Below are 72089 nucleotides of genomic sequence, written 5' to 3' on the forward strand. Positions count from 1 at the left end.
TTTACAAATGTTACACTTCAAAGAGAATCAAAATATCTGCCATTGCGTCTACGGCTCAAATACCCACAGTATATGAATGAATCGAACGCACCCAATTGTATGCCTAACGGATAGTATACATATTCATCAAATCGAAAATATTGCACCAAACGAACTGGGTCTGAATACTGAAACAGTACACATATTCAAAATCGATGAGAAGGCTGTGATGATGGTATAGGGTGAGTTGTTGAAAAACATACGAAAACCACTTTAACCCATCTATATATTTGCATTACAGCTAAAGCTTTACAAACAGCAAAAATTGCTGGCGCCAAGCAATTGGAAAAGACATTGAAGCATGCATCACACTGTACGGATGGTGCAAAGTTAGAAACTGCTGTTGAAACTGCTGCCACCGACACAACGGTCATCTCTACTTCGCCGAGTAGCCGCTCTTCCGACTATCTATCGAAGACAGTATAATCATATCTTTTGCCAACTCAGGTTAGCGATGTGCTTGCACAGGAAAATATTTCAATTGGAAAACAAAAACCAATTAAGAGAGTTTATTTATTATTAAAGTACTTACTTTTCTTTATATCAACTGTATTAATTTAAGTTGCAATTTCATATTCATATATAATAAGGGATGTCGTGATACGATTGCTGTCAGAATTAGATTTGAAACCAATCAATACTCCTGCTAAGGGTTGCAGAATTATTGCTTGAATGATTAGATTTAGAACAATAATAAGTCTGAGTCAAATACTAGTGGTACATTTTTAAGTTCACCAATTACAACAGCAATCGGATTCCACGACACCTTTGAATATCCTTGATCTGAAAAAAGATTAAACCTAATCTGAATTTCTACAAAGCTTTAAGTTGTAGATTATTCAAATAATTGGATTTTTTTCTAAAGCTTAAAATTATTTTCTGCTCGCTTAGAAAAGATTTCAATTGGAAAACAAAAACCAATTAAGCGAGTTTATTTATTATTTAAATACTTACTTTCTTTATATCAAATGTATCAATTTAAGTTGCAATTTCATGTACATATATAATAAGGTATAACGTGATCCTATTGCTGTCGGAATTAGACTTGAAACCAATCAATATTCCTGCTAAGAGTTGCAGAATTATTGCTTGAATGATTAGTTCATATTTTACTTTACTTTATTACTTTCAAATTCAATTACGACAGCAATCGGATTCCACAACACCTTTTAATATTCTTGATCTGAAAAAAGAGTAAATCTAATCAAAATTTCTACTTAGCTTTAAGTTGTAGACTTAAATTGATTCAAATAATCAAATTTTTATTCGAAACCATGGAAACAACTCAAATTTTACATGAATATAACTCACTTCTGAATTGTCCAAATATAAATTTAGCTGCTGCAGCAATATAGCTCAAAGCAATTAATATATTTTTTATGTTATTATTAAAATATTTACTTCTTTTTTATATTAAATGTATTAATTTAAGTTGCAATTTCATGTATATATGAGGCTCCAAGATGCAAAACAAGATGAATCTATGATATGTAAAACTTAGAAAAGCACAAACAATTTTTAAATTTGTTATGAATGAAGATTGTTATGAATTTTCAATACGGATTTTTAGAATGTTGCTAGGCGATGCAATATTGTCGCAATTTAAATATTATTTTAAAATATCTGGTTTTGCATCTAGGCGCCTCATATATAATATTCTTTATTTGGGAAAAAATTACTAAATCTAATGATATGTTTTAAATAAATATTTATATTATATGTTATGTTTGGTTATTATAATTAAAAATATTGAAAATTAAATTTTTTGGTTGATATTTTATTCGTGTGGCTGCTCCAGGTAACGTAAATCGAGAGGTAAAATTCAAATTAAATGGCGGTTATATAAATGGTAAAACCGTAGTAAAATTGATTGTCCAATGACTCGAAAATGTAGAGTGAAATGACCGAAGATTTGACCGCCATTTGACGTGCATTGTGAAGTGTGTGAGCAGAACAGTGCTAAGCTCACATCTTATAAGTGGGAGCGGAATGCACAATCACATAAATAGGTACGAAATGGGGAAAAAGTGTAAAAAATCTACTCTCGCTAATGCAAACGTGACTAAAATTTAACAAGGGGCGTGACCGCACAATGACGGTAAAATGACTAGTCAGATGACGTGGAGCGTTTTTGTAGGGTGGCGGATTAGTACAGCAGATTGTAGAATAAATATTAAAATGTTATTACATCGGCAAATAATAAAATGCACGAATATGCTAAAAACACATTCAAATGGCAGCAATGTACAAAATTCAAACTGTGATTTTAAAGTTTTAATATCTATAAAAGCATATTTTATAGTACATAAAGTGGTATTATTGAAATTAATTCACTTATTCGTGCTTACTCGGTATTCATTCGGAAAGAGTTAAGCCAAAGGAAGCCGTTGAAATTAAAAATGAAATAAAGTACAGAGTTGCATAGGAATGCAGTAAAACGAATATGAAAAATATTAAATTCTTAAGATAAGTCTGCTAGTCCACGACACCAATATAAAAAGTAAATTGTGAGAGCGAGTTTTAAAATTTTTCTAACGCTTCGATTTTAAAAAAATTTTAACATCACTCTTTAGAACTTTGTGGAAATGTCAAACCAATAGAAACAAACATAAGTTTTTGTATGTTTGACTTTTATATGTTTGTATGTCTAAGTATGTATTCAATTTTACTTAAGATATTTAAGAATTAGGAGCTTAACACCGTTAAATAATAATTGTTATTTTTGTTTATTGGGAAAAAAACTGAAAAGAAGGAAACATTTACTGGCATATTTCGATGGTACCATTTCGAAACCGCCACGTCATTATCGTCAGTCAATTTCGTAATTTTTTTTCTATTTATTCCAACAGGTTTCACCGGGGATCGAACCACGGTCAAACTTCTGAAAGCACAGTCGCCTAACCATTGGGCTATTGTGTTGTATGACATTCTGTTTTTACTTTAATTTGTACTAGGCGTGCTATTTGTTATTGCTATTGTACCACTCCTCTTCACTGCAAATTATTGTTTGTGTACTATATCTAACTCGGGCTAAGTTTATATATTTATATGTTTGTATGTTTAATGGTGTGTTAAAATTTTATTTAAGATATTTAAGAATTAATGAGCTAAACACCGGTAAATAATAATTGTTATTCAATTAATAATTTATTTAATTATTATTTATATTAAAATAATTGTTATTCAATTATTATTTTTGTTTATTGGGAAAAACTGAAAGGAAAGAAACATTTACTGGCATATTGCGATGGTACCATTTCGAAAAGCGCCACATCATTATCGTTTATTCCAAAAGGTTTCGCCGGGGATTGAACCACCGTGAAACTGCTGAAATCACAATCGGCACCATTGGGCTATTGTGTTTTATTTGCTCTTTGCTAATTTCACTTTTGCCAAATAAATTATTTATAAAAAATCAACCAAAACTTGTGTGAATTATTAACAGTTCAGATTTTCTGCTTTCTTGTGACTTTGGAGGCTTGTAGACGTCAACAGAACTTGACTTATAGACGTCAACAGGATTGGGCGGCGCAGTATTATTGTTGTTATTACAAGTTTTTGCCCACCCAATTAGCTCCAATTACTTTAATAATTTTCCTCAAACACCTTTAAGACGAGCCCAAAAAACCAGCAGTTAAAACAGGGTTGGAAAATGAAAAAGTTGATGGTTGGTCCCAACGGAATAAGTGGTGGTTTGAAATTTTTTTAAACGTTATTGGCTTCTCAACGGTTTCACCTTGTAATATTTTTTTCATGGAATATATTCGGCTCTGTCCACTGTTGCCATTTTAGCGTTTTTCAAGCTAGATGCTGTTTTTCTCCGTTTAGCTTGAAAAGTTGCAATTTAGCTTTAAGCTTTTTTTTTTTGGAAATTTTTAAGCTTTTTTCAAAATTTTAGAAAATCTAGATAAACAGTTTTATGTAGAATCAATTTTAAGAACATTTAATGAATTTGGGCTAGATTTAAAAAATTTGAGGGGCTAAGGAACAGATAATGTTGGCATTATGGTAGGCAGATGTCGCGGGGTAGTAACTTTATTAATTTAATTTAATTATTTATTTTTTTATCAGTCTACAAATTAAACAATTATACAGACCAAATACACAGACACTTAATTTAAAGATATACTATAGGATATAAATAACATACCAGTGGCATCGCCAAAAATTCCAATGACATTGGCGATTTTTCAATATCACATGGCTAACTTGTGTAGGTGGCTCATCTCATCAGCTGACTTGGGGTTTCTGTCATTGTACTGGCATAGAGATTGTCAAACGGAGATAGCAAGCGCAAAATGTAACCAACACATGGGGGATTATCTACTGCCTTGCTGGTCAATTTTTATCTAATTTAGCGCATAACTTCCCCACTACACACAAAAGTTGCAAAGTTTTACGCTTTCGATACATTCCTTTCGCCTAACATCACCACGAATATTTTGACAGTCTGAACAAGGTATATATATTGCGATAGAGATGAGCCAACTTGATTGTCATCACATAAAATAACGGCGACCACAGTAGATGAAGCGATATAACTGCGACTTTCCAATTGTGCAGTCGTTAAAATGGAATGGAATTTTTCTTCCGTTATATGTGGGAGCAAGATATTTTTTGCCAGAACTTGGATTGATGGGCAGTTAATTTTGGCAAGTGAATGGGATTTGGTGGTGATAGCTGTGCAAACTAAGTGCAAATAAAAAAAACGCAATACTTGAACGAGAATTTATTTGTGCAGCCTATTGAAACGCGCTGAGTAATTGAAGCTTTGATTACCAGGAGTATGTAGCTACATCGAGGGGTCTCTATCTTTGACCATAGTAGCGCAATCACATGAAATGCAACCACAACCCACACAAAATATGGTGCGCCAAATTTTTTTTTTGAAAGATGAAAAAGAGATTGTAAGAGTCGTGAGAGTCGTCTCATGCACATGTGATATTTGATTTATAATACCATAGAAAAAAAGAAAAGTGCGTTGAGTGTGGCCGGCCGCAAAAATTATTGCTCCGGAAAAAGGAAAAAATTTGCACGCGTCGTGGTCGGTGATGGTTGCGGCTTAGTTGGGAGACAAAATATAAGCCGAGGTTTGTGGTAAAAATTATGGTTGTTCGTACGAAGATGGTTAACCTTATTTTGTTGGGTTCATCAAAAAAATTATTTCATATTGAATGTAAAATAAACCATCGTTAAAACCATCATTAATGTGTGTACAATAAACGAAATATACCTAAAGTGCCAAGGAAAAAACCAACTTAGAATCGCTGCTGCAGCACGTAAGATTTATAAATATATGTAAAATTCTATAGTGGCGTTGCTAGCAAGAGGGCTTTCAGTCGATGGTGCTTCTCAATAGAACTTATTAGGGGATGTCTGAATGCGAATGGTGCAGCTGAAAGAAGACGGAGCATGCTAGTAATAGCGTTACATTGTTTGCTGCATTTGGACTATAAAAGAGTATGAACACGTGTTCTAAGCAAAGGAAGTTAAACTGAAGCACCAATAACCACCACCACCACCAGCAGTATTTAACCACCACCAGCGGTGCCAACATCGCGCGCCAAAACCGCGCACAAACCACCAACCCAGCACGATATGATCACCAATAGCGCCAACACCTCAAGCGCAGCTACCACCATCAACAACGAAACCAACCACGTCGTGAGCCACGCCACCAGTCTCACCACTACCACCAGCCTTAGTAACAACAACAGCAGGGCCGCCGAACATAGGCCTGCTGCAACAGCGCCAGCTATAGCAACAACAGCAGGGCCGCAGAACATAGGCCTGCTGAAACAGCGCCATAACAAGAACAGCAGGGCCGCCGAACATAGGCCTGCTGCAACACGACCGGCTATAACAACCACCAGCTACAACAACAACAACAAGGCCGCCGAAGATAGGCCTGCTGCAACACCACCTGCTATAACAACAACAGCAGGGCCGCCGAACATAGGCCCGCTGCAACAGCGCCAGCTATAACAACAACAGCAGGGCCGCCAAACATAGGCCTGCTGCAACACCACCAGCCTTAGTAACAACAACAGAAGGGCCGCCGAACATAGGCCTGCTCCAATAGCGCCAGCTATAGCAACAACAGCAGGCCCGACGAACATAGGCCTGCTGCAACAGCACCACCTATAACAACCACCAGCTACAACAACAACAGCAAGGCCGCCGAAAATAGGCCTGCTGCAACAGCACCAGCTACAACGACAACAGCAGGGCCGCCAACCATAGGCCTGCTGCAAAACCCGGCCACAACAGTAGGAACCACATCTAGTGGGTGAGTCCGTTCCAACCCCCCCCCCCCTCCCCCCAATAAGGAGACTTTAAATATAGTTATATATAAGCAAATATATACATAGAAATACACATATGTATACAATGAAATATACTTACATACATATTTACTTATATTAAATATAGTCATATAAGTTAACACCTGCTTAGCAGATTTATAGGAAACAATATCTTCCCATATGAATTGCCGCATATGAAACCTAAAAAAAATAAATGTAAGGCGCGATAACCTCCGAAGAGATCTAAGGCCGAGCTTCTCTTCCAATTTGCGTCGTGCTCCTCTTGATTTTCCCTACAAATTGGCCGGACGGGACCTACATGTTTTATGCCGACTCCGAACGGCATCTGCGAGGCAGATGAGTTTTCACTGAGAGCTTTTCATGGCAGAAATACACCCGAAATACAGCGCTTGCCAAACACTGCCGAGGGGCGACCCCGCTTAGAAAAATTGTCTTCTAATTGAAAAACCTTATTTCTAAAATTTTGATGTTGCTTTGCCCGGGGTGCGAACCCAGGGCATACGGGGTGATAGGCGGAGCACGCTACCATCACACCACGGTGAAACATACTAATGCATTTAATGTGAACGTTCCGTTCACACGCTAACACCTGCTAAGCAGATTCATGGAAAACAGTATCTTCCCAAATGAATGCCAAATATGAAACCTACTAATGCATTTAATGTGAACATTCCGTTCACACCAAAAACGCTGACGCTATGTCTGTGAAGGTGCGCGTGAAAATATTGAAGTAAAGTATTAAACAACAACAATGCTTTGAAATTAATGATAAGCAACAGCAAATGCGACAAATGCAACAACAATATCAACTGCGACCGCTGTTGCCTTCGCCACTGCTTTAGATAAAATAGTTTGATTCTGATATTTACGTTCAGTCTCTTGCCAGGCTCTAATCGAATTGTATTCGGTGATTGAAAATAAAGCAAACATAACAAACCTTTTTCGTTTTTATTTAAATTGAAGGGCGAAAGTAATTGAAGGGCGAAACTAATATTAGGTCCTTTTCCATTGCCAATAGCCCTTATTTCAAAAGATTAACAAGTAATCAAGTTCAACAAAATGTCACTCCAATGGAGTTGACCCAGTCTTTCTAAATTCAGGTATCCTACTCAGCAAACGACTTCCTCTTCTCGCTATCGCCCAAATTACCCTTCAGGCAGGACTCCATTTGGAAATCCAGTTTCAACCGGGGGCACTGCCGCGAATGCAAAAAGACCACATGGTAGTGGCCAATTTAATTATCATAAAATGCAGCGAATCAATGCCCTTAACAAATATGACGAGGAAGCCTACGCAGATTCCGACGCCTACGATGAGAAAGATGAGGAAATTGATAATAATGACAATGCAATAGCAGAAGTACCAAGCGACGAAATAAACTTTTTAGAGAAGCGTCCCTGCTACCGTTTGTTAGCAGGAAGTTCAAAGGTAAACCAGTAAAATTTCTGATCGACACCGGCGCTTCTGAAAACTATGTAAAGAACTGTGTATGGCAAGGTGTAAAAGCAGTAGAGTCAACATTCCTGGTGAAATCTATTCATGGTACCAATCGCGTTACGCAAAAATGCACTACCAATATTTTTGACACGATTTCTGAATTTTTTCTTTTACCAACTATTGAAACATTCGACGCTATAATAGGTTATGACCTTTTGCGAAAAATCAGTGCTAAGCTTAGCATCAATTAATTAATCCTTTCATACAAATCTGGTTCAGAAAATTTGCAACATCTCCACTGTAAAGACGTTAATAATATTGTACTGACCCCACTATTCGAAGAACTTAAAGTTAAGCATGCTGCGGCCTTTTCTAACCCAGAGGAGTCCCTTCCTTACAATAGGAATATTATAGCAACAATTAGAACCACTGACAACGAGGCAGTTTATTCTAAATCATATCCTTATCCGATGGCGGCATCAGAATTTGTAAATAGCGAAATCCACAACCTCTTACGCTACGGAATAATCAGACCTTCCAGGTCCCCTTATAATAGTCCTATATGGGTAGTCCCTAAGAAAGGATTGACCGAATCTGGTGAAATGAAAATGCGAATGGTGGTGGACTTCAAGAAGCTCAATGAAAGAACAATCTATGATAGATACCCTATACCTGACACCTTCATCATACTAGCGAGCCTAGGTAAATCTTCAATTTTCACAACGATAGACCTTAAATCGGATTTCCACCAGATAATACTGGCTGAGCGGGATAGAGGGAAAACCACATTTTCCATAAACAATGGAAAATACGAGTTCTGTAGACTGCCGTTTGGGCTGAAAAATGGCCCGAGTATTTTCCAACGTGCCATCGACGACGTGCTGAGGGAGGAGATAGGAAAAATAGGCCACGTCTACATCGATGATATAATCGTGTTTTCCAAATATTACGAGAGTCACTTCAGCGATGTCAGCCGTGTCCTTCAGAAGTTATGTTTGGCTAATATGAGGGTTTCTTTAGAAATTACCCAATTTTTTCAAACAGAGGTCGAATTCCTCGGATTTGTAGTCTCACAAAGTGGTATCAAAACGTCAAAGGACAAAGTTCAGGATATTGTTAATTATGAGGTCCCGAGAACACTTCGAGCATTGCGCTCTTTCCTCGGGCTATCAGGTTACTATCGACATTTCATAAAAGACTGTAAGTCAATAGCTAAACCCCCCACCAAGTACTTACGTGGCGAAAATGGAACAGTAAGCACCACCGCTTCAAAGAAAACTAATGTTGAAATCGACGAAGAAGCCCACAATGCCTTTAGGAAAATTAAAGATATTCTGTCATCCGAGGATGTGCTTCTCCTTCACCCCGATTTTCACAAACCCTTCGACTTAACTACAGACGCATCCTCTCATGCAGGGGAGCAGTTCTTTCTCAAGGAGGTCGGCCTATTACTATGATTTCACGTACACTGACCAAAACTGAGGAGAATTATGCTACTAACGAGCAAGAATTACTCGCCATTGTTTGGGCATTACAAAAGCTCAGATATTACCTTCACGGTGTCAAAAACCTTAACATATTTACGGATCACCAACCTTTGACCTTCTCAATTTCGGGTAAGAATCCAAACTCAAAACTAAAGCGATGGAGATCTTTTGTGGAGAAGTTCTCCCCTAATTTTCACTATAAACCCGGAAAGGAAATGGTGTCACTGACGCGTTGTCAAGACAGCATATTAATGCTCTTAGCATTGACCGATCTGATGAAACTGTACATAGTGGGGAATCCTCATCAATGCCGATTAAAACAGTCAAAAATCCTATCAATTGTTTCGGGAACCAAAAAATTCTTGAAAATGGGGACAATGAATCCATAACTACGAAATTTCTGTTCAAAACTCAAATCAGGCAGCGCATTATTTTCACTAAGCTTGAAAGAATACCCACCCTAATAGAGTCAACGCATTGCTGTGTGAACTTCCTGTGCTGGGGAAAATTCAGAACAAAATACTTTTGAGCTTTCCAGCGGTCAAGTTCGTTTACACGAATCTTCAAGTAACCGACTTATTTAACAAGGACGACCAGCTAGAGATTTTGCAGTCTGAGCATAACAGAGCTCACCGCTCACTGAAGGAAAATATTAATCAGGTTCTTGGAGACTACTACTTTCCCAATATTTCAAAAACTTTGAGGGATATCATTTTTTTTTAAGCTATTGCATAGATTTTATCGCGGGCTTGGCGACTAAATCAAAAAAACCGTAACGGATATTTGTCAAAAAAGGTTCGAAAAGGTTCGGTGTTAGCAACAGGCCAAATACATAAAATTGGATCTCTATCATAAAGTTAAAGTGAAAGTTAAAGTTAAAGTTAAAGTGAAAGTTAAAGTTAAAGTCAAAGTTTAAGTTAAAGTTAAACGCTTTTATTTAATTGTCTGATCTACGCCCTAGATTGATAAGGACTGTGATGGCTAGGACCTACCTAATTATTTTCTAGCTTTTAGAATTGTTATTACTTCATGTACGTATTGTTTTCAATAAAACAGATTAACTTTAAAATTTGTTTTTAATTATTTTATTTAATACTAAAGGCTTGGTGCCGCTATTTAGCGGCCGTTATATAGCGGTAGAGTATGTTGTCAAAATTGTTGCAGTGTAAAAGTAATTATGTGTAAACTAAAAAGGCGGTGAAGTTCGCCGTAACGTAATATACCGACAGGGCATAAAATATTACGGCCGTTATGCCGGTAGAAACTCGTTCATCGCCGTTTTTTGCCACCGCTATTGTCAAAGCGGTGAACATTTGTCAAATATTTAGATATAAAATAAGCAACATTCTTGAATTAAAATTTTTTTGAACATATTTTATTTTTTTTATGTGTAGTTAAAGAAAATAAGAGGAAAAACTAAAAAAAAAAAAGAAAAAATGTAACATAAAATCTTGTAGATCGTCTGCCGTAAATGTTCGTAGTTTCCAACAAAGCGGTGCCGCGAAGACCGCGTTCTTTAGCGGTCGTAATAAAGCGGCACCGCTTTCCGAGGAAACCAAGCCTTAAGAAATGAGTCACAGGCGTCAACATTTTTACAGTGTTTGTTAAAATCATGACATAAACAGCGAAGTAGTACGTGCATTTCATGATTCGATCTGCATGTTGCTACAAAAATTAAAGAAAATGTCTAGATGGCCTAATTGTAACATTAAACTTGATATCACCAAGTAAAAACGGACTATTTATCGACGTCTTATTAGTTTTACAATAAATAATACGCCAAGCATCTCCCTGCGGCTTTATTATATAATCGGCAATAGCATAATCATGGGATTGGAAGAACTTCCTTGTAAATCACATGAGCCTACACTTGGGTAGGTTTAGTGACAAGGCGGTTACATTACACCAATACACTGGACTATTCAGGTCCGCCTGAAGAAATGCCCTACCCACAGGTAAGCGGATAGGCATTACAAGTATGACATCGTCAGCGTACATCAACGGCTTGCAGCGCTTCAAAACGCTTAGAAGGTCATTAGTGAACAACAGGAACAAAACTGGACCAAAGGAACACCAGAAGATACGTTTATCAACGGAGACCAGCAATCATATATATTATTTCTTATTGCTGTTTTTATATACAGGTCCCTTTTTCGCTCTTATTTGAAAACCAAATATATAGATAAAGTTTTGGTTGTAAAGATGGAGATTCGGGCTATTAGCGAGCTTTGGGCAATTTGGGTCGCAGTGCTTTTGTTTAGCTATATTTTATTAAAATAATTTCTTATTTCGGCCACCGTGGTGTGATGGTAGCGTGCTCCGCCTACCACACCGTATGCCCTGGGTTCGCACCCCGGGCAAAGCAACATCAAAATTTTAGAAATAAGGTTTTTAAATTAGAAGAAAATTTTTCTAATCGGAGTCGCCCCTCGGCAGTGTTTGGCAAGCGCTCCGGGTGTATTTCTGCCATGAAAAGCTCTCAGTGAAAACTAATCTGCCTTGCAGATGCCGTTCGGAGTCGGCATAAAACATGTAGGTCCCGTCCGGCCAATTTGTAGGGAAAATCAAGAGGAGCACGACGCAAATTGGAAGAGAAGCTCGGCCTTAGATCTCTTCCGAGGTTATCGCGCCTTACATTTATTTTTTTTTTTTATTTTTTTAATTTCTTAAAAATAAACGATTGTGAGCACACAAATAAATCTATTTGTATTAATGCACATTGTGCCAGATGGCAGCGCAAGCTGTAAGTTTTTTTGTTTGTTTGTAGTTTTAAGTTGCTTCCATTCATTTATTTGAATGAAAGACTGTTGAAGTCACTGTAACAAACATCGCTTTATTGTGATGGCACAACCTACTAATGTCAGTTTCAGTTATAGCTGCGACACATAAGCAGTTTTTCATATAGATGAGCTTAACACATGCTTATGCATTGAGTAGATTGTACGTATTTTTATGGAGAATGGTAGAATGAGCGACACTGGCGCCATCTGATATTGAAAAGTAGCCATCTCCAAAATTTTGTTCCAAGCTAATTATAAGAAGATGAATTTGACATTTGCTTTGGCTAAGGGTGTTGGCACACTTTGCAAGTGAAAGTTTGTTTTCCACTGGTTGGTAAATTTTCTAACATTTTTCGCAATTAAAAACTGCAATATAACAATCGAATGCGACACAAAATATGTTAGCAAGTATTTTTGTTGTATAGGGAGAATGTTTATAACAGTGCTTCGCGAAATTTTGTATGTGAATGGGCAAGGCGTAATAAACTTCAATTGCCAAGTCTGAAGGTCCTTCATATTTACAAACGCAACATCTTGGTTGATTGTGGCGATGTTATTGGAATGCATAAGCTAATGTCATTGTACCGTGGCCTTTATGCTTATATGTATATTAATATAAATTCATGTGATATGTACACATGTAACTTACAGTTCCTCTTTTGGGAACGGTCAAAAAATTAAAGTTGCGGTGAACCAACTCGTTCACCGGTAAAAATAAAACACTCATATCAATTTAATTCACGAGTATAAAATTTATTGTGCGCTCCTCGCACTTTCAACACTAACTGATTTTAATCATCACTTCTTCTTACCACCTAACTTTTTAACCTACGCTAATTTGCTAGCGTTGCAATTTCCACCACATGCCGGTATTTCGCAATCGTTGGGTTGCGCGTGTTGATCAATATGCTTGCATTGCAATTCCCAAGCATTGGATATTGTTATTGATCGCTTGCGCGTGTGTCGTGTCAGCGAAAGTTCTTCTGTGAGCTTTAATTGGAGCAATGGATTCACGTGTACTGCAATGTGATCACAGGGTGCGTCATTGGGAAGTATAGTGGTATAAGGCAACGTAACTCCTCCCCCTTTAAAGATCTGCGTCCCGCAGATCAAAAGCCGAAAATTGCGAGGGGGTAAAATTTTGTAGAGAGTAATTACAGTTTCCTGGCGACATATTGGTGTTGACTGGTATATTCAAATCGCTAGCTAGGGAACAACGAAAGCAAAATTAAAATCTCGACTAGCGCAACATATATCCGATTTTAAATATTGCCATGAAACTACTATTAACCAAAAAACATCATTAATGACACACTGTGCAACGAAGAACCATTTTCCAGACTTTGATAAAACGACGATACTCCAACAAGAAACCAATTATAACAAAAGATTTACACTGGAAATACTGCATATAATTAACACACCGACCAGCATAAGAATGAACTACAAGACGGACATCGATAATTGCGCGAGCTCCTACAGAAATTTGATAACAAACAGACGGACAGTATAAATCTCCGCATTGAGCAGTGAAGACGCGTAAAATAATGTATGTAAATAATGTTATTTATGAATGTTTGTTTTGATGTCAATTGTTATTTTTATTTTGTTTATGTTTCTTTATATTGTTATAGTTAATCCTGAAGACGGTTACAGTAGGGTAACCGAAATATATAGAAAAAACTCATCAACTTTTGAAAATTTTATTTACAAAATTGGACCTCAAGCCGGCAAGAAAATAAATTTTTTTTGATTATTATTCTTCATTCTTAACTAATAAACAATGTTGCCATACTTTATTACTAAAATCAGCTGATTTTATTTGACTTCATTGGAAAGTTAACTCTTCACTGTGAAATTGAAATTTATTGAAGTGTAGGTTAACTCTTGCAACTGAGTTAAAGTAAAACTTGAGTTAACTCGCCAGTGTGAAAACGGCTCTAAGGGCAGAACCATGTGCGTAGGTTTCTGCGTAATTGAGGCTACTATATATTTAGATACATTCCGATTTAATGGTTTACTGCAAGTACGATAATTTTTTCAGTTTTTCAAATGTTTCCAATTAAATTTTTTGTCATTTCGATTCCCGCACTATCCGCCATTTTATTCTCAACCACATGAATAGCGGCCACCGTCGTGTGATGGTAGCGTGCTCCGCCTATCACACCGTATGCCCTGGGTTCAACTCCCGGGCAAAGCAACATCAAAATTTTAGAAATAAGGTTTTTCAATTAGAAGAAAATTTTTCTAAGCGGGGTCGCCTTCGGCAGTGTTTGGCAAGCGCTCCGAGTGTATTTCTGCCATGAAAAGCTCTCAGTGAAAACTCATCTGCTTTGCAGATGCCGTTCGGAGTCGGCATAAAATATGTAGGTCCCGTCCGGCCAATTTGTAGGGAAAAATCAAGAGGAGCACGACGCAAATTGGAAGAGAAGCTCGGCCTTAGATCTCTTCGGAGGTTATCGCGCCTTACATTTATTTTTTTTTTACATGAATAGCGTCCTTTTATAGCACGCGGTTGAGTTGTGGGGAAAAACGAACTTGGCGCGACGACGTTACAAAACGAAGTGTGAGCTGTAAGTTTTAATTGATTGATAGAACAGTTGATTTCGGTTGATATTTGATAATAGACTTTTATATTTGTTGCGCAAGATGTGCACGGGTCCGGCTCGTTATTAAATATAACTGTTTGTTTTCTTTCCTTCAAATAAGAAGAAGCTCAAGAGAGGAACAATGGAGGAAATCCTAACCGATCAAGTCTGAATAAAAGTATGGAATGAGAAACTTTATCAGATGCATTAATAAAATCAGTATAAATAACATCAACTTCACAGTTAGTCTTAAAACTGTTGGATACAAAGATTGTAAACTCAAGCAAGTTGGACACCGTAGACTTGCCTTTGAAAAAGCCATGTTGTGAAAAATCAACTAATGCAGATCCTATAAAAGCAAGTTCTTTTGTTGTAATTGATTCAAGTTGCTTAGGAATAGTGTTGAGCTTAGCTATTCCTCTATAATTTATAACGCATGTTCTACTTAAGTTTTTATGCAGTGGTATTATAAATGATTCTTTCCACTTCTTAGGAAATATCCCCTGCTTCAGAGAGACATTCAACAAACAGACTAGAGGTCGATATAAGTATCGAGCAAAAGATTTCAGCACAACTGACGGAATTTGATCCATCACCACTAGAGTAAGAAATTTTTAGATCCTCCAGACGAATTAAAACATCATCACTACATATATATGGGACTGCCTGGGCATTCAGGGGAGACAATTTGAAAGGATAGTTCAATGGCGGGTAAACAGAGATACTTGAATAATTATATACAAAGAAATCTGCAAACATATTAGCAATTTCGAAGCGATCGTTGGAAATGAGATAATTTAGCTTCATTGTAGAAGGAAACGCTTTTATATTCCTTTTCGAATTAACGAAGCTGTAAAACGACTTAGGATTGTCAAAAATTTGGCTCTTAATACACAGACGGATTTCGTTACCGAGTGGATGGCGGTACTCAGTTCTGGTTCTTCTGTACCTGTATCCACTGATGCTCGAGACAAACAATCAGCTAACAACATCTCTTTACCCGGTTTATAAACAATTTTTAATTGTGGATATTTTAACAACATCATGAACATTCTTTGGAATCTTGGTGTAACTGCATCAATTCCGCGCAGTTTTAATACCTCCAGCGGTCTGTGATCACTTTCGACAATGAATGATCGACCATACACAAATCTATGAAATCGTTTGCAGGCAAAGACCACCGCCAAAAGCTCTTTTTCAATTTGTGCCCATTTTTGTTCATTTTTGCTTAGGGTTCGAGATGGAAACGCTACAGGACGACCCTTTTGAATTAACCCCGCGCCCAACCCATCCTTAGACGCATCAGCCTGAATAACAACTGGTTTCGTTGAGTTAAAAGTCTGCAGAACAGGGTTAGATGTAACGATTTTAACTAAGCTTTATAGTTCCCTTTCATGTTTTTCGTCCCAATAAAAAGGAGTGTTTTTCTGAGTTAGTACTCTCAAATTGGCTGTCAGTTTAGACAGGGTTGGGCTAAACTTTCCCAGATATTTAAACAGTCCCAGAAAACGGTTAACACTTTGTTTAACAGTTGGCTTTCTCATGTTCAATATTGCTTCTTTGTGTTTACGTTCTGGTTTAATTTGGCCATTTGACAAAACATGACCCATGAATTTTACTTCTGTCCTACGATACTGAGTTTTCTCCGAGTTAAATTTAGTGTTGTTTGCCTGTGCTCTGTCAAGAACAATTGCTAATATTTTGTCATGTTCGGATTCATCCCTAGCAACTACTCCTATGTCAACAAAATAAACAAACACACCCGGTATGTCTCCGAAAATTTTAAACATTCTTCTTTGAAAAATTTCTGGAGCCACATTCAACCCAAATGGCAGCCTCTCAAATTTATATCTACCAAAAGGTGTCATGAATGTTGTTAATTCTGAGCTCCTTTTGTCTAACTCTAATTGCCAAAACCCATTCCAGCAAACTAATACCGTAAATATTTTTTTATTAGCCAATTCTGACGTGAAATTCTCAATAGTTGGAATAATGTAGTGTTCACGCTTAAGGCATTTGTTAAGTGGCTTCGGATCTAGACAAATCCGTAAGTCACCATTGGATTTTTCAACGACTTGCATGTTATTAACCCAATCAGTGGGATAACAGACTGGTGATATGATTCCTTTCTTCACCATATCGTCAAGTTTTGGTTTAAGTTTTTTAACTATGGAATCCGGGAAGCGCTTTCTGTAATGCAACACCGGCATTGCATTCTCATCCAAGTATAAAGTAATTTTTTCAGATATTTTGCCTAGGCCAGTAAAGATATCCTCATTTGCATATACAAATTTGTCTTGCTCATTTGAAAACCTAACTGAGTCAACATCCACTCTTTTAATCAACTGTAATTTAATGCATGTTTCTAACCCAAGTATCGGTTCAAATGCATCATCAACAACTAAAAACTCTACTTTTTCACTGAGATTTTTCGACTCAAAAATTTCAACTTCAACAGTACCATAAATGTTGATAAGTTTATTACTATAATCAAATACATGAACGTCTTTTTGTTTTATGTTAATTTTTAAATTCATTTCTTGTACTATTTTTAATGGAATACAGTTCACGTCCGCTCCTGTATCAATGATTTTGTCCATCCTATAATTTGCTCTCCATTCGAGTTTATTCTATAAAGATTATTTTTAACGCTAAGACTTGATTCCAACTTACAATTTCCTTTCGTTAACTTACCTGAAAACTCATCCCAACGAACAGTATTGACTTGCTTCTGGTTTAAATTCCCGTTTAACTGCTCCCGAAATGTTGGCATTTTTGCGACACATCTGCTTAAAATGGCCTTTCTTGCCGCATACACAATTTAACCCCCTTGCCGGAAATTTCCCTTTGTGATCCCCATTCCAATCATTGCCACAATTGAAACAAAAACGCCCGCCTGCTACGTTGATGGTCTATACCTCCTCTTTTTCTTTGTCCAATATTGATGTTACAGCTGCGGCTGATTGCTTTGTTGCCAAAATTTCCTTATTCACGCTTACTGCCTCAAATGTCTTGCACATTTCTACCACTTTTTCTAGGTTCTCATCACGCCCGTCAAGCAATTTCAATTGAAGCTTCTTGTCAAAAACTCCTGTTATGATACGATCACGTAACATTCGATTTTCGTATTACACTCCACATGTGCAATTGTATTCACACCTTTCTAGTTGGACTCGAAGTTCCGTCAAAAACTCATTAAACGGCTGACGCTCTTTTTGGCGCATGTTGTTAAATTTATAAGATTCCATTGTTACATTTTTCTGCGGCAGGCAATGCATGTCAAATGCTTTTAACACCTCATCCAGCGATCGTTATTTTATTTCTGTAACTGTCCGTTCAGCTTCGGTAGCTGTAGCTGGTATTGTACTACGTGTTGTAATTGTGCCCAATAACGACTTTTGAGATCCATCATTTGGAAATAAGGTATTGTAGATGTTAGCGCCTTTTGTACTCACAAGCCACAGAAAAATTGCAATTTTTGTTGATTCCGACTGCGAATTATTGTCTTTCGCAATCATGTACACTAAAAAGTCGCGTTTCCAGCTCCACTCCTCTGATAAGTTTGAGCAGTCCAATTCCCTTAAGTCCCTCCTTGTATCCGCCATTTTGTATGTGGTTAAAGAAAATGTCATTAAATATCCGACTACTGAAGTGAAAACGAGGAATTTTGTATTATTCAACTTCTTTTTGTGAGGTTTTATTCCGATTAATGGTTTTTTGTTGTTCGATGTTTTTATTAAATTGAGATTTTTGCGGATTAAATTGCCAATTGTCAATGCCAAGCAGCACGTTATAACAGCGACACACTTAGAACGTTGTGAATTTTCGCTTATTTGTTCGCTTTATTCAGACACCATGTTTTATGTTAGTTCCTTACGAAACTGTGCACGCGCTTGCCGCAATTAAAGGTCTTTTTGAATAATTCATTGTAAATAAAACCACACAAGTTTATCGTTATAAGATATATTTATTAAGTGTTTTATTCACGTCTTGCAGGTGTGTATTCTTCAAGTAAGTATCATAGTGTACCTATACAAGTGTGTCAACTAAGCGATAAACGTCAAAACTACAAACAGCCTCGCTCACCTGATGCAAATCTCAGGTTTAGGGTTGCATTTTTGGTACGTAAGAGTACTTCAAGCTGAGTTGCATTTGATTGTTTAATAAAACTTTATAGTATGTACAGATGAAATAGTTGCATAAATTTCCGCGGAAAGAAGAATACTTAAAGATTTGTAGCCTGCAACAATGCGGAAACATACGGAAAGCAAAATTTATTTAAATTAGAGTCAAAACATAAGCGCCACACGTGTAACATGGAAAAATTTCACTTCTAAGGCTGTTTACATAAATGCATAAGGGCAAAATTATATAAACGCTTTGGTCGCTCCAAAGCAACGATAACGTACGGCGTTTCATTGTTTTTCGTATGGCGTTGTCAAAGCGTAGGCACGCAACCAAAGCATTTATGTAAATTTTTCGATACTTCGCCCGACAGATGAATTAATGAATGCAACACAACCAAAGCGTCTGAGTAAATCCGCCTTAATTTTTGTAGCTGTGAAAAACTCCTGCAAATAAAATGGTGATGTAAGTGCAAACAAATCAAACTCCTATATGACACTACTTTATATTCTATGTATTTTTCTTGTATTTTCTCTTATATTTTTTGTCGAGGGAGCCAATAAGGTTTCAGTACTGGTGTAAGTGTGTGAACTATATTTAAACAAACTAACGGAATACAAGAAAAATACAACGTAGTTCATTAAAAACAAACAAGCCAGTTTGTATTTCGATAGGGTTTTTTGACTTTAGGCCGTTTTCTCTTTATTTTTTCTGACAAATGAAAATTTTGTTTTTAGTTTCAAAATTTTGTACATAAAAACACAACTAAATTCAAAGTGTAAATTGTGTGTGCAAATGAGTTTTCAATAGCCGTGTTTTTTTTTACACGTAAACGTCTATACGCTTAAACTATATATGGACTGCTAAGCGTCAAACTTTAAATACACCTCTGAAATTGCTGCGCATAATATGTGTACTACTAAATTTCAATACGCATTATACTCAGATGTAACTGAAATATGTGTTTTTGATTCACCCTCTACGCTATTTCTATGTATTCTATGTGTGTCCACAATTCATCGCAACTGATTTAGCTATATGTTAGACCCTATGGCCATCAGAGGGTTGTGTCTCCGCTTTTCGGTACACCCTGTGGCTGTAGCTAGTTATTTAAACATTGCCGCTAGATAGGTCTCCTAATGCGAATTGACCTCCAGATTCTTGTGTTACACAAATATAGTGAACTTGGGAACAGAAATTCAAATTAAAAAGTTTGTCACAATAATTTGAAAAACTCTACGTTTTCTCTGCTTTTTACACTTAAAGGAGTAACCCTCCGTAATAAATTATACTTTTAATGAAAATCAATAACTCTGAACTGAACACTTTTCGCCATGATATAAAATTAAAATGCTGTGGAACAGGAGCAACACTTTTGTGACTACATAAACCCAGTTTCAATCTTTTACGTCTCTGCACAGAACCCTAATTGTCCGTTTTCAACCGAAACAACAATGGCAACTCAGATTTTCCCGTTATGCTCACTTAAGCGAGTGCCTGTCAGAAAGAAGTCCCCAGCAAAAATGTGCCCGTAAATCTATTAGGAAAATGACTAAAAGCTGTGTCGATGAAACACGTAAATCGTTAAGTAGCATTTGTACAGGGCAGCGGTAACTTTCGTGACCAGTCCATTCCGTCGTACCTATTTATGTGATTGTCCATACTGCTCACACATATACGGTTTTAGGTTATCGAAATGTAAACAAACTATAGTGCTGTGCTGTTCTTACATTCACGTTATGGCAGTCATATTTTAAGTTATATACTTGTAACTTGACGAGTATTTTTACAGTATTTTTACGTTAATATGACCGCCTTTTGACTAGTATTATCACCGTTTTTTACTTGGATTATAAGGGCAAATTAATGGTGACCTATAACCGTAAAGCCATAACCAGATAAAACAGCTGATCGAACCTACCTTAAGGAAATCAATGTAATCGAGTTAGCGTTATGGTATTGCACCATTAATCGATTACATTCATTTCCATAAGGTAGGTTCGATCAGCTGTGAAGGAATAGTTTTTCAGTCTTGTTGGTGAGCCATAAATACAAATTTTATTGTATGCGATTGTATGCATACAAAGTTAAGGGAAACTTAAATAAATAAATTAATGATATAGAAAACAAAAGAGAAGAACTAACAGAACTATTGGTTGCAGTAAACCATCAAATCGCGAGTAGGCAATTGAAAAATTGAGTAAGTTGACTTGTAATTCGCCAATTTTAATGCTATATCTTTTTTTTTAAGTTCAGAAAGCTGCAATTGAGGTTCGAAAGTTACAATTTAAGTTCAAAAATTTCAATTCAAGTTCAGAAAATTTAAATTCAAGCTCAGAATTTCTATTTGTAGTTCATAAAATTAAAATTGAAGTTCAGAATTTCTGTTTGTAGTTCAGAAAATTATATTGGAACTTAAAGTGTAATTTTCTGAACTTCAGTTGTAATTTGCTGAACTGCAGTTGAAATTCCTGAGCCTCAATTATAATTTACTGAACTTCTATTGAAAATTGTGAACTTCAATTGTAATTTTTTGAACTTCAATTGAAATTTCCGAGCTTTCAGAACTTCAATTGCAACTTTCAATTTTTTTTACATAAAATGAAAAATTTAACATTTTTTCTGACAGTTAAAGTGGTGAATTGCCTACCAGAGGTTTGAAACCACTTGCATTCGTGTTGGCGCTTCTCTATATCATTAATATAACAATATATTTTTAATAATTTAATTAATAGACAAATATAAATTTTTTTCCTTTACATTTTAGAACTGTGTTCAAAAATATGTAATTTTACATATAGAAACCTAAACAAAAAAGTATTGCAACTCATAATCAGAGAAGCTTTGTGTTGAATGTTGATTTATGCAACAAAAATAACAAAATTCTTAACTAAACGATAACGTTAACTACCAAAAAAAAATTTATTTCACGAATCTTTCATGGATCGATTTACACTTAAATACCGATTTAAATTTTTTTCAGTTTTGACATTTTTTATATGCGATATATACATTCAGTGGAATAATTTTACATTGAGAGTACTTTATGCAATTACCTTTTTTTCGTGATTTTGCAATAATAAACGTAGGTACTCATAGAAATATTTTGTTTTAAATTATGTGATTACAATATTTATATGGACCGTTTAGTTGATGGTTTTGGTACTGTCAGTTAAATTCATCAGCAAATATTTATATTCAAAATATTTTTTGTTATACATCTAGTTTATAAGGTTTTCTTAAAAATGTTTGACAAAAATCTTTGCAAACTTTATGCGATTGTTGAATATTTTTTTTAAATAGAGCATAAAAAGCTTAGAATAGGAACGTAGGAAAAAGCTTAGAATTATTAGATACTCAAGATTATTTCAGTGTGTGTTGTTCGTTTGTTGTACAAATTCGTTGCATATTAATTTTCAGATCAAGAATACTCAAAGGTGTTGTGGAATCGTCTTGTTGATCAATCGCGCGCCGCAATATCCATTGGTGGCAATTGACTGTGTTGGAAAAAGATATGCTGAACTGTAGAGGAAGAAATATTTTTTAAAATTTAATAAAATCAAAAATGATAGTTGTGCTAAAAAGGGGCAAAGTATTGTATGTTAAAGTATAGCAAAGTCTCAGCGGCCTTGTCCTGGTGAAAATTGAGCTTGAATAGGTCTCATTCTTCATTCTCAGAAACATGTACGAAGGTACCTTGTAAGATATTAAAAATCCTCAACGCTTTTTTTGAAATAACTTCAAAAAAACTCGCATTCAAAGCGGTGTCCTATCTCTACTTCTGTTTAACTTCTACATATCAATAGCTATCTTCACCACCAGAAGGAGTCACTATTGTTTCCTACACCATATGGTCGCCAAGCCTAAAGATTACCCACTGGAAGAAGCTACAGGCCTGCCAAAATACTGCCCTCAGAACCGTCACGGGCTGTCTCCTATACCCAGGAACCTGGGCATCCCAACAGACATCTGATTGATGGCGGTGCCACATTCCTAGATGTTCTGGTCTCCGCGACGGCAACCCCTCGACGGGTTTCATTGCGCCATGTTGCCAGGTCGCAAACCCCAATCTACCGTGTACCCCAATGATTGCCCAAGGACGCCCAGTCCCAAGGCCACAACAGCAGTTGCGTCCTGGCCTTCCTCAACCCAGGCGTAGTCACCCGTCACTTACCCCCAGAGTGGTGGCGTCTCCCCTTATGCACTTCAGAATTCTGCAGTTAAACTGTAATGGACTAACTGGGAAGATTAGGTAGTCCATTTCATGAAGCGGCACAACATCCGCATTGCTGCGATTCAAGAGACTAAACTCACAGCAAGATCTGCATTGCAGACCTGCTCTGGATATAATGTCCACAGGAAAGACCGCGAGAGCGGAAATGGAGGCGCCCTCGCGTTTATCATACACCACTCTGTGCAATATCATATATTTGAACTTGGCATCGACCGCAGGGACAATGTCTTAGAACGTCAAGGCCTATCTGTCGTGTCAGGCGATGCAAACCTAGAAATCATCAACATCTACATCCCTCCTCCCACCTGTTGCCCCAGTGGATACCGTCCTAATATCAGCGCCTTGCACACTGGCAACAATCGCATTATCTTAGGCGATTTCAATGCCCATCACGATCTATGGCATTCAAACTTGCGGGCGGACAGTAGGGGTGAGATGTTGGCGGATCAAATAGAAGAAACGACGTTCTGCACAATAAACGGAAACGCCCCACACATATGGTAGGAAGCTGTCACAATTCGCCGGATATTTCAATCGTGAGCGCAGAACTCCGTAAACTGCGTCAACTGGTAGCCGATGGTAACATTGGCATCCGACCACCTGCCTATACTTATTTCGCTCGAGCGTACTGCCGACTTCATCGTCACAGAAAAACGCACTTTCATAAACTTTAAAAAAGGAAATTGGGACGAATACAAATCCTTGACAGACAACCGCTTTGCTGCCCTCCCTATCCCGACGGATGCCCGCCAAGGGGAGCGTGCTTTCCGCAAGGTCATTGAATCCGCCTCGGCTCGTTTCATTCCCGCCGGGAGAATTCCCGAAATCTGGCCCCACTTCCCGGCGGAGGCCGCAAACTTAGCGAGAGAACGTGACCTTATAAGACAGCTTGATCCAGGCTACCCCCAAATAAGGGATATAAACCAACGCATCAGATTGCTTGTGGATGAACACAAGCGGGCGAAATGGGAGGAGCACCTAAGAGGTTGTAACCTCTCTACCGGTGTGGGTAAACTTTGGTCCACCGTAAAGTCCCTATCGAATCCGTGTAAGCACAATGACAAAGTTTCCATCGCCTTCGGCGATAAAGTACTGTCGGATTCGAAAAAATGCGCGAGCGCTTTCTGCCGTCAATATGTAATGCATTCTACGGTCGACAAAGATAGACGGAGGGCCAACAGACACGCACATAAACATAAATTCAGAGCGTCACCAACTACTATCACCGCCAGAGAGGTTGAAGATGCGATTGGTCATGCTAAACCATCCAAAGCAGTGGGCCCAGACGGCATAGCCATGCCGATGCTTAAAAGCCTAGGGAAAGAGGGTTTCAAATACTAACATAGGAGAGTCGTATCGTCCGATATCTCTCCTATTGCCAGTAGCAAAGACGCGTCAAGCCATTTTGCTCCCCTACTTCCAAGCAAATTTGCAGCTAGCCTATCACTCTTGCTCAACTTCGTTCTGGATATTGTAACAGGTTAAACTCTTACCTATCCAGAATCAACCCCCACATATATAATGTATGCCCCGCTTGCAATGTGTCCCCACATGACAACATCCATCTCTTTAATTGTAATGTGGAACCAACGCCTCTAATTACAGTCATTTAAAGTAGGCTCTATAGGTAGTTGTAGCTTTGTTGATTGCAAAGAAAATTAACTTTGAATACAAATCTGCTCAAGTAAGATAGAATTCAACCTACAAATGCCATGCAAATAGGCAGAGACACTAATGGTCCTTCTCAATCACTCGGGTCCTATATTTATATTCCGTCAAACAATGTCAAAATATCAACTGTAAAAAACTGTAATCCGATGGAGCCAGTCAATCTCTTTGTGGGGAGGGAAATTAATAACTCTGAAGAGTTTCTCCCAATGAAACATTTTTTTTCGTGGCACATATGAAGGAAAACTGGGAAGGTGTCTCAGGTGAATAGAAAAAGCCTGGATCCCTGTAGGACGATGCCATGGAATTAGACATATTTATCGAAATTCTCGGAATTAGGAAGCTCCAACAAAATCGTTGATAGACCTATTTACTTTGATGTATCTAAATTTAAACGACTTAAATACAAGTATATGTTTTTGTTATATTATCGGCAAAAAATATCCACAATTTACTCTATTTGGTCAATGCACAAAGTATTCATTTACAATATCCATTTTCTACAACAGCAAAATAAGTAGGACATATAGAACCATTTTGACATATAGCAAGAAAGCAATAGATTGTGTTTGCGAAGTTTAAAGAGAAACTGAAAAGAAAGAAACATTTACTGGCATATTTCGATGATTTAAGGCAACTGCAGTTTCACCGTATGATTCGCGGTTCGAATATCAGTGAAGCCTTTGTTAAAATCGCAGTGCGCCAGTAAATTTGTCTTTCTTTTCAAAAATAATGATTGAATATTCAATTATTATAAGCCGGTGTTAAGCTCATGAATTCTTAAATATTAAACTACTTGAATAATTAGAAGGGGCTATTATTTCTATAGATAAATTGTTATGGAATCGCATCGTTGATGGAAGCAGTAAGGAAGGCCGTCGGCATGATGTGGTGGTGCACAGTGGCTAGTAGTGTCGCCATAAACAGAAAAAAGTTCCTATCATGCCTATCAAAACTAACAGCTGTCAAAAAGCGCAGAGGCAACTCAAAACGCTGGAAATTCTAAACAAAACGACATCCGGTCGAACCGGATGCCACGGACAGACCGTTAAGCAAAATTCAAAAATAAAACTACATTATAACGCAAAAAAATCGAACCGGAAACGACCGGTTACTAACTGTTGAAAATTAAAATACAAAAAAAAAGCTGAAAATGAAAAAAAACAAGAAACAGAAAGGGGCCGAATATACAGAAGGGCGCCGCGGGTGTTGTTGCGACGCCCGGTGCTCTTCCCACCCTCAAATCCATGGCCACCGACGCGCCTATATTTCGGTGGCCCCTTACCTGCTAACCCTACGTGCCTTCTAAATGAATGCGATAGCCAGCATTCCCATTTTAAGTTACAAAATTTATTCAAAATTCATTATTAATATACTGTTGTTAAACCTTTTTTTTTGAAAAATCATTGGATTATTAGCTAAATTTCTAATATAAACTATACTCTCTAACAGCAAATGTATTCAAATTAATTTTGTTAACAAAAAATATATATAAAGTTCTGGCTAGTTTTGGTGATTATCGTAGGGGGTTGGTGGTTGTGTTGGGTGTTGGTGTTGTTGGTTGCGAGTGTATATAAGTTACATACATACATACTTGTTCTATACACATACTATTATAGTGTTATAAAGTTTAGCCCCTTATTAATTTTGCCCTTAAAGTACATTGTTACAATAGTCACTTTTTATTTGCTTTGTTTTTTTTTTTGCACTTACAAAATTATTATGTTGTTGTAGTAGAACTTATTTTTGTGTGTAACAAAATATCAAATTGGTATAATGCGCATAGTATAATGATAATAATATGTAATATGTACTAAGAAAATTTGTTACAGAAGCAATAAATATGAAATTGTGATAGCAATATGTATTATGTGCACGTATATTATTTTCTTCTTGTTGTTCGAAAGATATTGCAAGCAATAGTGATTCAATAGTGATTGTATTTGTATCATAATAGGAAAAAAGTTGAAATCTTTTAGCCAATTCGTGCATAATCGACCAATGGCTGCTGTCGCAAATTTTTTTACAAATTATGTTTGAGCTCCAAAAATGGAACGCTAAAACTTTTCAAATGATAAAGACAGCTTTTTATGAATAAAAACTTATAGAGCTAACTTCAATCATTTTAAAGCAAAAAAATATTATTAAAATGATAAAAAAAAAATGTATGCCCCTTGTTGTAAAGCTAACAATTTCAAGTATTCAATAATAAAATTTGACGAAAAAAATTTACCCTTTTTAAATAGTTTAACCGGGCTGTATAAAACTCTCTAAGTATTACTTAGAAGTTTCTTTAACTAGTTATATCTAAATTTATACATGGCTGGTGCTTACATAGCCGCCAGAGTACATACCGTGGGCCTCTGCCGGCGTGGTTACTGGTGACGTTGTTGTTGCTGGTTAAGTTGTCGCGGTTGGTGGTCGTGGCGCGTGGTATTGGGCGCGCTGCGTTGGTACTGTTGGTGGTTATTGCGCTATGTCTAGCCGTACTGGTGGTGGCTGTTGTTTTTGATGCTGTTGATTTGGGCGTATTCCCTTCCCACCCCCTCCCGTTTGAAGGAACATAGGAGGATCTTTGAAAGACCGCTTCCTTTGCTGTTGCTGCGTCTTCTCGGTTTATTTATTAACGTAAATACAAGTTAATATATATATTTGCGCACATAAATGGGCATATATTTGTTTCTTTGGATGCAAAGTAAAATCTTCTTTGTTCTGGTCTGTGATGATTTATTAAAACAGTGTGGACAAGCTTAGTCGACTTAATTTCATTACTTATTGCGAAAAGTCTTGTTTTCGAAGTTAAAGGTATTTAGTATGTAAAACGTTTTTGTGTGGTTGAACAGCAAATCATATCCTCTGCTATGAAATTGTTCGACTCCCAGGATTTGTAGTTGTGTCACATTTATGTATATTTTATGTACATAACCATGTGGCCTTTTATATTGCAAAGTTGTTTTGCAAGTTTTTGATTATTTTTTTTGTAAATTTTTTTAGTGTAAATTTTTTTTTGGGTGTTTCGTTTTTGTTTTGCTAGTTTTTATTGTTACGATAAAGTTTTATAGATGAAAAATTGCAGTTTTTCGAACGACCGGAAACTCATGGTTACATCTTTCCTTAGTTTCTAAAAATTTTCACGTCTTCTTGTTTTTTTTTGGCCGGAAACTCATGGCAATTTTTTCGCTAGTGATCGCCGGTCTTTCTTTCTTGTTTTTCGATACTTTTGTATCGCAACTTTCGCCCCATCACCAGTCACTAGGTGTGTTCGCACGAAAACGCTTCCAAGTGGACCGTAACCGTAGACCATAACAGCAGACCGTAACAAACCTGTTTCGCTTCGAAGACCTGACGATGAAGCGAACAGGAAACCGGATCCTCTGTGGGAAGCCACTGCCAGGGGCCTCCGATTCCAATAAACGTGGGGCACGACTCACCCCTGAGATAAGAGTCTCAAATTCCTACTACGAAGCTAGCCGGGCAACATAGGTCTATAAAAAAAAAATTAAGTCAAGTTGGGAATTAATTCTGTTTCATTGTTTAAAAGGGCTTTGCGGCAATTAGACATTTGTTATGGAGAACTCGTCAAAACTCCGAAAGATGATTCCTAGTGGCTATCGCCCCCACAGAAAGGCAAAACAAAAAAAAGGTGTAGACATTTTGATATGGAGAACTCGTCCAAACTCCGAAAGATGATTTCTAGTGGTTATCGCCCCCACAGAAAGGCAAAACAAAAAAAAAGGTTTAGACATTTTGATATGGAGAACTCGTCCAAACTCCGAAAGGCTAGTGGTTACCGCCCCCACAGAAGGCCAAAAAAAAATATTTGGGTAGTCAATGGGAACGCTGACATCCCATTCCCCGAAAGCACTCGGGCTATAGAAAAAAAAGAAGAAAAAAACACAAACTCATTCATTATTGTCCCTAGTGCTCCCAACCGCAACGCATAAGGAGGTCTTAAGGACCTGCCTCTGGGCCTGGTTGGGGCCACTAGGGTCAATTTCCTACACACACAGGTTGGTCCCAACACACCCAGCCGCAACGCAGAGGCGGTCTCTGGGGACGCGCTAGTGGGACTGGCTGGGGGTGTTGAGGCCTCCCGTTCGTTCACCCGGGACACCCCTCCTGCCTCCGCCGCTATGGGTGGAGCGGCTTCAAGGGCCGCTCCCCAGACTGGTGGGACAGGGAAGGGGTCACTTTGAATCCCAGCTCAACCCGTCACAATCCAGGTGGTATTCTACGGTACCACCTGAGACGTGGGCTGAGCTGGGGTCCTACCATTCGCTCACATACTCACACCAGACAACACAAATTCGGCTGAGAACAAAAAAAACTATAAAAATTAGACAAAAAAACGCAATTAGCGGACAAAATTATTCCAAGCCGACTAACGGACAACACTCCGGCAACATAGAAACCCCAAATCTACAAAAAAAATTACGTGCGTGCAGCACTGCCTCATCGGGTGAATACCAAAATCCGGAGGACTGACGTTAAGTCACGTGGCTCCCTCGGCCACTGCCCCCGATGACCAGCCCGGACAACCTGATCCGTCCAACCATCCCACCGCAACGTAGGTGGCAGCTCCTGTGGCTGCTCACTGGGACTGGTGGGATGGTCAACTTCACAGGTTGACCCGACTGACCCTCGCGACCAGCGCCTCAGGTGCCACGTTGGGTGCCATCTGTTATGGCGCCCTCAGAAACTGTCAACGATGATCACTTCGGACAACTTGATCCGTCCAACCATCCCACCGCAACGCAGGTGGCTGCTCCTGCGGTTGCTCACCTCGGACTGGTGGGATGGTCAACTTCACAAGTTGACCCGGAATGATCAGCGCGACAGCGCCTCAGGCACCAAATCCCGTTGGGCGCCATCTGTTATTGAATCGCATTGTTGATGGAAGCAGTAAGGAAGGCGGTCGGCATGATGTGGTGGTGCACAGTGGCTAGTCATTGTCGGCTGGGGCGGGTCCTTGCCAACCTCACTGTTCCTGCGCCATAAACAGTTAAAAGTTCCTATCATGCATATTAAAACTAACAGCTGTCAAAAAGCGCAGAGGCAACTCAAAACACTGGAAATTCTAAACAAAACGACAACCGGTCGAACCGGATGCCACAGACAGACCGTTAAGCAAAATTTAAAAATTCAAAAAAAAACTACATTATAACGCAAAAAAATCGAACCGGAAACGACCGGTTACTAACTGTTGAAAATTAAAATACAAACAAAAAGCTGAAAATGTAAAAAAAGAAGAAACATAAATGGGCCGAATATACAGAGGGGCGCCGCGGGTGTTTTTGCGACGCTCGGTGCTCTTCCCAGCCTCAAATCCATGGCCACCGACGCACCTATATTTCGGTGGCCCCTTACCTGCTAACCCTACGTGCCTTCTAAATGATTGCGATAGCCAGCATTCCCATTTTAAATTACAAAATTTATTCAAAATTCATTATTAATATACTGTTGTTAAACCTTTTTTTTTGAAAAATCATTGGATTATTAGCTAAATTTCTAATATAAACTATACTCTCTAACAGCAAAGGTATTCAAATTAATTTGCTTATATTTTGTTAACAAAAAATATATATAAAGTTCTGGCTAGTTTTGGTGATTATCGTAGGGGGTTGGTGGTTGTGTTGGGTGTTGGTGTTGTTGGTTGCGAGTGTATATAAGTTACATACATACATACTTGTTCTATACACATACTATTATAGTGTTATAAAGTTTAGCCTCTTATTAATTTTGCCCTTAAAGTACATTGTTACAATAGTCACTTATTATTTGCTTTGTTTTTTTTTTTTGCACTTACAAAATTATTATGTTGTTGTAGTAGAACTTATTTTTGTGTGTAACAAAATATCAAATTGGTATAATGCGCATAGTATAATGATAATAATATGTAATATGTACTAAGAAAATTTGTTACAAAAGCAATAAATATGAAATTGTGATAGCAATATGTATTATATGCACGTATATTATTTTCTTCTTGTTGTTCGAAAGATATTGCAAGCAATAGTGATTCATATGCATCATAATAAGAAAAAAGTTGAAATCTTTTAGCCAATTCGTGCATAATCGACCAATGGCTGCTGTCGCAAATTTTTTTAAAAAATTATGTTTGAGCTCCAAAAATGGAACGCTAAAACTTTTCAAATGACAAAGACAGCTTTTTATGAATAAAAACTTTTAGAGCTAACTTCAATCATTTTAAAGCAAGAAAATATTATTAAAATGATAAAAAAAAAATGTATGCCCCTTGTTGTAAAGCTAACAATTTCAAGTATTCAATAATAAAATTTGACGAAAAAAATCGACCCTTTTTAAATAGTTTAACCGGGCTGTATAAAACTCTCTAAGTATTACTTAGAAGTGTCTTTAACTAGTTATATCTAAGTTTATACATGGCTGGTACTTACATAGCCGCCAGAGTACATACCGTGGGCCTCTGCCGGCGTGGTTACTGGTGACGTTGTTGTTGCTGGTTAAGTTGTCGCGGTTGGTGATCGTGGCGCGTGGTCTTTGGCGTGCTGCGTTGGTACTGTTGGTGGTTATTGCGCTATGTCTAGCCGTACTGGTGGTGGCTGTTGTTGTTGATGCTGTTGATTTGGGCGTATTCCCTTCCCACCCTCTCCCGTTTGAAGGAACATAGGAGGATCTTTGAAAGACCCCTTCCTTTGCCGTTTTCTGCGTCTTCTCGGTTTATTTATTAACGTAAATACAAGTTAATATACATATTTGCGCACATAAATGTGCATATATATGTTTCTTTGGATGCAAAGTAAAATCTTCTTTGTTCTGGTCTGTGATGACTTATTAAAACAGTGTGGACAAGCTCAGTCGACTTAATTTCATTACTTATTGCGAAAAGTCTTGTTTTCGAAGTTAAATGTATTTAGTATGTAAAACGTTTTTGTGTGGTTGAATAGCAGTTCATATCCTCTGCTATGAAATTGTTCGACTCCCAGCGTTTGTAGTTGTGTCACATTTATGTATATTTTATGTACATAACCATGTGGCCTTATATATTGCAAAGTTGTTTTGCAAGTTTTTGATTATTTTTTTTGTAAATTTTTTTAGTGTAAAATTTTTTTGGGGTGTTTCGTTTTTGTTTTTTCTAGTTTTTATTGTTACGATAAACTTTTATAGATGAAACATTGCAGTTTTTCGAACAACCGGAAACTCATGGTTATATATTTCCTTAGTTTCTAAATTTTTTCACGTCTTCTTGTTTTTTTTTTGGCCGGAAATTCATGGCATTTTTCCCCCTAGTGATCGCCGGTCTTCCTTTCTTGTTTTTCAATACTTTTGTATCACAACTTTCGCCCCATCACCAGTCACTAGGTGTGTTCGCACGAAAACTCTCCCAAGTGGACCGTAACCGTAGACCATAACAGCAGAGCGTAACAAAATTTTACGCCTTTTTTTGCACCCAACTCCTAAATTGTTTTAAAAGTATACAAAAAAAGAACCCTAGGGAAAAAGTATTTAGTACTGAATCAAAAAAAAGTGTGCATTCATTTCAAGCTTACATTCATTTAAGATTGGAAATGGTTCCTACATTCCCACTATATATTGAATTATATTTTACCATTCAATAACACACACACTTTAGATTTGAGTTAAGGTATTTTGAGCCATTCAGGAATGGAAATATATGCAACCAATAAATCACAATTTTTTAAAAGAATGCTGAGAGAATGCACACTCAATTGATTCAATCTTTTTACAGCTCTGTTCCGTAGTTGGACACAATCTTTTCATAATATTACTTAACAATTTAAGATTAGACATTTTTTTCAAGTTGTATTTTGACTTACCAGCAACAATAGAATCATGTTTAATTGTACGCTGCACAATCATTGTACCATCATGTAACGAAGCTCAGTTTCTTCCAAAAATTGCTCGGCACTGCCACGTAAAATCAATTTACATGTTCTAGCATTAACGCATCCTTTAAATAATTATAAACTATAAAAATAGAATTAATGTCAAACCCACTATCAAACCTTGGAAATTGTTGAAATGTTCACCACCAATTTGACGGTCTTCAAAGTAATCACATTGACCCAAAACTCTTAAATTAATATCATTAGCTGTAGTCATAACAGCACTACCACAAGCTTTCATTGTACGTTTCAAATCTTCTTCTGGTACCCTAACAGAACATTTCACGATCTGCTAAATACTGTGTACGAACTTTACCAATTGGTAGTTTTGATAACACAACATTGGCGTCGTACTTGGCTAGTTTATTGTACAGAATACGCCATTCAGCATCAACAATTTTCCGATACTCTTGAACATTATCAATACGTACTTCAGCATTGTTACGCTCAGCCTTGAATTCCCAATCTATATTTAATGCGATTTAAATTTTTTGCATGACGTTGGATCCACCAAAGAAAAGTACAGCGTCCACAACCATTTTAGAAAAGGAATATTTTTGTTGATGAATAAGTTTGGAGGGCATTGCTGTGGCAGCGCATTTTTCCAATAAAGCACGTTGTTGTTCCATTGATTGGCGCTTCGACATGTTCAGCCATGTCATATTTTGGTCATGCATAATCGTAATGCTTTGCGTATAGTTTTAATGATGATACGTGCATGCACGCTTTCCTCAACATATGGCTTAACTTGTTTAAGATTTTTAAAGTACTACTGAAGTGGTGCCATCGCCGACCTGATAAGAGAAACATTTTTATTCTACACATTCTAATATAACAAAAAACTTTCCTCAGCATTTTGAGATTGCGATGTCGACTAGAGTTTTACGGCTGGATGCACAATATCCAATAGTTTCATAATGGTTGCCCCATCATTTTAAATTGTGGCCCTACCACTGGAATCAACAATATATTTGTCCATACTGTGTAAATCCAATGTAGTGCGTACAGCGTCCACCATTGAATGCGAGGTATTGATGTTGCATATGAGTTGATGTTCTACCTTAAGAGCTATCGGTACCCAAATATTTTTTACACAAAAACTCATGTACCCAATACCAGTTCAGGACGTTCATATTTATCGACACGCTGTCCGGTGTGGCCCAAATGTTGGAAATATTCAGTTGGCACTGTTGAGAGAAAATATGTATCAATGGTCACAAGTAAAAGTGAAAGATTTTTTTTACCATCTGTTGTTACTTTACACATTACATTAACATTGGAAAGGACGACCAGCATCTACAAATTTCACTTTAGCCTTGCAAACGATTACATCTAATTGGACCCATTTTCACCTAAATTTACAATGGGTGGCTCATATTCACCCTCAACCGTGCGTTCCATTGGTGAGATGGTAAGTGTAAAGGACAAATCTGTTGTTTTTAATAAATCAGCTGTTGCAGGTATGCAATAAAAAGGCCTGGAAACGAGAAAGATCAATGTAAATGTCAAACAAAAAATTAATTTCGAATATTAATACCTAACGTAACGTGGCGAGGAGTTACCCTGATCTTGTACAACATATTTTGTGGTCACCAATGGTGGTAATAAACCCTGTTCATTAGTAATAAAAGCACCACCAGCGCTATTTTGATTTTCAACGATAACGCTTATAGGATTAGGCATCTGATCGGGATCTAAACGGCGTTGGGCTACTGTTGCGGCTGTTGATATATACCAGTACCAGGTGCAGGTGCAGGTGGTTGCTAAACAAAATAATACAAAAATAATCATCGGTAATATTTGAAATATATTAGTTGTATTAGCATACATTATAACCATGACGTCCGGGTATTGGGGGTTGACCCGGCATGGGTGGCTGACTGGGCCGTGGCGCCTGTTCAGGTTGTGTTGGTGGCATCATTTAACCACCTGGTGCACTTGGTTGTTATAGATAGCCTGACGTTGAGGTTGTGGAGGGCAACCAGATGGACCAGGTTGTGATGGATAGCCCGACTGTTGTGGCATTGGCAGATAGGTTGTTGCTGCTGCTGTCGTGGCATTACATAAAAAATGGCTTTTCGTTTGAACTCCAGAAATAGCTTTCACAACAGTGGACTTACCGTGTCCAATCCTGCCAATATTGATTGTTGCCTGACGCGAAATAACCTCTGGCGATAATGGGTACACATTTTCGATATCCTGTAAATAATAGTTTTATATTAATTCAAGTTATATTAAAGCAAATCCTACAACAGATTGAACGATGCAGATTTTGTAGCACCAGTAATGAAAATGAATGAATGGGTGTGTAGCGATATGGGAAAATGATGTTAGATTTCCCAGAAAATGGCTTTTCCCATATCGCATTAAAACTTACTTGATTTTGGTTCCTTTGATCATCTGTTTTTCTGTGTGTGATTTGTGGATTTCCTCTGACAACCTTCCAATTTTAAAAATCAACAATTATAGAAAAACTTATGTGAACGGTATATAATGAAAATTTCTTTTATTGTAGTTCGAAAGTGATTTCCTAAAATTCGTTGGCACGCAAAAAAGAACCTCAAATTTTGACATTTATAAATTAGACGTGGGGTTGTTTATTGTATAATTGCAGCTTTTTAGTTAGGAACGACGGTTTGGAAACTTTTCGGAAATTATACCCAACTCAATTGCCTTAGAAGAATATTTTCGGCACTGCAACAACAACAACAACAACACTATTTTCGGGAGCGAGCAAATAGGAGTTAACGAAACATGGCCTGAGTAATATTGCAACGCAAAGGGCAGTTAACAAGTAAGTAAATGAAAGCCAATCAAAATAAGAAAATGATAAATATAAAAATTATGTAACTTCTTGAGCTAAAACCATCATTGATCAACACACTTTTTTTTTTTGATTTTGATACTCCTTGATGCGGAGTGAAATGGCCAATTGTTTAAACCTCTCAAACAGCCAGGTTGTCATGCGATTATTTGTGTTGTTGCCAGATCATTTTATATTAGTATTATTTTTTTTCTTTTTTTTTCGTTTTTAAAAAAAAAAAATGAGAATTCAGTGTTTCAACTTGTTAAGAAATGCCTCAAACGAGGAATTATTGAGAAAAACTTTTAACAATTAAATCAAAAAGTGTAAAAACTTCATTGAAACTAATTCAATTTACCTTTAATCGGATCTATCATTCGATATATTTTAATCATGCTTATTTTTTTTTGTACATTTTTATTGTGGAAAATTGCTGCATCACAAGTTTTCTATGAGGAGAGTTTCATCTAGAAACCCAATAAGTTCCTCATATTCTGACAAATTCTTTATTTTTAGTAAGTCTTTTAATTCACCATATTTACTGAATATTTTGTAGCTGACTCTTTTCCGGCTGTATTTTGGGCAGTGAAATATAATATGGTCCGCAGTCTCACTTACATTGCATTGTGAGCAAACACCTGAAAATTCTACATTAAATTTACTTAGATAATAAGGACAGTATGTGTGACCTAACAAAAGCCTATTTATAATTTAAATTTCTCTGCATTCTAAGTTACATTTTTTGTTTTTGAACCAAGGAACCCTCACTACTTCATCCATAATTTCTGCAAAATATTTACCTTTTGTCTGGCTTCTTCCTTTAAATTCTAAATTCCACTTATTCCATATTGAGCTTTTAATCCTAATTTCAGCCTCATAAGTCGTCAGATCTACATTAATTATTTTTCCGATCGTTGCTGCAGTTTTAGCTGCAATGTCTGCTTTCTCATTGAATGTAATTCCAATATGACTTGGAACCCATATTACTTTAATCCTTTCAACAGCGCTTTTAAGGATAACAGGAAAAATCCCTTGAGTAATACTGGCATTGAATAAGTATTTCAATATATCAACTATATTAAGAGATATTCTCTTGAGTAGTATATTTGAAATACCATCCTCACCACACGAACTCGAGTTTTGCAGTGTGCTAATAATTTTAGTAATTTCAAAGCTTGAAATGGTTTTAAAAAAGAAGCTATTTTGAGCACAACTATACGAGGGAGGAGACTGACAATCACAGCTGCGTGAACTTAGATTACGAATCGTGGTAAAGTGTTGGTTAAATTTGTCAGCTACTTCTACAGTGTCTGAAATTAGCTGATTTTCAGTACGCAATACAATTGGCTCATCACCCTTAATGCAGTTTTTATTTAGAATAGTGTTGACCACTCCCCATTCCCCCCCATTCTTGAGTTGCCAAGTACTGATTCAAGTTTTTTACGAAAAAAGTTATCGCGTATCGAATTTATTTCCTTGTTGGTCTGTTTACTAATTTTATTGTATCGGCACCGAAGCCTTGCATTACCGGGACGCTTAGCACACCTTTTCCTTAATATATTTTTAAGCTTTATTTTATTTAACAGATCCCGAGTGATCCAAGGTTTAAGTCTAATATTTTTCTTTGAAAGGCTTAAATTATAAGTGCAACTGTTAATATGAGCCTTTAACGTTTTTATGAAAACGTCATAAGCTAGCGATATATCATTTTCAGCGTATACGGTAGCCCAACTTTCAAAACGTAGCTTTAACAAAGAGGATGAATTCAATAAGAGCCGTCACTCGTTATTTTGTGGCGATTATCTCGCTGGAAATTCAAAAAATTGATGCCGAATGTTTTCTGAGAGGGACATTTTTAATTGTCTCGAATTTATCCATGCCGTGTAGGCCCCTTGTGCAACTGTGATTTTTGGAAAGAGAATTAAATAAATTAATTAAATACAGTCGAAAAATAAACAAAAATACCCCACGAAAATGTATAGAAGACATTTATAAACATCTCGCCCAAAAAAAAAGTAGGCGACTACCTCTCAGTATACATCGAGTAAATACCAAAAAAATAACGAGTGACGGCTCTTATTGTATTTATCCTCTTTGGCTTTAAGTTCAACTTGGTAAAGTTAACTTTAGTTCGGGATTTACGAGTACCCTTAAGATTTGGTTTGCTTAACGCAATTCTTTTTATCTGTAAACCGGTCATCGTGTGATCGGTCACTTGTAAGTCCATATTAAAACTAGAACAGTCTCTGCACTGAGAAGCGTTAAAGCGACAAAAAACGTGATCAATTCAAGTACCTGAGTTTATTCGTGTTGGTTCATTAATATATGATGTTAAACCATTTTCAGCCATTAATGCCAAATAGTCATCAGTTAGTATGCAATGATGTAGAAGGTCTAAATTAAAATCGCCTAAAACAAAAAAATTGCTAGCTTTTTCATTGCTGACGATAGGTGAATATTCGTCAAGAAAAGCAGAAGTAGGTACAGACTGAATCCTATATACTCCCAATAGGACAAATTGTTCGTCTTTAAGGTTTAACGTAAGTTTTAATAAATCAGCACTATTTAAGCTAATACTTACTGAAGTACAATCATAATTTTCGCGTACAAATGCTCCAACACCTCCTGCATTGTAGTTATCATTTGCATTCGCATATAACCTATAATGGGGGATACTATAATCACCTATTTCATACGAATAAATCCAGATTTCACTTAGAAAAATTACGTCTGGTTGGACACTCAAAGCATCTAGATAACTAACAAATACGTCAAAGTTTTGCCTAAGGCTGCGTATATTCTGATGGATAAATAATAAATCGTTATTACCTGCTGAGGTCGAGCTATGCTGAATATTTTTATTAGCGATGATTGGGTTATCATTTATCAGAACGTCATCGAACATTAGATACGACTCTTAAGAGTAAAGATTTAAAAATAAAATAAAAGATCTACAAAGTAGCTAATCAGCAACTAACTTTAAGTCATCGAATGTTCTGATGTTGAAAACCCTCTCATTTTCAGCTTTTTTTTTTAACAGAAACCTAGATTTCCTTATCCATAAGAATTTGTAGCGTTTCTCTTTCTTTATCTTATACGCAGCAGTAAACAGAGCTCGAGTATAACGTGTGAGAGCATGATTTATATATATTCTGTTGTTTGTAGAATGGTCGAAGAGGCCCGAAGTCAGCTTACGTGCTTTGGTTTTTCTAGCTGCCATTGCTCTTTTCTTGATCTCATTAGAAGAGAACTGCACGCATATAATATCACGATTGCGCGATGAGTCATTTTTGTTTGTTATGCTTTTCACTACACAGTGATCAATATCAGTTGGTGAAATTGAGACTCCCAGAGCATCAACGATAATTTTTTGCACGCAAGCTTCTGCATTGCTGCAGTTTTGTTGTGGAATGCCAGTAATTTCTACAGCATTACCACACTCTCTCTGCTCTCTCCAATACAACTTGCTTTTTAAGTTATTTACCTTTTTTTTAATGTTCTATTTTCCTCTGTGAGCAAACTTAGTGTGTTAAGCATCTCGGTGTTTACACTTCTCAGAGCTACAAGCTCTTCATATAATAGTTGAAGAGTAATTGTTTTATTGTTGCTAACTGAATTACCGCAAGGTTGCTGACCCGAAGGAGTAGGCATTTCTGAATTCTTTTGGTTTCTAATTTTTTTGTGCATGTCGACTGTATTGTTTGCGTTTGAATATTGTTGTTGCTCTTGCACTGTACCTGTTGACTCCTAGTTAACATCCAACTTATCACTTATAGAGGGAGAGGGCGGCTTGGAAGTAGCGTCCACTGCCAGCGTCTGTACAAGCATGGACTTGCGCCGAGCGGTGCTGCATCCATTACATCTATATTTCACGTTGTTAGTTTTCATATAATCAGCGTCGGATGTTGTTAAATTTACGCACACACAATGGAAAATAGATTTACATTCGCCACAGGTTATTTTTCCGGCATCCGAGCGGTCAACTTTTTCTTCGCAAACTTGGCAGTTCATACTTAATTTATTTATTTGCAAAAAATTTAAAAATTATATAAGTAAATTTCGAGTAGTTAACGAGTTGAAATATTCAAATGCGCGCACCCCACACACACTGCAAAAACACGTCCACTCGTGGCAACAGCTTGATTTAAACCCCATATATCTTGAGGATGAGATGTCTTGGACCCATAGCCACGACCTTTTTCTTTTCCTTTCCTCTTCTTCGCACAAAAATGAAATAATTACAGCTACAAAAACTGTGTCGTCCATTTTGCAAACAAAAGTAAACACAAACTTTTGCCGCAATGTGTCGCTCGATTGCCGCTTAATGTGAATTGCCAAAATATGTCGCTCTGTGAGGCGCCGTTGCCGCTACGTGTCGCGCAACGTAATGTGCGCGTACCTTTAAGGCTAATGTGCTGATTTACATGAATTCATACTTAAGCTGGAGTCATTGGTGCCGTATGTCGTATCGCTGTATCCGTATCCCTAACGTAATCAGCTGTTTATCGTTACGACGGTAAACCAAAACCCAATTGGTTGGCTACAATACGGTTACGACCTTAGCGGCACCAATAATCGTTTGCATTGATTCTCATAAGATTGGTCGAATCAGCTGTTATAAGGTTACCGATACGGTTACCGATAAAGCACCAATGTCTCCAGCTGTAAGGCTGATGAATTCATACTTAAGACTAATGTGTAGGTACACGTAAAACGCCTTCTTACGACTAATGTGTATAGACATATTAGAGATATAATTCTTGTAACAACTTCCATTTGACGTGTTATACTTGTAACGTAAAATTGAGTAGGCGGCATAGGCAGTCATTGATCCAGATCTTTTGATTTTTCAGGCGTTTGAGTTCTTTAGTTCTCGAAGCCGACGATGCTATTGATGTGGTTTCGGACATAGGCATGCATTTTTGGAATATTCCGTATAATGCATTATTAAAATGAGATATACTCTCATCAATATCGCCATCGTACTCAGGCCAATTTATTTTGGACACTTCGAGTATTAATTTAGATTAGTTAGCTTTTCTAAACAGAAATCGGTGAGAGGTCTTTCGCACTACGTTGGAGTTAAGCTCAGAAAGATTGTGAGATTCCATAAATATCGCAAAAGTTGGATGATATACATCCTCAGGCAGGGCAAAGAGATCGCATCCATTTACAAAAGAATTTGATGCATCGTCTGCAAAAATTTAATCCAAGCATTTACCAAATTTCAGAGCTGTAGAAAGATTGAATCAATTGAGTGTGCATTCTCTCAGCATTCTTTTAAAAATTTGTGATTTTTTGGTTGCATATTATAAATTCCCATTCCTGAATGGCTCAATATACTTTAACTCAAATCTAAAGTGTGAATGGTAAAATATAATTCAATATAGAGTGTGAATGTAGGAGCCATTCCCACTCTTTATTGAATGTAAACTTGAAATGAATGCACACTTTTTTACCATTCAGTACTTATTTTCTTATATCAGAGTTGATATTTTTGTACTTCAGTAACTATACAGGTATGTTAAAGGAATGCTTTCTTTAAAAGGTTATAAATCTATGTGATGAAATATGTAATTTTTTAATCGAAACGGCGTATGTTCCGTCTAGCGTCCCATCATGTTCGTTTCCATGACATGTGTGTATTTTTGAGAGTTCATGTACGATGTGCCATTGTGGCGAGACGATGGTTCCTGTACTAAGCAAAATATGTATTTGTATACCAGATACTCAATTTTGTAAATGTTGATTGAGGTATCACAATGAAAACCATTTAATTATGATAAAAAAGAGAAAAACGCCCGAAATTTAAACACGTCATCAAATATTTCATGTGGTAATCAAATGTAATTGCAATTTGAGGTAAATGTAGATATAACATTAAAGTTGTTATAACGCTCATAAAAAATTAACAAAGTTTAGAATATATCAACAGCAAAAGCATATTAAAAAGAACTAACTTTCATTAAGAGAAGCTTTTCAAAATTTTTGTCAGAAAGAGATCCACGGCGAGGCGCATTCAATATAGTTGCTGCTGAAAACAATCTCTCTACTGATGCTGATGAGGGCAAAGGAGTATTAAATTTCATATAGCACTTTTTCAGCTCTGGATACTTATAAAGCATTCCTTTATTAGTGCTGGGATCTGCAATATAATTGGAATATTCATTTTCGGCTTTATTGATTATCAAACTTTCGGATACAACAGCTTCATCTATGATTTTGGGGAAAACCTTAAAATATATAATGTGATATATGATTAAACTAAAATTTTAATTACTTCTGTTTCCAAAATCGAAAAATTGTGGTCTATTGTTTAAGGAACTAGTTGCGACAATTTCATTTACCATCAGGCTCTTGATAAATTGTTCCCTCAGGGCGAGCGACATAAATAACCCCTAAACTCCCAAAAAAAAAAAATTTGTCACGTGCATACGAACCTTTTTCAAAATTTCAAAATATTTAGTGAACAGGATTTCGTTTCCACCAATATCATATTTTGCAGCAAGTATTGTCTCCGAGAAAACTGAGGTTTCGTCCATTTCTTTTTCAATGCCTCCTTCAGTTGTTGTATTGTTTTCATCGTTCGCTTCATGTATCATATCACGGCTCTGTTCAAACACAGAATCCCCGACAATTTCGAAGAACTCTTCAAAATTAACTTCCGCTGATTCGCTGTCGTAATTTCCCATACCGATGTAATCGTTTTAATCCGACCCGCCAAGAAACGCACAAGAAATGTAATAAATGAACAATTTTCCATAAAAATTTGTTTCCAGTTTTCAAACTTGAAAACTTTTAAATAGGTTTTTGGTGTCTCTATTTACGTTACCAGTACTTCGTCATGCACAGTCGACACGTCCACTGAGGGAATTATCTACAGAAATCCAAGGAAATTTCTGTGCCAATAGATGTTTATGTTTAGTTTTTAAAAAGATAATTTTTGTGGTGATCCACATGTAAGGCACGCGTTGACCAGGAAAGGGGTTAACCTGAATCTTTCATCTGAAGTTGGTATCATTCTGTCCCAAAAACCAGTGGCACTTTGGAGCCAATTTTATATTTTACAAGTTTTAAATACATAGAGAAAAATCGGATATTACTATTGCATTTTGCAAACCCACGGACCAGTATAGAGATACAATATTTGACCATATACCGCTAAGAAGAATACATGAAGGAACTTGTACTAAGACTTTTTATAATGAATTGCTTTTTCTTCAATTGTTAAAACACCAATTGAGGACGTTCAAATGTAGGTTAGTACTTTTACATGCAAGTACCTTTTATATGGCACATTGGCAACACTTATTTAGAATGATGACAATTTTCGGAACAGGGATGTTGAAATATTTGTCATTTACTTTTTTTATTATTAAATTTTTAGAATACTTTTAATAAAAATGATTTTTCAATTAACTTCTTTGTGCTTTATTACCATTTAAAAAACGAAAAAACTGGTCATCACTGTCCATAGCTAAACTTTTGTGTTGATTTTTTGAAGTGGCTTTAATTAAAAACAACCATGTGATATTTGAGCGGGTTTTGGCTTGTACGACATTTTTCATAATTGATTGGTACTAGAAAAGTGTGTGCACACTCAGCAAAGACTGCATTCATTTGAATGTTTATTCTGTGTTGAAAAATTTTTGTGTTTCATTCAATTACTTCATTCTTTCTTCGAAGAGATCAAGAGTGCATTCTTTTTTTCCCACTACTGAATGAAGAATGGGTTGACTTTTAAGCCACATTCCTTAACAAGGAATGAAAGAATGAAGAAAGAGCATTCTTAAATCAATGATTTAAAATTTCAAAAGATTGCACACTTTTGCAGCTCTGCCAAATTTATTTTGAATGTTGTTCACTTGAAAAGTCCAGCAGCAGATAAGTCATTCAGGAAATCGTAGAAGATAGCGCGAGAAGAAGTAGGGACTAGTATTATAAGACTCCACGTCACACATGGCAAATTAAAATCGCCAAGTAAAATGACAGAATCACAGGCGATGGCAGTACTGAACACATATTTTACGATTGAGGAATGTTTTAAATATAATGGTAACTTCAACCTAATATCACATTCGTTCCGTGTGTTTGCCACTCGATTCTATGACTGACTGAATTTTTTGATTTAAGAAACATTTAACTGGGTTTCTAAATCCACATGTGGCCAAAAGAGTTATGCAATGATGCATATATGCTGCGTAAAACGATAGACTCGATCCGTTGCACATGGCATCCAAACAAATGGGATAACTCCTTGTTTTCTGTACTTACATATGTCAACAGACATAATATTTATTTGAAAGATACCGTTGTGTGTAATGAAATGTTTGGTTTGGAATAAAAGATGTGAAAGGTTTGGTAGTCAAACATTAATTCTCTTTATTAAATAAATTCTTTCCCTTTTATAGTTATTTACTTAACCTATACATTCATAATTATCTTAATACTAATAAACTAAAAATATGTACATTGGTAATGGGGTATGCATACATGTAGGTTTGTATACATGCTTTGTATACATGTAGATTTGTATGCATGCTTGCATATATATAGATTTGTATGCCTGCTTGCAACGTCAGCAGGTCAATGCGAGTAATTTGGTTAATGATATGCATACATGTAGGTTTGTATGCATGCTTGCAAAGTCAGCAGATCAATTTGAGTATTTGGTTAATTCCCATTATTGGTTGTATGTAAATAATAAGCAGAGTTTATTAGCTGTGAACGGACAAGAGTTTCATATTCGGCATTCCATTTATGTTACCTAACCGCTGGGTTAGTTCAATAATTTATGTTGTATAATATTGTAATATGATTATTACTAAAATGTATTTGGCATAGAAGTTCATGATGCGTAATGCCGCAAGTGTATTACATAGGTGGGTATGACGCATAATGCTACACCATCCGCCTTCGAAAAAGAGGGTTATATAATTATTTTGTGAACAATTGTATAAGACTCTTTGTTGTATTTTCAATGATTTTGATATTTTACTGTAACTTGATATTGTAGTGAAAGATGTTGTTTGCTTTGCTTTGTATTTGCTGACCTTGATATTTTTATTGTTTACATTTTATGCATATCCCTTTTTTTCAAAATTTTAAGTTTAATGATTATTTTACTTATTTTACTTATTGTATTTATTGTATATATTTTATAGCCGGATTTTAAATGTGTCGACCCATCTAAAATCCGTTTTTTTTTTAAATTATTTTCTAATATTTATATGGAAGTATGAAGCAGAAAAAAAAAGATTTGTTTTCAATTGCTTTTATTAATTAATCGGGTAAATTTGAATGATTGTTTGTTTTAAAAAGATATTTTAAATGGGTTTAAGTCTATTCTTATGGACTATTATTTCTTTTATTTTGTTTGTACTATCTCTATTTCCTATAGTATTAGGTATTAACGTATAATTATTATTTTTGTCTATACTTTTTACTTTATAGTTTCCTTTGTACTTATTATCTAGCTTATGGCTAGCTTCTTCTCTTACTAATACTAAATCTCCTAATTTTATTTCCTTACTGGTGCTACTTTTGTCGTAAGTGACTTTTTGTTTTTCCTTAGCTTCTTTCGCAAATATAAGCTCGTAAGAGGAATAGTTGTGTACGGTCGATGGGGTCGTGTTGTAACAGTACGCGAAATATTTTAGGTATTCATCCCAATCATCTTTGTCACTGGATATGTATGAACGTACATATTCATTAAACGTTCTATGACTACGCTCTACAGTGCCCAAAGTTTGATGATGGTATGGTGTTGAGTTTTGTGCTCAACTTTTAGCAATTTGCACAGCCCTTCGAATAATTTATTTTTGTATTCGGATCCCATATCTGTTAGGATTGTTTTCATGGGACCATAAATCAAAATGAAATGCTCGAATATAGCTTTAGCAACTGTTAACGAATGTTTGCTCGGGACTGGGATTGTTACCAAGTATTTTGTGAGATCGCATATAGTGGTAACTGCGTATTCGTTTCCGTTTATTGACCTTGGCAATGGGCCGACCGGATTTATCTGTACTATATCGAAAGCTCTCGGAGGTGTCTCCGTTATTATCATTGGCTCTTTTATATGCTTATTTGTTTTATTCTTCTTGCAGTGGATGCACTTATTTACGTATTTCTTTATGTCACCCCGCATATTTTTCCAGCAATAGTTTTGTTTGATTTTCTTTATCATGCGATTTATTCCTGGGTGGCCACCACTAATAGGATCGTCATGATATTTCTGCAGAATTTCTCTAATTTTCCCGGGACTAGTCACGTACACAACCTCTGGGGTTAGTGCAATTGTTAATTTTTTGAGAACCCTATTTCCTAATTCAATAAATTTTCCTACTCGAGTATAATTACTTTTAAACAATTTGTCCCCTAAGGACAACTGTATCTTTTAAAGTCCTAAATTGGCGGCTTCTTTTTCGAGCCTGATAAAGAATTGTGCTAAGTCAATTTTATCATCTGCAATTAGGTTGCGTGTATTTATAGTGCTACAAATTTTCTTTCCCTTTTTGAAATATAATTTCGGGGGATTGGAAACGAGCCTGACATGTCTTTTTACTTCAAATTTATTTAGCGCTTCATATATTTGGGGTTCTCAGTGTGACTTTCTTGAATTTTAGCATTATTTTTTATATTTTTAGCTGTTGATCTAGTTGTGACTTTCATTATTTTGCATGCTTCCACTGACATTTCTCTTAAATTTGTTATGTTAATGCGATACAATGCGTCCGCGACGTGATTTTCTTTTCCAGCTATGTACTCGACTTCGAAATCTTACTCTTCTAAATCGAGTCTTACTCGTGTTAACTTAGATGAAGGACTCTTCAACGAAAAAATGTATGTTAAAGGGCGATGGTATAATAAGCAGAATTTATTAGCTGTGAACGGACAAGGGTTTCGTCGGCATTATATTGATGTTAGCTAGCCGCTGGGTTAGTTCAATAATTTATGTTGTATAATATTGTAATATGATTATTACTAAAATGTATTTGGCATAGAAGTTCATGATGCGTAATGCCGCAAGTGTATTACATAGGTGGGTATGACGCATAATGCTACAGTAATACTAATTTCACACAGACGGCTTATTGAATAATAAAGGCAATTTTCTACATTAAGACGCTTATTGAGCTCAATCTTCCCTACAAAATTCGAATATATTATTATTTCATTAGTAGCTAATCGAATGCCTAATGAAGTCAAAAGCACAATGCAACTCTGTTGGCAGCGTTCCGCTTCCGTTTCTTAGTTTTCAAAGCAAATGTCATTGTCTGCATGGCGGAACGATACAAGGTGGCTGCATCGAACAGCTGATTATAACCTTTTTTATTTGATTTGATACATCAACTACCGGCGCAGTACGATTATGACATTTGTCCATCGAATTTACAAGTACATGGAATTTTTTTTGTTTGTAGGTATGTCACCATGCTCCCACCTTGTGTCGTTCCGCCATGATTGTCTGTCTCATCCTTCATACTAATCGAGCAGTTACTTCTGTGTGAAAGCAAAAAATTTACGATTTCATTAGCAGGTGAAATGAGATCATTAAGTTTCTGTGTGAAAACAGTATAAGCCTTTTAGCTCACATAAAGTAAAACTTACGTTAGGAACTATTATAAGCCATAAGGTAGACTATAAAAACTTTATTATAACGCTTATGGACCAGTAAACACAAGGCTTACTTCCTTATTAAAAGAAACGAACGAGGTTGAATAAAAACTTGTGTAACATAGTATAACTTTATTATAACTTTTATTGCACATATAAAATTGCTTGGACTTATAATAAGACACCATCTGACTTCAAATTCCTTTATTCAAAACTATTTAATCGGCGGTCACCCATCGCCAGTGGTTCGGCCAGTCCAGAAAGTGTCATGAAAATAGTCGCTCCAAAAATTCATTTGCCAGATATTGTTTGGAGTTGGTGTAAAACACTTATACGCCAATAACACGGCTCAAGTATCCTTGTGCCAATTACCAATTTGCACAAGTATTTGCCCTGTGTGTGCACTGGTTGCGCTATTTGCGCAGAGAACTGCGCTAAAATCAAAACGATTTTGATATTTACGCATGTCTGCAAATATTACACATGCTTTTTTCTTCGTGTGTGGCGAATCTTACACAGTTTACCTGTGGTTCCTGATAATATAACATCAGAAATTATTGCTTAAAAATGTTAATATCGAAGGCGTAAGGACCATCTCTAGCTTGTAACAGGAATTCACACAAATTCAATAATACATAATAATTTTTATGCAATTAGAACACATGTTTCATTTGTTGCGCTAGTTGAAAAATGAATATTGCGCAGTGCTGCAATGAGTTGAGTTGGTCTTGCAATTAAAATATATATTTTATAAATACAATGGAAAATGAATGCTTCTGGTGCGAGTTTTTCGACTTATACCGTGAATTACCAGCACTGTGGAAAGTAAATATTGATTTTTTATACAATTAGTGCCTTTTTATACAATTAAAACACATGTTTCATTTGTTGCGCTACTTTAAAAATGAATATTGCGCAGTGCTTTTGAGCCGTGTATGTCAAAATTATCATTTGCGCCAATTCCGTCGTTTTATATTTGCGCATGACTTTCGTGTCATGTATGGGCCGTCTTACCAAAAACTTGAAAAAGAGGTTCTGAGTCTGTGTGGAATGTAGGTTAACATCTTCCATTAGTCGTTTAAAATGCCAAACAAATGATTTCCTTATTGAAAATAGTTTTATCGGCGTTCTTATTTTGAAAATAAAAAACCATTTACCTCAAACATATTACGAAAACTTATAGAATATAGTGGAGTTTTATTTATCATGTATCCCTTTTAAATTAAAACACAGATAACATCTGCTAATTATTTTTCTTATTTTTTATGAAATTGAAGTAAAAATTAATTTAAATTTTTTATTCTGTTATGTCCTTTATAAAAAAAAATTAATAAAACGCATAGAAAGTTGCCTTAAACTTTTAGCTTTTTTCTTAGCCTTAAAAATTTGTATTCAGCCTTTTTTAGCTTTCTATTTTTGTTAATGTAGCCTTTTTTCTGAAAAGGTTCTGGTAACACTGGCTCTGTCGTAGAATCCGATATTCTCGGTATCGGTTTTCAATCTGTCAACTTTTTTCATTAGGTGTAGCGCAATTTTTTTTTTATCGATTTCAGATGTCGCGGAAACCGAGTTTACTGTTTTTGTTATCGGAAACAAAACGAAGTAAATGCTAACGTTTTCATTTGATTGTAATTCCAATTTGTAAAATTTTGCAAAATGCAGGAATACTCATCATATTTTGTTTGTAATTCCAAATCTGTAAAATTTTGCGAAATGGAGGAATATTGATCATATTTCGTGAAAAATTCAGTTGATATTTAACACTAAAAATATTTTATTCAGGGAAAGCATAAAAACAGTTAAAATTGAAATACTTATGGAATTTATGGAGAAGTACACGGATATCGCCAGAGGATTCACAAAAAGGGATAATACACTTGTGAATTCCCTGTAGCACCGATTAGTGGAATGTGAATTGTTCGAAAAAAGTAACTAATGGTGCACATTTGTGTTAGTAGAAGACCAACATCTATTTATTTTTTCTTATAATTTTAGATATGGGCAGATTGGAAAAATGAGGTAAAGAGAAAGTTGGCACACAACAAATTTGAGGAAGGCGCCACTGGTGGAGGGTCATTTAGTAAACAAATCCTGTGGAGGAAACCATAACGCGTATTTGCGGTATGACAAAAGTGTTGAAGGTGTTTCCAGAACATCCGTTGGCCTTGAAGAGAAATACCTTCAACTTCTAGGCGCTCCTGCCTCGAATGCTCGATGGTTCAAAATCACGTTAAAGCCGACACAACAAATGAGAGGCTTACAAAGTTTATCGAGTTGGACACTGAGTGGGAGAAAAGTGTCTCTAACAAAATGGATGACATCCTCCGGATCCAAAATGAAAGAAGTGACACAAATGAACGCTTACTTCAAGCCGTTGATAAGTTAACGCAGGAAATTGTGTCCTTTACTTCTAAAATTTTACGTTTCATAAGCCCACGTGAAAGGGAGATATATGACCGCCTGGGCGAGTACGAGCAATCATATAGATGTTAGGTTATTTTCTTACTGAAACTCTGTTTACTTTCTCGCAATATATTTACTTTTCATCATCTTTTTTTATTTAATGTATGTAAATAATTTTCATATACATACAACTGTGTTCAATAAAATGTAGCGAAATTCCAAATGGCATAGTTTGAGAACTATTTTTGTTTTTTAAATTTAAATAATTTTCATTTAAAATATTGTTGAAAACTGATCCATTGGCGAGAAACACGAGTGGCGCTTCCCAAGGCAGTCGGTTCTATGTACCGGAGCGACTTGGGATTTTTTCCGACCAAGGACTGTCATTTCAGTATAACCCCATTTAATTTGTTGCGTCCCTCCCACAAATTGCCGTCCTCCCAGCAGCTCCTTGCAGCGAGACTGCTCCATATTCTCTTGCTACGGAAGGTATCGAATCCAATCCGGGTCCGTCTCCTGAACTCGGTCCTGAGAAATGATTTTGCTGCATCTGCCGGAAAAGAATCTTTAGGACGGTCATACTCTGTTGTTGTTGTAGCAATGCTCACCCCACCTAATAGCCGCGACCGATCACAAATTGTCATCAATATCCTCTAACGGGAGTCCAAGGAAACTTGCCGTTTCAACAGGGGTGGACCATAAGGAAAGGGGTGTTAGAGGCGTTGGTTCCACATTACAATTAAAGAGATGGTTGGTGTCATGTGGGGACACATTGCAAGCGGGGCATACATTTTGTATGTCGGGGTTGATTCTGGATAGGTAAGAGTTTAACATGTTACAGTATCCAGAACGAAGTTGAGCAAGAGTGACACGCGTTTCCCTGGGGAGTATGCGTTCCTCTTCCGCGAGTTCTGGATATTTTTCTTCAAGTGCTGGATTCACCGGGCAATTCCCGACATAAAGGTCCGACGCCTGTCTATGGAGTTCACCAAGGACCTGCTTGTGTTTTTTCGCTTCATACGGCTGGGTTCTCAGGTGCCGTATTTCCTCAAAATGCTTACGGAGATGACTCCTTAGGCCCCTAGGCGGTGCTGGTTCGTCAATCAGATGTCTGTTGGGATGCCCATGTTTCTGGGTATTCAACAGAAACTGTTTGGTCAGCATCTCATTTCTCTCCCTGATGGGGAGTATTCTCGCCTCATTATGCAGATGGTGTTCTGGGGACATAAGAAGACAGCCCGTGGCGATTCTGAGAGCAGTATTTTGGCAGGCCTGTAGTTTCTTCCAGTGGGTAGTTTTTAGGCTTGGCGACCATATGGGTGACGCGTAGCACGTAATCGGCTGGCTAATTGCTTTGTATGTGGTCATGAGCGTTTCTTTATCTTTTCCCCAGGTACTGCCAGCAAGGGATTTGAGGATTTTATTACGGCTCTGAATTCTCGGAACAATTGCGGTTGCGTGCGCACCAAAATGTAGATCCTGATCAAACGTCACACCCAAGATTTTGGGGTGTAGGACAGTCGGTAGCGTAGTGCCATCGACGTGGATGTTCAATATGGTCGACATTTGGGGCGTCCATGTTGTAAATAAGGTCGCGGAAGATTTTGTCGGTGACAATGCCAGGTTTCGCAAGGCGCAAAAACTGGAGAGATCAGGGAGATAGCCGTTTATTTTATTGCATAGCTCATCGATCTCTGGGCCTGGACCTGTGGTCTTTATTGTGCAGTCATCGGCGTAGGAAACGATTGTGACTCCTTCCGGTGGTGAAGGTAGCTTAGATATGTAGAAATTAAACAAAATTGGGGATAGGACACCACCCTGTGGCACCCCTTGTTTAATTCTCCTTGGTTTTGATGTTTCGTTTCTGAATTGCACCGATGCCTGCCGACCACCCAGATAATTAGCGGTCCACCTTTTAAGACATGGGGGAAGGGTAGACCCTTCCAGGTCTTGCAGTAACGAGCCATGGTTGACCGTATCAAAGGCTTTTGATAGGTCTAGCGCTACGAGTACTGTTCTATGGTGGGGGTATTGATTCAAACCGCAATTTATTTGGGTGCCAATGACATTTAGCGCGGAGGTAGTGCTATGGAGTTTTCTAAAGCCATGCTGATGAGGGGCTAGCTGCAAATGTGCTTGAAAATAAGGGAGCAAAATGGCTTCAAGCGTCTTTGCCAGTGGCGATAGGAGAGATATCGGACGATATGACTCACCTACGTTAGCTGGTTTCCCAGGCTTTAGTAGCGGGACCACCTTGGCCATTTTCCATTTCTCGGGTATGACAAAGGTGGAAAGAGACAGGTTGAAGACATGCGCTAAATATTTGAAACCCTCTTTCCCTAGGCTTTTAAGCATCGGCATGGCTATGCCGTCTGGGCCCACTGCTTTGGATGGTTTAGCGCGACCAATGGCGTCCTCAACCTCTCTAGCGGTGATGGTGATTGGTGACGCGCTGAATTTGTGTTTATGTGCGTGTCTATTGGCTCTCCGTCTATCTTTGTCGACCGTAGGATGCATTATATATTGTCGGCAGAAAGCGCTCGCGCATTTTTTCGCATCCGACAGCACCTTATCGCCAAGGGCGATGGAAACTTTGTCTTTGTGCTTAGTCGGATTCGATAGGGACTTTACGGTGGACCAAAGTTTACCTACACCGGTAGAGAGGTTACAACCCCTTAGGTGCTCTTCCCATTTCGCCCGCTTGTGTTCGTCCACAAGCAATCTGATGCGTTGGTTTATATCCCTTATTTGGGGGTCGCCTGGATCAAGCTGTCTTATAAGGTTGCGTTCCCTCGCTAAGCTCGCGGCCTCCGCCGGGAAGTGGGGCCGGATTTCGGGAATTCTCCCGGCGGGAATGAAATGTGCCGAGGCGGATTCAATGACCTTACGGAAGGCACACTCCCCTTGGCGGGCATCAGTCGAGATAGGGAGGGCAGCAAAGCTGCTGTCTGTTGCAGATTTATTTTCTTCCCACTTTCCTTTTTTGAAGTTTATGAAAGTGCGTTTTTCGGTGACGATGAAGTCGGCGGTAAGCTCGAACGAAATAAGTATGGGCAGGTGGTCGGATACCAATGTTACCATCGGCTGCCAGTTGACGCAGTTTACGAGTTCTGCGCTCACGATTGAGATGTCTGGCGAGCTATGACAGCTTCCTACCATACGTGTGGGGGCGTCTCCGTTTATTGTGCAGAACGTCGTTTCTTCTATTTGATCCGCCAACATCTCACCCCTACTGTCCGCCCGCAAGTTTGAATGCCATAGGTCGTGATGGGCATTGAAATCGCCTAAGATAATGCGATTGTTGCCAGTGAGTAAGGCCTCGATATTAGGGCGGTATCCACTGGGACAACAGGTGATAGGAGGGATGTAGATGTTGATGATTTCTAGATTTGCATCGCCTGACCGGACAGATAGGCCTTGACGTTCTAAGACATTGTCCCTGCGGTCGATGCCAGGATCAAATATATAATATTGCACAGAGTGGTGTATAATAAACGCGAGGCCGCCTCCATTTCCGCTCTCGCGGTCTTTCCTGTGGACATTATACCCAGAGCAGGTCTGCAATGCAGATCTTGCTGTGAGTTTAGTCTCTTGAATCGCAGCAATGCGGATGTTGTGCCGCTTCATGAAATCGACTATCTCCGTAATCTTCCCAGTTAGTCCATTACAGTTTAACTGCAGAATTCTGAAGTTCATGAGGGGTGACGCCGCCACTCTAGGGGTAAGTGACGGGTGACTACGCCTAGGTTGTGGAAGGCCAGGACGCAATTGCTGTTGTGGCCTTGGGACTGGGCGCCCTTGGGCAAGCATTGGGGTACCCGGATGATTTGGGTTTGCGACCTGGCAACATGGCGCGATGAAACCCGTCGAGGGGTTGCCGGTGCGGAAACCAGAACATCTAGGAAAGTGGCACCACCCAAGGCAGGAACTGCATTGAGCGGATGTCGCAAACCTATATATTCTGTGCTGGCAGACGGTGCAAACGGAGGTAGGGACCAAGAGTCTGTTTCCCTGACCTGCACGATTGCTGCCAGAAAAGAGGGGGGGAGAAGAAGACGGGGGCAGGGGCTGATGCTCAGCATTGCTACCAGCTCTACTACGAAGGTAGTAGTTATGAGTGGTATCAGCTGTTAGAGTTGTTGGCGCCGTGGGGCGCGAGCAGCAGCGGCCCAGAACAACCTGTCCGATGCAACCATCCCTTGCACGAGACACACTGAACAGAGTATGACCGTCCTAAAAAGATTCTTTTCTGGCAAATGCAGCAAAACCATTTCTCAGGACCGGGGTCAGGAGACGGACCCGGATTGGGTTCGATACCTTCCCGGAGTAAGAGAATATGTAGCAGTCCTGCTGCAAGGAGCTGCTGGGAGGATGACAATTTGTGGGAGGGGCGAAACAAATTAAATGGGGTCACACTGAAATGACAGTCCTTGGTCGGGAAAAATCCCGAGTCGCTCCGGTACATAGAACCGACTGCCTTGGGAAGCGTTCATACTCTGTTCAGTGTGTCTCGTGTAAGGGATGGTTGCATCGGACAGGTTGTTCTGGGCTGGATCCCAAAACCCGACGTCCACGTAACTTTTATAAATCTTTTGTGGCTCCTTGCTGTTCACGTCCCACGTCCCACTAACTTCCAGCAGCCCAGCTGCTAAGCAAGCCACAACTAGTACCCGCTGCTGCTCGCGCCCCGCGGCGCCAACAACTCAAACAGCTGCTACCACTCATAACTACTATCTCCATAGCAAAGTCGGTAGCAATGCTGAGCATCAGCCCCTGCCCCCGTCTTCTCGCCCCCCCCCCCCCCTCTTTTCCGGCAGCAATCGTGTAGATCAGGGAAACATACTCTTAGTCCCTAACCCCGTTTGCACCGTTTGCCAGCACAGAATATATATGTTTGCGACATCCGCCCAATGCAGCTCCTGCCTTGGGTGGTGCCACTTTCCTAGATGTTCTGGTCTCCGCGACGGCAACCCCCCGACGGGTTTTATTGTGCCATGTTGCCAGGTCGCAAACCCCAATCTACCGGGTACCCCAATGCTTGCCCCAGGACGCCCAGTTACAGGGCCACAACAACGGTTGCGTCCTGGCCTTCCCCAACCCAGGCGTTGTCACCCGTCACTTACTCCCAGAGTGGCGACGTCTCCCCTATGCACTTCAGAATTCTGCAGTTAAACTGTAATGGACTAACTGGGATGATCACGGAGATAGCCGATTTCATGAACCGGCACAACATCCGCATTGCTGCGATTCAAGAGACTAAACTCACAGCAAGATCTGCACTGCAAACCTGCTCTGGGTATAATGTCCAAAGAGATCGCATGAGCGGAAATGGAGGCGGCCTCGCGTTTATCATACACCACTCTGTGCATTATCATATATTTGAACCTGGCATTGACCGTAGGGACAATGTCTTAGAACGTCAAAGCCTATCTTTCCGGTCAGGCGATGCAAACCTAGAAATAATCAACATCTACATCCCTCCTGCCACCTGTTGCCCCAGTTGATACCGCCCTAATATTAGCGCCTTACTCACTGGCAACAATCGCATTATCTTGGGCGACTTTAATGCCCATCACGATCTATGACATTCAAACTTGAGGGCGGAGAGTAGGGGTGAGATGTTGGCGGATCAAATAGAAGAAACGACGTTCTGCACAATAAACGGAGACGCCCCCACACGTATGGTAAGAAGCTGTCACAATTCGCCGGATATCTCAATCGTGAGCGCAGAACTCGTAAACTGCGTCAACTGGCAGCCGATGGTAACATTGGCATCTGACCACCTATACTTATTTCGTTCGAGCATACCACCGACTTCATCGTTACAGAAAACCGCAAATTCATAAACTTTAGAAAAGGAAAGTGGGACGAATACAAATCTTTTACAGACAACCTCTTTGCTGCCCTCCCTATCCCGACTGATGCCCGCCAAGGGGAGCGTGCTTTCCGCAAGGTCATTGAATCCGCCTCGGCACGTTTCATTCCTGCCGGGAAAATTCCCGAAATTCGGCCCACTTCCCGGCGAAGGCCGCAAATTTAGCGAGAGAACGTGACCTTATACGACAGCTCGCCCCAATCGACCCCCTAATAAGGGATATAAACCAACGCATCAGATTGCTTGTGGATGAACACAAGCGGGCGAAATGGGAGGAGCACCTATGAGGTTGTAACCTCTCTGCCGGTGTGGGTAAACTTTGGTCCACCGTAAAGTCCCTATCGAATTCGTCTAAGCCCAATGACAAAGTTTCCATCGCCTTCGGCGATAAAGTGCTGTCGGATTCGAAAAAATGCGCGAGCGCTTTCTGCCGTCGATATGTAATGCATCCTACGGTGGACAAAGATAGACGGAGGGCCAACAGACACGCACATAAACATAAATTCAGCGCGTCACCAATTACCATCACCGCCAGAGAGGTTGAAGATGCCATTGGTCACGCTAAACATTCCAAAGCAGTGGGCCCAGACGGCATAGCCATGCCGATGCTTCAAAGCCTAGGGAAAGAGGGTTTCAAATAATTAGCACATGTCTTCAACCTTTGTCCCTCCACCTTTGTCATACCCGAAAAATGGAAAATGGCCAAGGTGGTCCCGCTACTAAAGCCTGGGAAACCAGCTAACATAGGAGAGTCGTATCGCCCGATATCTCTCCTATCGCCGGTAGCAAAGACGCTTGAAGCCATTTTGCTCCCCTACTTCCAAGCAAATATGCAGCTAGCCTGTCATCAGCATGGCTTCAGAAAACTCCATAGCACCACCACCGCGCTAAACGCCATCAGCACCCAGATAAATTGCGGTTTAAATCAAAACCCCCATAGAACAGTACTCGTAGCGCTAGACCTATCAAGAGCTTTTGATACGGTCAACCATGGCACGTAACTGCAAGACCTGGAAGGGTCTACCCTTCCCCATGTCTTAAAAGGTGGACCACAAATTATCTGGGTGGTCGGCAGGCATCCGTGCAATTCAGAAACGAAACATCAAAACCAAGAAGAATTAAACAAGGGATGCCTTAGGGTGGTGTCCTATCCCCACTTTTGTTTAACTTCTACATATCCAAGCTACTTTCACCACCAGAAGGAGTCACTATCGTTTCATACGCTGATGACTGCACAATAATGGCCACAGGCCCAGGCCCACAGATCGATGAGCTCTGCAACAGAATAAACGTCTACCTCCCTGATCTCTCCAGTTTCTTCGCCTCGCGAAACCTGGCATTACCACCGACTAAATCTTCACCCATATGGTCGTCAAGCATAAAAATTACCCACTGGAAGAAGCTACAGGCATGCCAAAATACTGCTCTCAGAATCGCCACGGTCTGTCTTCTTATGTCCCCAGAACACCATCTATATAATGAGGCGAGAACACTCCCCATCAGGGAGAGAAATGAGATGCTAACCAAACAGTTCCTGTTGAATACCCAGAAACCTGGGCATCCAAACAGACATCTAGTTGATGAGACAACACCGCCTAGAGGCTTAATAAGTCATCTCCGTAAGCATTTTGAGGAAATACGGCACCTGAGAACCCAGCCGTATGAAGCAAAAAAACACAAGCAGGACCTTGGTGAACTCCACAAACAGGCGTCGGACCTTTATGTCAGGAATTGCCCGGTGAATCCAGTACTCAAAGAAAAGTACTTAAAACCTGTGGAAGAGGAACGCATACTCCCCAGTGAAACGCGTGTCACTCTCGCTCAACTTCGTTCTGGATACTGTAGCAGGTTAAACTCTTACCTATCCAGAATCAACCCCGACATACAAAATCTATGCCCCGCTTAGAATGTGTCCCCACATGACACCAACCATCTTTTTAATTCTAATGTGGAACCAACGCCTCTAACATCCCTTTCATTACGGTCCACCCCTGTTGAAACAGCAACTTTCCTTGGACTCCCGTTAGAGGATATTGATGACAATTTGTGATAGGTCGCAGCCATTGTACAGGTTTACAAGTATGATATGTATGAGAGGGAAACAATTTCTTTCCCTTTCTAACACACGGCAGTTTGACACTTCGGTCAGTGTCAAACTAGCGTGGAACCCAGTGGAACCTGCGTGGAACATGAGTTTTGACACTGCACGAAGTGTCAAAATTACCGGGGTTGCTTCGTCGAAAGCGACACAGGGAAGCAAAAAAGGGATCGGAATATCAGATATGGGTTGCTGTGATGGTAAATTTTTTTGAACGAATTTAGTAGGAAATTTTAAGTGCACCCATATGGGTCCTTCAGAAAATTATAAAAAAGTCTTCAATTGGGGTATCTGAGGACGCGTAGTTATTTCAGTATTAAGAATACAAACACGTGAGTTAAGTTTTTCTACCCGTTCAAAAGTTCTCCGCGAAAAACAGTTTGAAACCGAAGTCGACTGCAATAACCCGTCCAAAAAAGCGGAAAGAAAAATGAATAGACGCGTTTTGTCCTGTTGTCAATAGTCCGAAGAGAAAAAGTATTCGAATTATTGGAAGTGAGGCCAAAACGCGTCTATTAATACCTTCCCCGACGGTTTTGGTCGTGTTTTAGCAATCGTCCCCGGTAATAAAGTATCACAATTTGTTAATTAAAATTGTCCAAAATATATGGTTATTAAAGAGAGATGTAATTAAGTGCTCGTTTGAAAGTAAATAAGTATATTTCTTTGCTTCAAAATTGAAGGTATGGATGTTGGAGGTATATATCTATCAATTATATTCAACACCATTGAAAGTGCAACTTTTGTTTAAATGATAATGAGCCACAATCCTGCAAGGAAAAAATTGAGTTTTTATGTATGCAGATGATGTAAAACTTTGTTACACATATCTGCCTTCGAACTTGTTCTGTTTTAATCAGCTTCAGGCCGATCTTGACTTATTTCAAAGCTGGTGTACTGCAAATTTACTTTTTTTGAATTACTCTAAATGTAAGCAAATGACTTTTCATCGTGTGAAGCCGGTCCTATCATCTTATACACTTAACGGCGACCCCTTGGAGCGGATATCTATTGTAACTGATCTAGGAAGTATTTTTGATCCGAAATTAAGTTTTACCACACATATTTCAACCGCTATAAACAAAGCAACTGGTGTATTAGGTTTTATCAAACGTTGGGCTAAAGAGTTTGATGACCCTTATTTCACAAAGATCCTTTATACCTCGCTGGTACGTCCTATTCTCGAGTACTGTTCATGTGTCTGGTCTCCGATCTATCAAATCCATGTTGATCGGATTGAGTCGGTCCAGAGACGGTTTTTAATTTTTGCATTACGAGGTCTCAACTGGGAATCAAGTACTCATCTTCCACCATACAGGAATAGACTTCTTCTAATTAATTTGCCATCTCTAGAGAATCGTAGAGTATTACTTGGCGTTATGTTCATTCACAAGCTCATCATTGGTGTGATTGACTCCCCTTACCTAATCAGTCAACTAAATTTTGCGGTTCCTGCTAGGGCGTCCAGACATTTTGTGCCTTTTCATTTACCTCTCTGCCGGCAAAATTTTGCTAGAAACAGTCCCCTGCGCCATTGGTGCTCGCGGTACAATGATTTGTATAACTGCATTGGCTTTGAATGTTCGTTTGCTGCTTTACATACTGCTATACTCTTATGTTTAGCCTGATATTTTAATTTTATTTTTTCTTATACAATGCGATGTCAAATGTTTATAACAGACAAATTTTCTATGTACCTTTTTTGAATTTTTTAATTTTAAGAATGGCTCTGTATTGTACATATATATCTGTCTATTACAATAATTAGTCGACCGCTTTGTGTTTGCGTGGACTTTAAATAAATAAATAAATAAAAATGTATATCGGAAGAAGAATTACTGATTTCATGGAAGATACAAAATGTTCACAAGTTGTTTGAGTTAAAGCAATTATAGCTTATTTAACGGATAATTTCGCAGCGGATTTTCACAAGCATCAAAACGTCAAACTTAGCATAGTGACCTTATCTTTTTACTGATATATATATTTATTTAATGCTTTATACGCTTACACAGGTCTGGTCTATTAAGCGCCGTCGTTTCGCTGTCTCTTTGAAAAAAGCACAACTTAAATAATTTTATTAGGATTTGCAACTAAATAACAATTTTACACACAAAAACACAAGTAAACAAAACCCAGCTCATTCGAATATCGGTTGTGTTTAATTGCGAAAAATGAAAAGCAAATATAATTGAGCTCATATTTATTGTTTTTTTGCATATTAATCTTTGAAAAAAGCACAACTTAAATAATTTTATTAGGATTTGCAACTAAATAACAATTTTACACACAAAAACACAAGTAAACAAAACCCAGCTCATTCGAATATCGGTTGTGTTTAATTGCGAAAAATGAAAACCCGATCGCAATTCGCGACACCATTTGGAACAGATATCGGTTTTCATTCCCTATTATTAAGAATTCATGAGCTTAACACCGGCTTATAATAATTGAATATTCAATTATTATATTTTTCTAAGAGAAACTGAAAAGAAAGAAAGAAACAATTACTGGCATATTGCGATGATACCATTTCGAAAACCGCCACGTAATCATCAGCAGGCAATTTCGTAATGTTACCAAAGGTTTCACCGAGATTCAGACCGCGAATCACACGGTGAAACTGCAGCAGCCTTAATCACTAGACTATCCTGCTTGTATGTATTTCCTTGCTTAATTCAGTTTATCTCATTTCTACATTTCTCTGTATTAATTTGTGTATTACGTAGATTTGTTTTTGTAAAGTTTCTTTTTCGTTGAGAATGAGAAGCTTTGCAAACTTGGGCTCAGTTTTACATATTTATGTTAATTTTATTAGGCTTTGCTGGTCTAGTGCAGTTAATTCAATTAAAAACTCGTACTTTTTCTAAAAAATATCACCCTACGTTTCGCCAAGCTCCTTGGCATCCTCAGGGGCATAATCTTTATTTACAACCACAAAAAGACAAAACAAAAACAAGCAGAATTAATTTTTGAAAACACATATATAAATCACTATAAAACATTGGTGACAAACTTACATAAAAAGTATTAAATTAAGGTGTAAAATTCACACAACATAACACAACAACACTGTTTGTTTACAAAACCAAAATTTTAGTATTGACAATGCTACCATGATAGTCAGATGGTACTGAGTATATTGGTATGATTTATGTTTTTAATGTTTTTTAAAACAGTTTTTATTGCTTTAATGACAAAATAACGTAAGTTTATCTTGTTAAATTTTTAACTATTTACCAAATTGTTTTCTTTGTTGTTTTCATGTCTGTTTTGTGAAACTAATTGATAATTTTTATATCAAGGGAAAATCACCACGTACGAAAATAAACCTAGGGTAACCCTGGAATGTGTTTGTATGATATGGGTATCAAATGGAAGGTATTAAAGAGTTTTAAAAAGGAGTGGGACATAGTTCTATACGTGGACGCCATTTCGGGATATCGCCATAAAGGTGGACCAGTAGGTCGATTCTGTAACTAATTTAAACAACATTTCATGTTGTTTCTACATCTTAACAACTTTTTTGTTGTTAAGCGATTCTGTAGCACCTTTAACAAGACTTGACCTTATTTATTGTCAACAATCACAATCAGCTGATTTGATTTATTTATTTTTGTGGCTAAGCTAAAGGCATTTCAGTTTGTGTTGTTATTAAAAAGATTTTTTGTTGTTTTCAGTTTTTTGTGGGTAAAAAATTTATTTAATGGCGTTTGAATATGTTGCAATGCATCTGTTTAATGAGGAAGTTAATGTGCCTACAGTTGACCGGCGTAGGCTTCGGGAAGTTGATAACCCTTTCGATTTGACACCATCGGAGTTCCGTAAACTATACCGATTAAGTCCCAGCTTAACTGAAAATATAATATCGCAGTTAAGTGGCCAGTTAAAAGTAGAAAGGATAACGGCGTTATCAGCCGAAAAGCAGGTAATCTTATAAAAATCGGCTTATTTATATAGTTGCATAAATGTATAAATAACTCGCAGTTTTTAGCAGCGTTACGGTTTTATGCCACTGGATGCTACCAACGATCAGTAGGGGAACAATGGGGAATATCGATGAGCCAAACGTCAATAAGCCGTTCCGTACACCGTGTGACAGACGCAATAAACAATTCTTTGTTTTCCCAACATGTGAAATTCCCTATGACGCAAACAGAGCGCCAGGCGGAAAAGGAAATTTTTGCATCAGCGCCTGCACCGTTTGTACCGGGCACTATCGGTGCAATCGATTGCAGTCACGTGTCGATTTTGGGTCCTAAAAATTACGAAGCTAGTTACGCCAACCACCACGGATACCATTCGATCAACATACAAATGGTAGGAAGGAAATAGCACACAATAATTATATTAATGATGCCTTTTTTTAAACTTGCAGATATGTGATCCCAGCCTTAAAATTTTAAACGTGAACGCCAAATTTCCAGGAGCAAGACATGATTCGTTTATTTGGAGCTCATCTGCAGCACGTAGGGTAATTCAGCGGTCATACGAATCTGGAAATCACAACATGTTTTTGATAGGTAAGGTGTTTCAATTCCATGTGCGTTGTAATATTAAAAGCAAATAATTGCCGGTGATTCTGGATATCCATTGGAGTCTTGGCTGATGACACCTTTGCCAAATCAGCCAGAAGGAACACCGAAGTTTCGGTACAATGAGGCGCTATGTAAAGCACGTAATCCTGTCGAGAGACTTTTTGGTGTCCTTAAAAGTACATGGCGGTGCTTATCACGCCAAAGAGTACTAATCTGTGAACCTGGTTTTGCGGGAAAAATAGTAAACACGTGCGCAACATTGCACAATATTCGTTTGGGTGAACAACAGACCGATTTCGACGAAAGAGTTGTTTATGATCACGAAATCGAAACAGAAATCGTTTCCGATGTCGTTGCTGCAAGCTCGATTGCAAAACGTGTACAAGAACGGCTAATCGCAAATTTCTTTTAAAAAGGTGTCCTACCTCCATCCCTATCCTATCTTTATCCCTGTTGAACATTCTCGGTGCGGCTTCAGTCAGGGGGATTACTCTATATTGTGATGCGAAAGAAAATTCTGTCAAATTTGAAACAAAAATGGAAAAAGTTACAAAAATGAAGTGTTTTCGAAATTTTCGTAGTGTTTAAAAATTTTGTATGGACAATATACCCCTTAAACAAAATAATTTTAGTTATTCCAGCTATAACGAATTTTATTGATATTTCATCAAAACAAAGTTTTAAAAGCCAGTTTATAAAAAAATGCATGTACATTATAGTGGTAAAAAAAAACTCATTTTTGATTATTTTCAAGTCTTATTGTCTTAAAAGTTTCATTTAGGAAAAAAAAAATGTCCTCCAAAGTTCAGCTTGATATCTCAATCCTACACTGAGCTCAATTAATTTTTATTTTCCCATATAAATTACTATGTAAATATTTTTTTTTCAAGTTTTTATACGATGAAACTACGTAAAAATTTTTTTAGGAATTTTCCACCAAAAAAAACGTCTTTTTTGATACATTTTTTATTGGCCCACGGCTAACTTTTTTGTAGGAAATTTCATTTTATTTAATGGAAAATTCCGAAAAAAATTTTTACGTAGTTTTATCGTATAACAACTTGAAAAAAAAATATTTACATAGTAATTTATATACGAAAATAAAAATTGATTGAGCTCAGTGCAGGATTGAGATATCAAGCTGAGCTTTGGAGGGAATTTTTTTGACCTAAACAAAGCTTTTGAGATGATAAGCAAACAACTTTTATTTTTTGGACGACTCTAATGTACATACATATACAATATGTATCAAAATAGTTAGATCTATAAATAAATCTATTTCTGATATTTCATCAAAAGAAAGGCTTACAAATTCAGTTTATAAAAAATTGCATGTACATTAAGCTGGGTTGATTTGCATGGACGAAAGTTAACCCATATCGCGCCACCGATTTTTCGATAGGTTTTGGGCTCAGGAAAAAAAGTTCCACTAAGCATACCCAAAAAAATAATTTTCGAGCCTGCAAAATTTGAGTTTTTTAACTTTTTTTCTTTGAGTTTTAAGGTTTTTTTCATGACCGACTTAAAAAATTTTGACTTGATTTTAAAATTTTCATGTATACCCTTTCGGACTCAAAATTGTCCGCTAAAAACTTTGGCGATAACAATTTTTTGAAAAAGGAAAAAATATTTTTTGGGTTTTGAGGAGTGTTTTGGTGAAAAAATTTATTTTTTCGACATTTTTTTAAGGGTTTCTTCAGAAAAGTGCAAAAGTGTTGCCGATGAAAACGAATTTGTCTCATAGTTCCTATCCCACTTAAAGTTATGCGATAAAAAAGTTGGCATTAACAGTTTTAAAAAAAAAAGTTTTTTTGGTTTTTGGGACTTGTTTTGATCGAAATCGATTTTTTGCATTTTCAAGGCTCCAAATCATTTTTTATGTATTTTTTTCTTTTTTTCAAAAAAACTGTTATCGCCAAAGTTTTTAGCGGACAATTTTGAGTCGGACAGGGTATACATGAAAATTTTAAAATCAAATGAAACTTTTTTAAGTAAAGGTCATGAAAAAAACCTTAAAAATCAAAGAAAAAAGGTCAAAAAACTCAAATTTTGCAGGCTCGAAAATTTTTTTTTTGGGTATGCTTAGTGGAACTTTTTTTTCCTGAGCCCAAAAACTATCGAAAAATCGATGGCGCGATATAGGTTAATAAATCGACCGAGCTTAATGTACATACATATACAATATATATCAAAATAGTTAGTCTATTAGTTTGAAGACATATAAATAATTCTTAAATATTTTTATTTATTAACCAAAGAACATCTTAGTTAACAATGAGAAAGATATGTCAGTTTTCGGTTTTTCATTTTTCGATTTGTGAATTTTATATTGTCAATAAAAAATTATCCTAAAATATATATGTAGTACATATTTCATTTTTGATTTTCATGACACCGAATAGCGGTCTTAAAAAATCCCTATGATCGGAAAATTATTTGTTACTAAAAGTCAAAAAATTACTATTAAAGAAAATTTTTTTTTTAATTCTCATTTAAAGTAAAGTTGCAGGTAATGAAAATTTTAACTGCGTGAAAGCATGAGCACAAGCATTCATCCCCTAACCAATTGCTATCATTGCGTTTGCCATTTCTACAGTTGCGGCTGCAATTCTGCTTATTGCCTCAGCCTGGGCCTGCGAGGACTCTGCTAGCATCTATTAAAATGAAAGACAAATTAAAACTGAAAAACTATGATCTATCCTTCGTGTGTATACCTTTTGTGTTTCGGCTTGTGTTTCCGCAATCTTTAAAAATTTTGTTTGGTTTGTTGGTGAACCTGCATTCCGTTTCCTCTTCGCTCCCCTTCGTGGTGTCTGCTTTGCCGTTCTCGGAGTTGTACACCGAGTCTCCGATTCGCCTTCAGACACGCTGGGTCATTGAGGAGTGTCATCTTCATCTACGACCCGGTGAAAATATTCCCCTTCGTCTTCCATGTTCAATTGTTGTTCCTAGAAGCAGCATTATTTAAATTTAACAGGCTTATTTAAATCTATAACAGAAACATTATAAATAAAAGTTTTAAATTTAACTAAGGCATGACGTGGCTGAATGCGTTTATAACACTTCAACCATCGTTCGAATCCCACTCCCGGGAGAAAAGGCTTTCAAGAGATTTAAAAAAGGTGTAATCGAAACAGCTGTCGCCTTGTCCATCCTGATACCATGTTGTTTAAATTTTTCCCAAATTATTAAATAAATTATAAATTAAAAATTGCTTGAAAAAAATGTTTTCATATATTTAAAGCAATAAGTGTAATCCCCGCTCAAAAACTCATACAAAAGTTTTAAAGTTTACACAATCAAATTTTTAAACTTTTTCGGCAGAGATTCCAAACATTTTTTGATTACGCAGTTTTGTAGCCCATTAAATTTTAGTATAATAATATGCAAGTTAGAAGTACAAGATTTTCCCCAAAATTTTAAATTTTTTTGTTGTTGTGTTAGCAGTACTTCACCCTGCTTAACTGGCACGTCCATATGGTGGATTGTCATTGGATTCTTCTAACGGAAGTCCCAGGAAACAACAGGGTTGGTAATTTGGAGGTACTTCATACTTGCAAATTATTGTAGTAAAATTTAATGGGCTACAAAACTGCGTAATCAAAAAATGTTTGGAATCTCTGCCGAAAAAGTTGAAAAATTTGATTGTGTAAACTTTAAAACTTTTGTATGAGTTTTTGAGCGGGGATTACACTTATTGCTTTAAATATATGAAAACATTTATTTCAAGCAATTTTTAATTTATAATTTATTTAATAATTTGGGAAAAATTTAAACAACATGGTATCAGGATGGACAAGGCGACAGCTGTTTCGATTACACCTTTTTTAAATCTCTTGAAAGCCTTTTCTCCCGGGAGTGGGATTCGAACGATGGTTGAAGTGTTATAAACGCATTCAGCCACGTCATGCCTTAGTTAAATTTAAAACTTTTATTTATAATGTTTCTGTTATAGATTTAAATAAGCCTGTTAAATTTAAATAATGCTGCTTCTAGGAACAACAATTGAACATGGAAGACGAAGGGGAATATTTTCACCGGGTCGTAGATGAAGATGACACTCCTCAATGACCCAGCGTGTCTGAAGGCGAATCGGAGACTCGGTGTACAACTCCGAGAACGGCAAAGCAGACACCACGAAGGGGAGCGAAGAGGAAACGGAATGCAGGTTCACCAACAAACCAAACAAAATTTTTAAAGATTGCGGAAACACAAGCCGAAACACAAAAGGTATACACACGAAGGATAGATCATAGTTTTTCAGTTTTAATTTGTCTTTCATTTTAATAGATGCTAGCAGAGTCCTCGCAGGCCCAGGCTGAGGCAATAAGCAGAATTGCAGCCGCAACTGTAGAAATGGCAAACGCAATGATAGCAATTGGTTAGGGGATGAATGCTTGTGCTCATGCTTTCACGCAGTTAAAATTTTCATTACCTGCAACTTTACTTTAAATGAGAATTAAAAAAAAATTTTCTTTAATAGTCATTTTTTGACTTTTAGTAACAAATAATTTTCCGATCATAGGGATTTTTTAAGACCGCTATTCGGTGTCATGAAAATCAAAAATGAAATATGTACTACATATATATTTTAGGATAATTTTTTATTGACAATATAAAATTCACAAATCGAAAAATGAAAAACCGAAAACTGACATATCTTTCTCATTGTTAACTAAGATGTTCTTTGGTTAATAAATAAAAATATTTAAGAATTATTTATATGTCTTCAAACTAATAGACTAACTATTTTGATATATATTGTATATGTATGTACATTAAGCTCGGTCGATTTATTAACCTATATCGCGCCATCGATTTTTCGATAGTTTTTGGGCTCAGGAAAAAAAAGTTCCACTAAGCATACCCAAAAAAAAAATTTTCGAGCCTGCAAAATTTGAGTTTTTTGACCTTTTTTCTTTGATTTTTAAGGTTTTTTTCATGACCTTTACTTAAAAAAGTTTCATTTGATTTTAAAATTTTCATGTATACCCTGTCCGACTCAAAATTGTCCGCTAAAAACTTTGGCGATAACAGTTTTTTTGAAAAAAAGAAAAAAATACATAAAAAATGATTTGGAGCCTTGAAAATGCAAAAAATCGATTTCGATCAAAACAAGTCCCAAAAACCAAAAAAACTTTTTTTTTAAAACTGTTAATGCCAACTTTTTTATCGCATAACTTTAAGTGGGATAGGAACTATGAGACAAATTCGTTTTCATCGGCAACACTTTTGCACGTTTCTGAAGAAACCCTTAAAAAAATGTCGAAAAAATAAATTTTTTCACCAAAACACTCCTCAAAACCCAAAAAATATTTTTTCCTTTTTCAAAAAACTGTTATCGCCAAAGTTTTTAGCGGACAATTTTGAGTCCGAAAGGGTATACATGAAAATTTTAAAATCAAGTCAAAATTTTTTAAGTCGGTCATGAAAAAAACCTTAAAACTCAAAGAAAAAAAGTTAAAAAACTCAAATTTTGCAGGCTCGAAAATTATTTTTTTGGGTATGCTTAGTGGAACTTTTTTTCCTGAGCCCAAAACCTATCGAAAAATCGGTGGCGCGATATGGGTTAACTTTCGTCCATGCAAATCAACCCAGCTTAATGTACATGCAATTTTTTATAAACTGAATTTGTAAGCCTTTCTTTTGATGAAATATCAGAAATAGATTTATTTATAGATCTAACTATTTTGATACATATTGTATATGTATGTACATTAGAGTCGTCCAAAAAATAAAAGTTGTTTGCTTATCATCTCAAAAGCTTTGTTTAGGTCAAAAAAATTCCCTCCAAAGCTCAGCTTGATATCTCAATCCTGCACTGAGCTCAATCAATTTTTATTTTCGTATATAAATTACTATGTAAATATTTTTTTTTCAAGTTGTTATACGATAAAACTACGTAAAAATTTTTTTCGGAATTTTCCATTAAATAAAATGAAATTTCCTACAAAAAAGTTAGCCGTGGGCCAATAAAAAATGTATCAAAAAAGACGTTTTTTTGGTGGAAAATTCCTAAAAAAATTTTTACGTAGTTTCATCGTATAAAAACTTGAAAAAAAAAATATTTACATAGTAATTTATATGGGAAAATAGGATTGAGATATCAAGCTGAACTTTGGAGGACATTTTTTTTTTCCTAAATGAAACTTTTAAGACAATAAGACTTGAAAATAATCAAAAATGAGTTTTTTTTTACCACTATAATGTACATGCATTTTTTTATAAACTGGCTTTTAAAACTTTGTTTTGATGAAATATCAATAAAATTCGTTATAGCTGGAATAACTAAAATTATTTTGTTTAAGGGGTATATTGTCCATACAAAATTTTTAAACACTACGAAAATTTCGAAAACACTTCATTTTTGTAACTTTTTCCATTTTTGTTTCAAATTTGACAGAATTTTCTTTCGCATCACAATATAGAGTAATCCCCCTGACTGAAGCCGCACCGAGAATGTTCAACAGGGATAAAGATAGGATAGGGATGGAGGTAGGACACCTTTTTAAAAGAAATTTGCGATTAGCCGTTCTTGTACACGTTTTGCAATCGAGCTTGCAGCAACGACATCGGAAACGATTTCTGTTTCGATTTCGTGATCATAAACAACTCTTTCGTCGAAATCGGTCTGTTGTTCACCCAAACGAATATTGTGCAATGTTGCGCACGTGTTTACTATTTTTCCCGCAAAACCAGGTTCACAGATTAGTACTCTTTGGCGTGATAAGCACCGCCATGTACTTTTAAGGACACCAAAAAGTCTCTCGACAGGATTACGTGCTTTACATAGCGCCTCATTGTACCGAAACTTCGGTGTTCCTTCTGGCTGATTTGGCAAAGGTGTCATCAGCCAAGACTCCAATGGATATCCAGAATCACCGGCAATTATTTGCTTTTAATATTACAACGCACATGGAATTGAAACACCTTACCTATCAAAAACATGTTGTGATTTCCAGATTCGTATGACCGCTGCATTACCCTACGTGCTGCAGATGAGCTCCAAATAAACGAATCATGTCTTGCTCCTGGAAATTTGGCGTTCACGTTTAAAATTTTAAGGCTGGGATCACATATCTGCAAGTTTAAAAAAAGGCATCATTAATATAATTATTGTGTGCTATTTCCTTCCTACCATTTGTATGTTGATCGAATGGTATCCGTGGTGGTTGGCGTAACTAGTTTCGTAATTTTTAGGACCCAAAATCGACACGTGACTGCAATCGATTGCACCGATAGTGCCCGGTACAAACGGTGCAGGCGCTGATGCAAAAATTTCCTTTTCCGCCTGGCGCTCTGTTTGCGTCATAGGGAATTTCACATGTTGGGAAAACAAAGAATTGTTTATTGCGTCTGTCACACGGTGTACGGAACGGCTTATTGACGTTTGGCTCATCGATATTCCCCATTGTTCCCCTACTGATCGTTGGTAGCATCCAGTGGCATAAAACCGTAACGCTGCTAAAACCTGCGAGTTATTTATACATTTATGCAACTATATAAATAAGCCGATTTTTATAAGATTACCTGCTTTTCGGCTGATAACGCCGTTATCCTTTCTACTTTTAACTGGCCACTTAACTGCGATATTATATTTTCAGTTAAGCTGGGACTTAATCGGTATAGTTTACGGAACTCCGATGGTGTCAAATCGAAAGGGTTATCAACTTCCCGAAGCCTACGCCGGTCAACTGTAGGCACATTAACTTCCTCATTAAACAGATGCATTGCAACATATTCAAACGCCATTAAATAAATTTTTTACCCACAAAAAACTGAAAACAACAAAAAATCTTTTTAATAACAACACAAACTGAAATGCCTTTAGCTTAGCCACAAAAATAAACAAATCAAATCAGCTGATTGTGATTGTTGACAATAAATAAGGTCAAGTCTTGTTAAAGGTGCTACAGAATCGCTTAACAACAAAAAAGTTGTTAAGATGTAGAAACAACATGAAATGTTGTTTAAATTAGTTACAGAATCGACCTACTGGTCCACCTTTATGGCGATATCCCGAAATGGCGTCCACGTATAGAACTATGTCCCACTCCTTTTTAAAACTCTTTAATACCTTCCATTTGATACCCATATCATACAAACACATTCCAGGGTTACCCTAGGTTTATTTTCGTACGTGGTGATTTTCCCTTGATATAAAAATTATCAATTAGTTTCACAAAACAGACATGAAAACAACAAAGAAAACAATTTGGTAAATAGTTCAAAATTTAACAAGATAAACTTACGTTATTTTGTCATTAAAGCAATAAAAACTGTTTTAAAAAACATTAAAAACATAAATCATACCAATATACTCAGTACCATCTGACTATCATGGTAGCATTGTCAATACTAAAATTTTGGTTTTGTAAACAAGCAGTGTTGTTGTGTTATGCTGTGTGAAGTTTACACCTTAATTTAATACTTTTTATGTAAGTTTGTCACCAATGTTTTATAGTGATTTATATATGTGTTTTCAAAAATTAATTCTGCTTGTTTTTGTTTTGTCTTTTTGTGGTTGTAAATAAAGATTATGCCCCTGAGGATGCCAAGGAGCTTGGCGAAACGTAGGGTGATATTTTTTAGAAAAAGTACGAGTTTTTAATTGAATTAACTGCACTAGACCAGCAAAGCCTAATAAAATTAACATAAATATGTAAAACTGAGCCCAAGTTTGCAAAGCTTCTCATTCTCAACGAAAAAGAAACTTTACAAAAACAAATCTACGTAATACACAAATTAATACAGAGAAATGTAGAAATGAGATAAACTGAATTAAGCAAGGAAATACATACAAGCAGGATAGTCTAGTAATTAAGGCTGCTGCAGTTTCACCGTGTGATTCGCGGTCTGAATCTCGGTGAAACCTTTGGTAACATTACGAAATTGCCTGCTGATGATTACGTGGCGGTTTTCGAAATGGTATCATCGCAATATGCCAGTAATTGTTTCTTTCTTTCTTTTCAGTTTCTCTTAGAAAAATATAATAATTGAATATTCAATTATTATAAGCCGGTGTTAAGCTCATGAATTCTTAATAATAGGGAATGAAAACCGATATCTGTTCCAAATGGTGTCGCGAATTGCGATCGGGTTTTCATTTTTCGCAATTAAACACAACAAATTTAATGGGCTACAAAACTGCGTGCTAAACAATTTTCTAGGACTTCTGTCCAAAAAGCTGAGAATTTTCATGGCAATTTATCGAAGTTTGATGAAATTTGTGTAAACTTTGAAACTTTACATTATTTGAATATTTTTTTAAAGTAAAAAAACGTTTTGAACAATGTTGAAATTTTTTTTAAATATTTCAAATTATTTTTTTTAGCCATTAAATTCTAGATTCTATAGGTACCTATAATACTTAAGTCTGAAGAACTTTTTTCTAATGGATGATGAGTTTTGAAAAAAAATTCTAAATATTCAAGAAGATTTTTCCGATTTTTTAATTTGAAATATTTCAAAAAAGTATCAACATTTTTCAAAACATTTTCTTTACTTTAAAGAAATATTCAAAAACGAAATATAAACACAATTATAACATGCCAATATGAGTAACCTTACAACTATGAAATGGAGTATATATTGATATGACACAACACGCATTACCTTTAGGTCGGGAATATTTTCAGTGACATCCGAGGATCCTTCCATGTAGGTGCTCCCTACTACTACTATTACCATCTTTTCTAATTCGCTAAGGGGCGCTTGTTCAAGGGGTCTGTTGCCAGTCTTCCCCTGTTCCTTTTTCAACTCACGTACATGAGTGGACGTGCGACTTTTTAAGTCCCGCCAGACCTATAATAAATAAGTCGAAAAATATTTGTAAGTTCCAAATAATTACAAATATATACATATGTACATATCGTACACCCAGATCTAAACAGCGATAAACTCAAAAAATCACAATGTTCAAAAAACTCGAAAAACTAACTGCCTTTCTCCCCCATATGCGCCAATGGAATTTTAAATTTTTTATTAGTTATTCGAGTATACAGATCGGTGGGTATTGAATTGGGGAACGATGTAGTACTACTTCACTCAATTCTCATACTTATACTAGGTTCAAACACACACCAAATTGGCAATTTATACTATTTGGGCAATTTATTACGCAATTTATCATATAATAAATTGTAATAATAAATTGCCAATTTAAAAAAAATTGCGTAATAAA

General features: G+C 37.2%; 1 long non-coding RNA gene and 1 pseudogene across 1 annotated transcript; one reads left to right on the forward strand and one right to left on the reverse strand.

The window, feature by feature from the left end:
• Positions 1–22242: 22242 nt before the first annotated feature.
• On the reverse strand, positions 22243–33836 carry LOC137246014 (T-complex protein 1 subunit eta-like; annotated as a pseudogene).
• A 14732-nt stretch (positions 33837–48568) lies between these two features.
• On the forward strand, positions 48569–49623 carry LOC137246665 (uncharacterized). Its single transcript, XR_010951634.1, has 2 exons — positions 48569–48920; positions 48988–49623. It is a non-coding gene; the product is annotated as an uncharacterized lncRNA (long non-coding RNA).
• The last annotated feature ends 22466 nt before the right edge of the window (positions 49624–72089 follow it).

Source organism: Eurosta solidaginis, chromosome 3 (genome assembly GCF_040869045.1).
Source record: "Eurosta solidaginis isolate ZX-2024a chromosome 3, ASM4086904v1, whole genome shotgun sequence".
Lineage (NCBI taxonomy): Eukaryota > Metazoa > Arthropoda > Insecta > Diptera > Tephritidae > Eurosta > Eurosta solidaginis.